This window comes from Papilio machaon, chromosome 6, assembly GCF_912999745.1.
Source record: "Papilio machaon chromosome 6, ilPapMach1.1, whole genome shotgun sequence".
NCBI classification, from domain to species: Eukaryota; Metazoa; Arthropoda; class Insecta; order Lepidoptera; family Papilionidae; genus Papilio; species Papilio machaon.
The window spans coordinates 2,938,756-3,009,416 of record NC_059991.1 but is presented as its reverse complement, the minus strand read 5'-3'; the positions used below and the strand labels follow the sequence as shown (position 1 = coordinate 3,009,416).

The 70,661-nt window shown below is 32.3% G+C and overlaps 8 protein-coding genes across 11 annotated transcripts; 5 read left to right on the top strand and 3 right to left on the bottom strand.

Annotated features, from left to right (window-relative positions):
• The first annotated feature begins 11,611 nt into the window (after window positions 1-11,611).
• Window positions 11,612-22,209, top strand: LOC106716532 (dentin sialophosphoprotein). Its single transcript, XM_045678246.1, has 15 exons — window positions 11,612-11,797; window positions 12,607-12,747; window positions 13,112-13,300; window positions 13,429-13,512; window positions 13,604-16,567; window positions 16,785-16,883; window positions 17,241-17,336; window positions 17,517-18,470; window positions 19,756-19,818; window positions 20,040-20,117; window positions 20,256-20,345; window positions 20,646-20,789; window positions 20,870-20,944; window positions 21,037-21,116; window positions 21,546-22,209. Exons 1-15 carry the CDS (start codon window positions 11,773-11,775, stop codon window positions 22,011-22,013), a joined length of 5,550 nt encoding a protein of 1,849 aa, XP_045534202.1. The 5' UTR covers window positions 11,612-11,772; the 3' UTR covers window positions 22,014-22,209.
• Window positions 22,210-22,910: 701 nt separating this feature from the next.
• LOC106716595 (forkhead box protein P1) lies at window positions 22,911-35,069 on the top strand. 2 transcript variants are annotated; one of them, XM_014510130.2, is made up of 9 exons: window positions 22,911-23,064; window positions 30,164-30,271; window positions 30,359-31,266; window positions 31,340-31,464; window positions 31,537-31,644; window positions 32,147-32,316; window positions 33,707-33,856; window positions 33,963-34,047; window positions 34,324-35,069. In XM_014510130.2, exons 1-9 carry the CDS (start codon window positions 23,005-23,007, stop codon window positions 34,431-34,433), a joined length of 1,824 nt encoding a protein of 607 aa, XP_014365616.2. In that variant the 5' UTR covers window positions 22,911-23,004; the 3' UTR covers window positions 34,434-35,069. The 2 variants fall into 2 exon arrangements, with proteins under 2 accessions (XP_014365616.2, XP_014365617.2); XM_014510131.2 differs by lacking the exon at window positions 22,911-23,064 and adding an exon at window positions 23,145-23,297.
• A 4,142-nt stretch (window positions 35,070-39,211) lies between these two features.
• Window positions 39,212-41,151, top strand: LOC106716740 (protein misato). Its single transcript, XM_045678272.1, has 3 exons — window positions 39,212-39,237; window positions 39,312-39,803; window positions 39,943-41,151. Exons 2-3 carry the CDS (start codon window positions 39,333-39,335, stop codon window positions 41,074-41,076), a joined length of 1,605 nt encoding a protein of 534 aa, XP_045534228.1. The 5' UTR covers window positions 39,212-39,237; window positions 39,312-39,332; the 3' UTR covers window positions 41,077-41,151.
• Window positions 41,152-41,245: 94 nt separating this feature from the next.
• Window positions 41,246-47,862, bottom strand: LOC106716741 (calcium homeostasis endoplasmic reticulum protein). Of its 3 annotated transcripts, none has more exons than XM_045678269.1 (14): window positions 47,642-47,862; window positions 47,396-47,566; window positions 47,002-47,291; window positions 46,307-46,469; window positions 45,525-45,672; window positions 45,064-45,140; window positions 44,692-44,890; window positions 44,062-44,620; window positions 43,726-43,859; window positions 43,154-43,321; window positions 42,745-42,848; window positions 42,248-42,401; window positions 41,705-41,874; window positions 41,246-41,420 (listed from the first exon to the last, which is right to left on the bottom strand). In XM_045678269.1, the coding sequence occupies exons 1-14, from the start codon at window positions 47,664-47,666 to the stop codon at window positions 41,317-41,319; spliced, it is 2,466 nt and encodes an 821-aa protein (XP_045534225.1). In that variant the 5' UTR covers window positions 47,667-47,862; the 3' UTR covers window positions 41,246-41,316. The 3 variants fall into 3 exon arrangements, with proteins under 3 accessions (XP_045534225.1, XP_045534227.1, XP_045534226.1); XM_045678270.1 differs by having other exon boundaries at window positions 41,247-41,380; XM_045678271.1 differs by lacking the exon at window positions 47,642-47,862 and having other exon boundaries at window positions 47,002-47,202; window positions 47,396-47,475.
• Window positions 47,863-48,323: 461 nt separating this feature from the next.
• Window positions 48,324-57,161, top strand: LOC106716533 (vesicle-fusing ATPase 1). Its single transcript, XM_045678475.1, has 16 exons — window positions 48,324-48,534; window positions 48,783-48,871; window positions 49,210-49,336; window positions 49,975-50,060; window positions 50,671-50,816; window positions 50,943-51,081; window positions 51,219-51,361; window positions 51,433-51,632; window positions 52,253-52,385; window positions 53,015-53,217; window positions 53,499-53,687; window positions 54,093-54,225; window positions 54,808-54,965; window positions 55,264-55,448; window positions 55,967-56,125; window positions 56,208-57,161. Exons 1-16 carry the CDS (start codon window positions 48,523-48,525, stop codon window positions 56,341-56,343), a joined length of 2,238 nt encoding a protein of 745 aa, XP_045534431.1. The 5' UTR covers window positions 48,324-48,522; the 3' UTR covers window positions 56,344-57,161.
• Window positions 57,162-59,676: 2,515 nt separating this feature from the next.
• LOC106716680 (transcription elongation factor 1 homolog) lies at window positions 59,677-60,314 on the bottom strand. Its single transcript, XM_014510248.2, has 3 exons — window positions 60,173-60,314; window positions 59,951-60,068; window positions 59,677-59,876 (listed from the first exon to the last, which is right to left on the bottom strand). Exons 2-3 carry the CDS (start codon window positions 60,064-60,066, stop codon window positions 59,744-59,746), a joined length of 249 nt encoding a protein of 82 aa, XP_014365734.1. The 5' UTR covers window positions 60,067-60,068; window positions 60,173-60,314; the 3' UTR covers window positions 59,677-59,743.
• Window positions 60,315-60,479: 165 nt separating this feature from the next.
• On the top strand, window positions 60,480-63,716 carry LOC106716534. Its single transcript, XM_045678318.1, has 9 exons — window positions 60,480-60,616; window positions 60,691-60,805; window positions 60,909-61,143; window positions 61,299-61,515; window positions 61,740-61,933; window positions 62,242-62,402; window positions 62,521-62,625; window positions 62,698-63,171; window positions 63,400-63,716. The coding sequence occupies exons 1-9, from the start codon at window positions 60,565-60,567 to the stop codon at window positions 63,692-63,694; spliced, it is 1,848 nt and encodes a 615-aa protein (XP_045534274.1). The 5' UTR covers window positions 60,480-60,564; the 3' UTR covers window positions 63,695-63,716.
• Window positions 63,717-65,328: 1,612 nt separating this feature from the next.
• LOC106716667 (protein FAM32A) lies at window positions 65,329-66,256 on the bottom strand. The gene is made up of 2 exons (XM_014510232.2): window positions 65,879-66,256; window positions 65,329-65,623 (listed from the first exon to the last, which is right to left on the bottom strand). Exons 1-2 carry the CDS (start codon window positions 66,086-66,088, stop codon window positions 65,501-65,503), a joined length of 333 nt encoding a protein of 110 aa, XP_014365718.2. The 5' UTR covers window positions 66,089-66,256; the 3' UTR covers window positions 65,329-65,500.
• Between the last annotated feature and the right edge of the window lie 4,405 nt (window positions 66,257-70,661).

The window sequence follows — 70,661 nt, the reverse complement described above, 5'->3', positions numbered from 1 at the left end:
ACAATGAGACAGACAAAAATTTTAAAAATTGAATTTTCTTTATCATCAATGCATAACATCGAGTGTATAAAATATTTTTTTTTCAATATTATATACCGACACTAAAATTTTATTTATATGTTTAAATATTGGAGCTAAGATCAGTACTGGTTTCCGCAAAATTAACATTTCCTGTTTATTTTACTTTTAAATGTTAAAATTTTTATGAAATTTATCTAATAAATTGAAAAAAAAACTGAAAACGGACATATTCTTACGGATATGGAAAGATGTAGTGCTAAAAGACATGAGTGAGTGCCAAGTCTCATATGAAGACGTCGAGGACAGGGCGAGGTGGAGGAAACTGATTGGAAAAGCCGACCCCACCACCATGTGGGATACGAGCTAGGCAGAGAGAGAGAGAGAGAGTCTAGTTCATAAGAAAACTCAGATAAGAATATTAAAAGAGTCGAGTAAACTTTGCTTTAAAAAATAAAACACAATCTTGTACAGAACTTTAAATAAAAATTTCCTTCAAGTTAGGCGGCAAAACATCAGACGAAATAAGCAATAAAACATTCCAACATGGCAACACAACTAGCCGATAGTATTTCGCAAGTTTTAGAATTGGCAAACATAAATTACAATAAAAAATTGTAAACAAAGGTTTCGATAAACATCAATGGTAATGAAAGCATATTACACGTGCGTCCTCATTAAAAGTTTACCTATTGGCCATCGAATGTGGCTAAAGTCGAGAGGGAAGCAGAAATTAGTTATGAACAGAACTTACGACAGTGCAGTTGCTTTCCTCCGATACTTGGCTAATGATGCTCGGGTAAACTTTGCCTCTTAATACTGTTCAACATTGCTGTTAGTGAAGAAAAACAAGTTATAAGTTTTCTTCACGTCACTTAGTCCGATTGAAGTAGAAACAGCATACATCATTCGTTTTTATTAAGAAATTCCATTACTATGGCTATTAGCGAACTTTTAATAAAAGGAAAACAGACCAAAGTAATAAACATATCCAATAGATTTCATAGTCTAAGAGACAGTTAAGAAAACCTTAAAATCATCTTAATTCCGGCTAGATATAACAACAGTCGACTGGCAGGAGATAGCGTAGGCCAGGCGGGGCTAGCGATCTCTTGCATCTTAGGCCAAGACCCACTTTTGGTCGCTACGCCAACGGAGTAAGTATTGCTTCAACGACAACATAACTCATTCCCGTAACCCAGCGGAGTAGGCAGAGACCACGAATTTCAATTTGGCATACCTCTCTCGCTTCTTTTAGAGAACCAACAAATTACAATTTAAATGTAAATAATCTTTTAAAGCACAATTTGATTTATGTGGTTTCTTGTGGCACTTCTTTATCTACATTTTTCTAATAGCCGTAAAATCATTTTCTCGCTCATTTAATAAATGAAAATGTCCAGATGTCTAGTTATTATATTATTAAATATATTAGTTTGTAGTATATAGGTCAAGAACTTTGGTGAACTAAGTTTCAATTAAGCCGAAATTTGGCAAACAGAACCGAACTACACTATTTACCGCATTTATTAGGAGACTCTTGTATATATTTTGAGAGGTCGTATTAAAGAAAATAACTTTGGCGTAAATGTTATATGTAAATGTTTTGTCATGGAATAGTTGTTATTTTACAGTTTCTAGTTGCTATGTCGCTTTTCATTACTAACTTATTCAATTAAATGTTAATTATCGTCATATATTTTTTTAATAAAGCAATAATTATTGTGGACTACAGGAACTATACAAAATGTTTTTAAACATTCGTACAAATATAAATAGTCTTCAAGTACTCTTCTGTTAAGTGTTGGTGTGTTTGGTCCTTAAAATACGGCATACCTGCTTCTGACAAAGTATTTGAAAAATGTACGAATATTAAACCGTTTCTTTCTACTTTAATTAATTGTGATATTATTTTCAGTTACTTCAGTCATTGAAAAATAATGTATTTCGCAGTTGGTTTTATGGAAAAATACAATCTTTATTCTAAAATAATCCAATACCTCCTCAGAATTCTAAACTGACCAGAATAAATATTATCATCAATTGCGTATTTGAAATGTAATTACAAGATCTAAAAAGAAATACAAAATAAAATAAAATAAAAACAATAAAGAGAAAGTCCAAACGAATTATGTTAATTTCTCCAGTTTAACTGCACGTCACCCTTTCCAAAATACAACAAATACCATTTTCAGAGTAGTTCCGCACAAGAAAGCTGTGTGCATAGCTCCCAGATGTTACAAATGCTTTGCCTTTATTGTTCAAATTTAATAAAGGCCCCAGCCCACAGCCTTATTATTTATTCGAAACGGACAAGTGAAAAGTATGAACTGCAATATTATTATTTCTTTACCGCGTGTAACTAAACTAATTTATATGTTATTTTATTGAAAAAATTTAATGGAAGCAAAAGAGTGGCTGAGAGCAAGGGAGTGAAAATTTTATATGCATACTTGCGTTTTGTTATTTGTTATTTGCTAACAATTTCAATACCTAGATTTAAATCGTATATTATGTATGTAACTCTATATTACATTTAATTACACCGTGAAATTAATATTACACGTCTGATGAAAGATTTTACCTTCTACCATATTTTTGATTTTTTGAAGGGAATTTAATTTATATTTTCGTATTTTAATAATTAATCTAAACATTTTATATCGCACATACAAATACGTTTATTGTCCGTTCATTTTGTAAATTTCCCTCCGGCCTCTACTAATATTTGTGTACCGACATTGTTCGATAATATTCAAATTTAAAAGGGTTACGCACTGTTATATACAAGGCATTATTGTATTTTAATTAAAAATTGATTGACAAATTTAAAAAAAAGACTGATATTTAAGGATTAATAGAAAAGGGAAAACCCTTTAATATTTTAACAATACAATTTTGAAGTTTTTTTTATTATCTAGCTTTCGTAGTCGTCTATTGTTTCTATATCAGAGTTTTTATTATTCCTTGATAGTTTAGCTATAGCTTCGTAACTTCCTACTTATATAGTGATATGATTTATGATGAATAGACAGTGGACATCGAGTCCGGACACCATTCGGTTGCTATCGGGGGCTATTAATAATGTTGCTCTGTATCGCCGCCCCGGCTTGTGGTTAACCAGCACAACATTGATACTGACAAAGGTATTGTGATAGAAATATATATGTGTCTATTTATCCCTTTCAATACGTCCGTTATGATGTTTAACGTGGAAATAATAGGTGTCTAAACAACGACATCAAAGTTAAATTAGTTATTATAATTTAAAAATAAGTTTACAAACTCTATTTGGTTCATAGAAAGCAGATTTAATTATTGAAAGTAATAATTATACAAGTATTGAAGTCTGTAATGCGGTATTTGGTTAACAAAGGTATTTCAACGTCACGATTTCTGTTTTACGACATCTTTTCTAAAATATGCAAACTGCGTTATACTTGAATGCTTGAGTGAAATTCACTAGTCCTAGACTTTTCTATAGAAAAGTAGATTTCGTTTAGGCAATATAGCCTTCAAGTACCTTTTTTGACATTTTTAATTGGTAAAATTAATTAAATGCTTTGTATTGTATGTTACATTATGCCGTAATAGTAATAGTATTACCGGAAATCCATTTTGCGTCTTGTTCAATTAGTCATCTGATTATTTCCTATAAAAATGTCAACGTAAAAATGTATTCTTTCTAGCTACAAAAGTTTAATTAAGAGGTAATGTATCCAGCATCCGTCAAGAGTTTGATGCAACATAAAATGTAAATCAAAGCGGAAGAAATAAAACTCGTTGCGGTGTTGCGGCGTTAGGAGCGCGGACGTAAATTCCCACATCATTTGCTCGGGAGCGCCATAATTCCGTCGAATGACCTTTATATTGTGACGTTCAATGGTTTTTCAATACATTACGTGGGTATTGTATCTGTTGGTTTTCCTAAAAAATTCTATTGTGATCCTTTTTATAGTAGACAACTAGGAAAAATAAATATGAAAATATTACCTGAAAAATAGTGCCTTAAAAGTTAAATGTTTTTACTGGCTCGGATAAACAATTATAACGCGTAGTATTTGTTATTGCTTGGTTTCTAATAAAAGATATTTCCAAACAGTTACGACTTAGGGGCCTTCAAGAAAAGAGCGTACACCTCCCTTAAAGACTGACAACCCAGCTGCGATTCCTCTGGCATTGCGGATGTCCATGGGCGTCGGATCAAATGTTTTAGGCTCGTTTGCCCCCTTCTCCTATAAAAAAAGAATATAATATGTCAATAACTTAGTAAACATATTGAAATCTGGAATACGCATTGTATGAAATTTCATGTTTATTCGAATTGTGAGATGTAAGTAAGTATAGAGTAAAATCAGTTCGGAAAATAAGGCACGTCGTTATTCCACAAAAGCTGTTACGATGAGAAGTTATTGCAGATTGAATCGCGCCCAAATACGCTGAGTCAAAGAAGAGAATTATCGTTACCTTTTATATGTACTGCAAATTATTCGGATTCTGCCAAATGGATATTACATGTTCTTTATCTACCTTATTACAATCTTTTATTATAATGACTAAATCTTATTAATATCATAAAAAAAATTAGATGTATAGATGGATGTTTGTTAGAAGGTATCTCCAGAACGGCTCAACAGTGGACGTAGAACATAGTCTGGAAGAGCACATAGACTATGAATATTTTTTTTATTCAGCGCAGACGGTAACGCGAGCGACAGGTTGTATTTTTATGTGACTATATTATGCTTTCAACACATAGCTCAAACATTTAGATTTCTACAACGATTGATGCAGGTAAAATCAAAAGAGCTTTTTTGATCCAATAGCGTGTAACACCAAATATGAGTAACTCACGCCCGTGATCAAGAAAGGTAAGGTGGAAAAATTTGGCATGTTCCTGGCACACGTATTTCGCCTTACTCTACAGGCTGCTACACACCGTCTATTTTAACTGCACAATTTTCACTGAACAATCGAACAGTACAGTTAAAACTTACGTATGTATTTAAAATTTTAACATTCAGATAAACTTAACAGTTCTAAGTTTTACGATTTAACTGAACAGTCCTACTGTTCAGTTAAAACTGAAGGTGTTTAGCAGACCTAAATTGAAACAATTTAGAAAAACTTCCCTTATTCGCTTGTGTTATAAAATTCCAATACAAATGTATAAATTAAACACATTTTGTGTAGAGAGAGAGCAGGGAGAGGCTCGGGATTGTCCATTTACAGAAAGGTCGTCAGGAACTCATAATGCTATTTTTGTGCCCTTGATGTGTTTTTAAGTAGCGTCACAGAAGCTACGTATAAATTTTACTAAAGAGTACAACTCTCTCAAAAACCATAACTCTTTAAATACTAAATTAATATAAGCTAGTGATAGTGGTACTAAATAATAGCTTAGTTAAACCATGAATTCATACAAAATCTCTTCATTTGTCTATCAAAAACTAATGACAAAGACATATTTTTGATACAAATATCATTGTCAATTGTAAAAAAGGCAGATGTGAATCCTGTAAATAAATAAAAAACTTAGTAAACATGAATATTTACTGTGACTGACAGAACTGTACAGGACAAAACAGGAATACGCCTGAATAAACTTACAGTCGAAAAGTTTTGTCGAAAACTGTTACGGCCAGTTGATCAAACTGTGCCGAGCAGCGTTTAATTTACACGGGAATGGTTCATAATAAAAAACATTCAGAGTTAGCAAAAAGCGCCATCTATTGCCTGCATGTTAAAACAGAGATTTAATTATTTTTAATTTAAGCTGAATAAACTGTAATGTTAAATGTAATACATACTTGTTTTAGAAAAGAAGTCGGCTACTAGTAAGGTTTTAATTATATTTCTTGAGTATAGATTTTCTTACATCTCGATTGCCGATCTGTCGGTCGATGTTCTGAAATAACTAATTGTAATTTATCTGTAAGAAGCAAAGTGCCTGCAAAGTTCCTGTTACATAGCTGTATAGAGCAGCTGTACATCCAAAACTTATCTAATTACTGCTCGAAAAAGCTCTTGAATTACAAGTAGTTATCGTGAAGTAGGAATCGCGCGTCCTCCTTTGTTATTGTTTAACGTCTTCCAATTTATTAAGCACGTAGAATCTTGAAGCTATAAATATATGAAATAAACTACACTAAAATCGTTTTATTTTTATTTATCTTAATTTTCACAGCTATAAGAAAGTTTAGGAGATATAAAATTTATATTAAACGCAGAAATCTTGTTACTTTCACAAAAGAGTTTCAATATTGCAATTTTCTTTGGGATAGTGGAACGATATAAACATCGGCACTTCAGTAAACGACTTACACCCTAATACAAACCCGAACATAAAAACGAACAGAAAAAATCTAATACGGAAAATTTTTATAGGTATGAACACACTAAAATGCCAATACACGCACATTTTTTTATTGGAAAACATATTGATTGTAGCTTCATAATTGTGTAAACCATTGAAAATTTGCCTTAAATACTCCTTTGTCTCAAATCAATCAACATTACTCGTATATGATATGATTTTCTATGCTCAAACAAAAAATATTCCTGCAAAAACCGCGGCCAGAAAGTATTTGAAAATAATTCATAATTAAGATGTACAAATTATTTCAAACAACTGACATTTTCTTTATGTTTCCATTTCTTCGTTCAAAAAATGCATCAAGAGATAAAGTTTCAAATACTAATGTACATTTAATTAACTCTAGTAGTTGTGCGCTATCGTCTCCTAACTTATAAATGAATAATTTTAAGACTAAAGCCGAGCACTTACATTAGTCTCTAACAAAAATACAATTTATATTCAGTTCTATGAACTGGTTAAAGATGAAATATGATTAACATTTTAAAATTAAAATTAAAAGTAAAAAAATGCTGGAACTTGTTACAATTTTAGGACGAAAAACTGGTTGTGTAATATATGTTTTTTTTTTTGGCACAAAAAACCATTAATGTAATGGAAAACGATACTTATAAGTTTTTTAGGCTGAAGTAGTTTTACTTGAAAGTTAAGCCTGCCAAAGTTGTACGATTTAAACACTCTTAACATGTTTATAGCTGAAAATGTGCATTTTCACTTATGTTATTTTAATTAAAAACGCGGTTACCGCTTGCTTTATAATTTTCTTTTTCTGTACTTAAAATTTGCTCTTAGTAAATGTAACATTCTTTGCGTTTATTTTTAAATTTAAATCGTAATAACTAAAAACATTAAATGTAATGTATTCATACCATAAACAAAGTTAAGTATTACTATTTAAATTAACTATATAATGAAATATGTCTTTATAAGAATAAAAAATAAATAAAATAAAAGCTAATATTTTTACATATTAAAACAAAACCTTTACTACAAAACGATAAAAAAATGTTACACTCTATCATTCTATCTAAAAAAAAAAGTACACATTGAGAATTCCAATTGAATTTCAAATTAAAAAGGATTTCAAATTTCCGCAATGCACTTAAAAATTTATCTGTAAATCTGAAATATGGGTGCGATTGCAAAGTGAATGGAATTAAAACAAAAGGTATTGCGAGGAGGAAGGCTTTCGTTTCCCGTCTCACACGTTATAGTTGCGATGAACAATGGCTCGATAACAATGCCTTTATTATTTGGACAAAGTGACGACACTCGAACAATAGCCTCCCTTCACTCATTATTATGAAAAATACTCTCCAAAGCATCATATTATATTTTTCTTCAAACATTTAACAAATATAAGGTTGTCAGGCGGAATTAAAGAATACTTCTTAAGTAGCTTATTTGTTATTCCAGACTATGTTCTACATCTGTGCAAAATTTCATCAATATCCGTTGAGTCGTTCCGGAGATACCTGTAAACAAACATTCATCCATCCAATCCATCCATCTAAAATTTCGCATTTATAAGAAACTACAATTGTGGGGTTTTGTAAATTTGTGGCTATTAAGTTTTTATTTACAAAGTTTTTTTATGAAAAAATCACTTGAAACCAAGATATTCACAAAAGAACAAATTAATGATGGTCAAGAACTCTTAAAGACATTGGATTATATTGCTCAGTTTTCTCATTTCTTTATACGACCCTTACTCAAATTCCTAAAAATTATGGACACTAAAATTTTTGTGCCTTTATGTTTTGGTAAGATTGCGCCGGAACAGTTTACGAGAGCACCAATGTTAGTAATAACGTAAAGCTTCGCTCACATTGCTTGTATTTAAAAATACTGCTTTGAGAAGAATAACGTAATTGGTACTTAATATTAAAATTTTTACGTACTTTATAATAATTGAAGGTTTCACCAAACTTGTAAGGCATACTGACTTCACAATTTCCTTTAAGGGTTAATTTATTTATGAAAAATAGCACACATGGTTTTCACGTTTCCAGAAATTTACAATGTCTCTAATAACCGACAGTCGGATAATAATCGAATTCACGCAATTCACTGATCGTAATGTTAGAGAAGCAGATATCAAATTGGCAAAATTTATATGAGGAAAAAGTTTCATAACCTCCCACCTCTTTGACTTGAGCAACTGTTCCAAGAGAGCTCTGAACAACTTATATCTGTAAAGTTTCAGATACAAGCAGTTAACCTGAACTTATTCGATTTTTTGAAATGTTTAACGTAAGTTGGTTTAATATGAAAGAAAACATGTTATAAGCTTCACTTAAGTTTTGCTTGGAATTTTAAATGTAATAATTAATTATTGTATAAATTTATTTATTCCACATGTTCAGAAATAAAATTGGTCGAACAATAAATAACATATTAATTGTAATTACCTAATCTCAAGACCCGTCATAATCGTTCGTATTATTTAAAAAAATCAGTAAAATCTTTGGAAATAACATAAATATCCTAAAATAAGCTACTATCTCCAAAAAATAAGAAATTCAAGGAAAAGTTATCTGTTTGGTTAAAAATAAAAGAATGGCTTCGTTCGTAGCAAATGATGTGAGAATTTATGTTGATGTTGCCGATCTCACAGTTGCCGCATTGTATCTTACAGCATCGAGAATTTATGCGACAGGACTTACCTCCGGAGACCATCTGCGATTTTAATTATGAGCAACTGTGTCTAAACATCACAGTGAATCTAATACATAATCTAATACATATTAATCTACTTTACCAAATCTATATATATATATAAAAGAAAGTCGTGTTAGTTACACTATTTATAACTCAAGAACGGCTGAATCGATTTGACTGAAAATTGGTGGGCAGGTAGCTTAGAACCAAGAAACTTTTTTTATCTTGTGTGCATTTTTTTAGTCGCGCGTAAAAGCTAGTTCTTTATAAATAAATCTATTAAAGAAGAGTATTTTTAAGAGTAACTTAGTTATTTAGTGCCTTAGGACCAATACCATTCTTTAGTAAGACAATAGTAAATAAAGGATCGCAACTAGAATCTATTTATGGAAATTCACCTTTATCTATTTATGGAAATTACCCTTTTAACTAGATTGCTGTTAAATTTATAATGAAAGTAAAACATTAAAATGTTCAGTGAATCGAGTTAAGCTAAGTTAAGCTGAGATAAACTGGATTTAAACCACAGATCTCTAGAATCGTATTATTTGACACCTAGATATTAATTCAATATTAGGAGAGTTAATTGTATAAAATAGAGAATAATGATATCTTTGTTATAACGTCTTTACAATTGGTATCTTTTTTGGCCGACTTAAAAAAGAAGGAGGTTATCAATTCCACTGTATTTTTTTAAATTAATAAAATCTCTGATCACTGAACTTTTCTTTCTTTCTTCCGAATCTATGAATCATATAAATGTATTTGATATTATCATTTGTGACAGAATAAATAATTGCATATCATAGACAATTTGAAACTAAAAAAGTAATCTAGAGACACATTAATGAGACTTGAAATAGGAATGACAAAAAAAATGGCGATTCGCGATTCGCGAAGGATATTTTTTAATCAATTTAGATCATGTAAACTAATCTAGTTGGCAATGCTGTACAGTCAATCATGTACCACTTGGCGATACGGGATTATTGTCCCGAAATGGTTTGGCGTATTTCCAAATAACCACTATTCGGGCCAAATAAAGCGCAACAAAACGTTTGATTCATTTACCTGGACAAAAAACACTTTTAGTTGTAGAACAGCACGGACATATAGGAGGCTATGGACCACTAACATAATCTTTATGTTTCATACAAGCAACAATATTAAATTTAACTACCACAATAAATGAAACATTTTTAGTTTAACTTAAATTAGAGTAGAACTCAAATTAGGAATTACTCGTGTTCACCTTTCATATATAATACCTACTTCACTTTTTTCTACCTTATTCGTAGTGCATAATGTATTTGTGATCAGTGACCCAAAATATTGTGCCATACATTGAACACCCCTGTTCTATAGCATGGAAAAATTAGATACGCGTAGATTCTATTGGTACATTCTAGAACACAGGAAATGCTTATTGGAACGAAATTCCTTATCGCGCGTTGTGAAAGGGGGCTAGACGGAAAAAATTCTTACGAAAAGTTGTCACGACACTTTTTGCTATAGTAACCATGACAACGACGTGACAATATATAACGAAAATTCATAGAAATAAAATGTACTTCTTGTGAAGACTTAAGTTTTTTATTCATAGAATAAACATTGGTTCCTTCACTAATTAATCGAAAGGAACTTCGTTCTATCCGGGTGTCCCTTGACACCTCTCAAGTTTTTTTTTATATCTATCTTGTTCCTACTTCAATGTTAGTGAAATATGCATACATTTATATAAAAAGTACTTCCTTAACTGAGTTTAATGTCGCATGAAATGAAATTATAAGACTAGCTAATAAATTTCTTTGCGTTAAAGTGTTCTAATAAGAGTTAAATGTGCCGTAATGTACAATGCCTTATAGCATTAAGACGCAGTAAAAAGCTACTAAGGGTATTAATTAAGGAAGCTCTCCAGAGTAACTGTCGTCACATTGAAACATGTACATAATTGAAGGTTAATTAAGCTTCATTTATAACAAAAAAGAGTAAAGGTATATATTTTTGGAGTTACGTATACAAGGTAGTGATAATGACCCTAGTGTTTTAATTCTATGGATGGTTTTTACTCAGTTTATTTAAATTCTATACGAAACATTTAACTAATACAATAACATGTTAAACTAAGCGCAAATATTCTACATAAAATAGAAGTAGATATAAAATCTACTTCGAATAAGACAATATTAATTATGGCTGCTTAATCTGGCATTTTTATCTAACCGTGGCCCTCGATGTAATACGAGTTTCCTTTGCCGTAACACTTGTACAAACCATATTATAATCCCACCCTCGTCCCTCTAGTTCTCTTTGTAAAAACACAGATAACAATATTGTATTTGTTCGGCGCTTCAGCAGTGGAAGCTCACAGTATGGTAAGCTACTTAGTACGGTAAAAGCCATTGTTATAATAAAAAAATATATAATTAAAGACTTATGAATTAATCATTTCAGTGTTGATATATAGAAGTAAGTTTTTAAGAAAAAAATACTTGCCTATGATTTTTTCGGCATAAAAAAGGTGTAACGGATTTTAGTGTTGCCAATCCACGAATTTTCTCACTGATACGCGGTACGCTTCGGATTCAAATTGACAATTCGCGGCGTCTCAACAGCTGTTCGACCATTATATCAACCTCAAAGCGACGTTTATTAACTTATTGCACGTGTTTTCACTTTATAGTTACTAGAAGATCAATTGTAGAATATAGAATATCATGGACGAAGAAGCTGGAGTTAGAGGTACGAATTTAGATACATTTAAATAATTTGCTTTTCAAGAACGCGTGTTGTGTGATCATGCCGTTGAACATGCTTCAAAAATTAATGATATTTTCCCTTAAATTAAAGCAGTTTACAAAAATAGGAAGTATTCATTATTATTTTACACTTATTGCATACCAGGAACTGCGAAAAAGCGTGTAAATCAAGATTTCTTTTTCTAAAACCGAGACGCTTATACCTTAGAGTTTTCTAGATTATTGTGCAATTGCGTTATATTTCAGCTTCTTAGTTGCATTTTCCTATTTTTAATATTTCAGAAAAACAATAGAAAACGTTATACAATTTTAAATAAGTAGAATATTCATTGTGGATGATAAAATTGTTATAATACTTATGATAAAACCCACCACTACGATTTTTTTAAAATATAAAAATAAATTTACAAGAAGCAAACATTTTAGATACGTGTTGTCAAATATTTTTTTATTAAATTATTCATGGTAAATATATATAAAATACAATTTACTAAAATATACACAATTCAACTTATTGTTTACCAAAGATCCAGGCTATTTTATCTTGTGTATAAAATTAACATAGGCTAGCCAAACTAAAAAAAAAATCATTTAACTAATTATTTTTTTGTATTACTTAAATATATTTTCTTATTGATGTAATGGTTATGCCTATTTTGAAACCATATGAAATTATAATAAATAAATAAAAAATTTAAGCCAGTTTCTGTTTTTGTCAATATAAAGTTTTTTAAATTTAATTTATCTACAAGTCAAGGCGAAACAAAAAATGGCTATGTTTTTAATTCAAAGCTCCTGTTACCCGGCGCCGAGGAAGAATATCTGTGGAAGTATCTGATGAGGGGAAACCTTCATCAGCTCCAGGTACACCAACAAAGAAAAGAGGTGGCCGGAAACCTGCTAAGACAGAACTTGAATTAATCAATGAAAATGGTAATAATTATTACTTCATACTTTCATACTTCATATTGAATTGTAGAGTAGATTTTCTTTTCTTAATGAAAATTAAAGTTAGTATTTTTGTGATTTAATAAATCATTGAACAAATTTCGATGAAACTTTAGTTAATCCTTGAAAATCAATGGTTAGCTGTAATTAATGTGTATATATGAAATGTAACTAAAATGTTACTACATTTCATATTTTATTATTTGAATTAATTTTAATAGTTCACTTACAATATGAGAAAACAGTTGCAGTTTTATATTACTTAACAAAATAGACAAAACAAAAACAAAATATTCATTCCTAATTTAGAACTTTTTCATCAATTTATTTCAATTCTTGAACTTTGCAGTTGTAGAAGAAATAAAAACAACAACAAAGAAAACTGCAGTAAAAGAAATAAAAGAAATTGAAGAGAAACCTGTGACTCCATCACGGAGAAGCGCAAGAATAAAATCAAATACTAGTATTGTGTCTGACACAGTGCAAACTTTTGATTCACCCAGAGCTAAAAGAGCTGCAAGAAGGACATCTCAAGCTGGTAAGTTCCCAATTAGCTTGACATAGAGTGAAGAAAAATGTTTGCTGCGTGTATATAGATTTTTCTTTGTATAATATTGTGCAATAATTTATACATAAATAAAGTAAAATCTGTCATTGTTATTCCAGGAAGTGATAACGAGATACCACTTACGCCCATTAGGCAAACCAGACGAACTAGACGAGATTCTACATCAAGTATTGAAAAGCAAGGTATAATTCACACAACATTTTTATAACAACATTTCAAAATTTGTTTTCTTGTTTTTGTTAATATTGAAATGCAACATATGTCCCTTTACAGATGCAATAACATCAGATGTAAAGACATCAACAAAAATACCCGAACCTATCTCGGAGGAGCCAGAAAATACCACTAAAGTTACTAATGGTGAACTCAGAACTTCAGATAATGAAAACTCAAAACAAAGCCCTATTCGAAGAAGTCCAAGACTTAAGAACAAAAAATCTTTATCAAACACACCAGAAAAGGATGACAAAAACAATGGTTCAGGTGATGATAAGACTGTTAATACATCTCAGTCTCAGAAAGATGAATCGGAAGATGCTCAAGTGTCATCAACTGTTAGTCCTGAGAACACAAATGAATCCAAGGATTCTCCTACCAACACTATTAAACAGATACCTGAAACAGAGAAGCTTTCAACCTCCAGTGCAAATCTAATCAGAGATCTAAATATGGATCCACCTAAAAAGATAAATGTGAACAAAAGTATGTCAGAAGCTCAGCAGACTAATAAAGTAAAACCAAAGAGGCAAAGAACTAAATCATGGACAACAATAACCGCTCCTGTGGTGACAAAAGATGACTTCTATAGTGATAATGAGAAAACAAGAAAAAAACGTCAATCTAAATGTTATGTTGTTTTAGATAACGTTAATATTTCGGGATTTGGTGATTGCAAACTTAATAATAGCAACAGTGTCGATAAACACTCTGAAGAAGTTGATTTTACGGAAAAAAATATCAGCATGAACAAGTCTATAGTAAATGAAAAAACACCGCTTCATACATCCAATAAATTAGATTCTAATAATGAAGCTGGTCTAGACAGTGGAATTACGAACCTATTCAAAAGTGATCCAAGCAATAATATCCAAACTGTTGTATTGATGGAAGATTCAGACAGTAATTGTAAACAAACAAACATTCATAAGGAAGATGTGAATGAAGATCAATGTGTCCCAGTTGTAGATCATGATTTAGAAGAGGATAAAAGGAATGACGAACCTGATTATGCTCTAACTACTACTCCTTTCGAAAGTGCTAAAAATGATTCTATTTTGAAACACACAAAATCTTTTGAACTTAAACAATCAAACGCAAATGATTCTTGTGAACCAATGGATGTGGATGAAACTTTACCAGAAATACTAACTAATAATTTATCTAACAAAGAAATAGAATTAAAAGAAAAATCAATCTCTCATGAAAATGCTACAAACGAAAGATTAAATAAATCACAGAGAAAATCTTCCATACGTCTTTCAACATGTGAAAATTTGGATAAAAGTGGAAATGAAAATAAGAGTACACTAATACTCTCTCAATTAAAGGATTCAATCACTGAAAACAAGTCGCCACAAATTTTATCCAAATCAGTTAATACCTCAAATGTTACAGTAGCAACGGCAGAAATTAACAAAACTCTATCCAAGACATATTTAACTAGTACACCCCTTCAGAAAAAGAATATGGAAAAGCAAGATGAGCAAATTTCTAACATTTTCGATCACAATGTTTCTAAGAGTAAAACTAAAGTTACTCCAAAGAAAAACATGTCAGCTATAACAAACAGCCAATCTTCTGATGAGGAATCTAGCGCTGACGAGGAATCTGAAGCCAGTGAAAAGGAGAGTTTGTTAGACAATGAAGCCGAAGAAGCCAGCGATAGCTATTTGTCTGGAGACAGTCGTGATGAAGAAGAGAAGCAATATGAAAAGGAAAACGAGATAGTGGAAAAGGGAGAAACTTTAACATCTGAAGAAGAGTTCTCCAATGACTCGGATTACGAAAAAGATTCATTTCTGGTTTCTTCTAATGAAGAAGACAATGAGCTTCTTAGTGGATCCAGTGATGATTTATCAATGAGTGATAATGAACTGAAAATGACTTCAAAGTCGAAGAAAAAATATAACGAGAGAAAATCAAAACAGCAAAAACAAGCATCTAGAGAAATGTTCCAATCGCGGCACAAATTAAGTGACTCTAATAGAAGCTTAAAATCAAAACAACAATCTTCTCAAAGTTCTGATTCTTCAGAGTCCGAAGATGATGTGATGGGTCCGAGAAATAATAAAAGGAACAGGCTAGTTTCAGTTAATGAATCAGGTGCTAAATCGGATTTGGAAAACACCATTCAGATGGAAAACCAACAAAAAAGTAGGAAGTCATTGGAAAGGAATGCATTAACTGAAAAAGAAATAACTATTTGCGAAGAGACATCTAAGGAAATCAATGATCCACTGGCAACTCAAATAAAATTAGAACCAAAGACACCAATAAAAGATACTAACGTTTCTGTTGGATTTGTTGATGCGAATGATGTAAAAAATACACCTCATCAACAAAATTCATCAAAATCCAAAAACCCATTGGAAGATTCAGACGATGACAGTTCATCTTTAAGTAGCGGAGACATTAACATTACCAATAATTACGATAATGTTCTTAAAGAATTAAAATCTAAAAATAGAAACGTCTCATTAAATGTAGACGAAAAAAGCAAAGCGAAATCTAAACAAAATAGATCCGTTGTAGACCTCAACTCAACACAGATAAAAGAATCTATAAAAACAAAGAATAAGTCATCACAAAACATAAACGTGTCTACAAATCTGAATACAAGTAAGAAGGAAAGCGAAAATATTGACAAAACAATTACTTCAGATGACATCGCTCATGCTGAAACAGTGGAAAAAACTAATGTTGGAAATCTTTCTCTTAACTTAAATAAAAAATCGAAGAAAAAAGATAAAAAATCGATAGTTGATCAACTAAACCTAACTCAAGTAAAGACAATAAAAACTGCAGTAAAAACGAAATCTAAACAAGCAAAGGAAAAAAATAAAAGTCGTGATATAGATGACTCTTCTGATTCTATTGACTTAAAGTTACTTTTCTCTGAAGACAGTGTCAATAGTATGGATTCTAATAAACATAAAGAAAGAAAGGCTGATGACAAATTAGAAGAATTTATACCGTTAAAGAAATCGGAAGCAAAAACCAATATTCGAGCAAATGAGGGTAGGTCATTAATTTTTTTTAAATGTAACCTTACAATTGTGAGTCATTAAACAAAAGATTTTATGAAGTAAAGACGTGTTGACGTGAGATGGCAAATAAGATTTAATTTCATATTAAAATTCAATAATATAATTACTAAAATATTAATTATGCTACAATTTTTTTTAAACAAAATACTTAACTTCAAAATATTATTTATATGATTTAACTCTTTCAGATACAGATAATCAAGAGGAAGAAATGCCGTTTTTCATTGACACTGTTGGTGACAACTCTATGAGGGATGAAAACGATGATGTTAAAGGACAGGAAAATGGTTAGTACAAGTTTTAATATTAAATTGATATTTTGTCATACTTACAGTGATAATGTTTTTTGTGGTAATGTAAATAACATGTTTATTGAATTTGTAATACCTGATATATAGTAAAGTGACTGGGCATCTTCACCTATTTTGACATCTATATTATTCTATCCCAGAGTGTCAGAGAAACAAAGTCAGTGGCTTCTTTTTTGTTTATGCTTAAAATTCTTAACAATTTCAATGCAAATAATGGTATACCTCCATTTATAATCAATGAGTAAAATATAAAATTTCGCAGCGTAAAATATGTACATAAAAGAACACTCATAAATACAATTTATCTTTAAAAATATATGTTTATCTTTTCAGATTCATCGAGTACATCGGACTCTAAAGACGATGACCCGCCTCTTGAAATTTCATATAAAAAGCGTAACTCTCTTGTTAATAGCGAAAAACGAAAAGGTAAATATGCTTAATATTCTCTCTTTATAACAGAAAACTTACCAGTGTTGTAATTAACTAGGCCAAAAAAAATCTATTGTAAAAGCGTTTATCTTTTGTGAAAATTTTCTTTAGATTCGTTAAAAGCACTATAACAAAACAAAAAAATCGTTAATAAAAATATGTATGTATGTTTTTCAGATAATTTCAATGAACCATCAGAAGCAGGAAATAATTCAAAGAATTTTAATGCATCAAATACTATTGGAAGTGAAAAAAAGAAAAATAAAAGGAAGTCATTGAATAAATCAAATCTGACAGTAACTCAATTGACAGAATCCGGAGAGGCTCTAAATCGATCTTTAGTTTCGAAAACACCAGAAACTAAAAAGAATGTTAGTCTTTTAGAATCACACAGTGAGTCAATTTTGGACTCACAACCGAAAGACGCTGAGGATGCTATTAATCAATCAGTAGTTCCAAAAACACCTAAAAGCGATAAGAAAAAAAAGAAAAATAACAGCATTTCAGAAATACAAAATGAGGTCATTTTAACTGAATCTAAACTCACAGATACTGAGAACACAAATCAATCGTTGATTTCAAAAACACCAAAGAGTGACAAAAAGAAAAACAAAAAACTTTCTGAAACTCAACTCACTGAAATGGACAAAACGGTTAACAAATCACTAACTGCAAAGACACCTAAAAGTGAAAAGAACAAGAGTATTTTATCGGAATCGCTGCATATGTCAATTTTAACAACAGAGCTTGTAGATGATAGTGATGAGGAAAAAAATAAATCAGTAATTATAAAAACACCTAAAAGTGCAAAGAAGAAAATTAATACATCACAATTACTTAATAAATCACATGTCGATGAAACTATTGATACAGCTGAAATTATAAATAAATCACAGACTCCCAAAGAAAAGAAGAAAAAGAATAATTTGTCACAATCATTGAATAGCTCAATTCTACCCACAATTGAAATTAATGATACGGAAGAAGATATTCCTACAGAAACTACTAGTACTAGTGGTGGAAAGAAAAAGAAACATTCTAAATCACTAAACAGTTCAATGGCAGATGAAAATAAATTAGACCAATCAAATAATAAGAAGAGTCCTAAAAAGAAACAACACATTGAAACAGGTAATTTACATATTAATAATATTTTCATTTCAAGTAAAATTTACACAAAAATGTCATATTCTGACGTTACTTTTAAGCTATCAAATCGAAAAAATAGTTAGTTTCAGTAATCATTGGTTGCTAAGACGAAAATCCCTTTGTAATAAATATATCGTCATCCCTCTGATTATTATCTTTGACTAAACAAATATAACAATATGTTTTATACAAGAATTTTTATCTCAGAAACCAACAATAAGATGTATATTTTTTAAATACATTGTATTTTTTTTTTCTGAATTTACAAGGTCAAGGATTTTTTTTTCTATCCGTAATTTTCTATCTTTTTTACTAAGTTTAACTAAGACTAAGTTTGTAGAGTTAGCATGTTTAGGGCAGACCCAAGTCCAAAGTACCAGTAAATTCTGTATTATTAGGCACATAACACGGGTCTACATGAAATTTGACTTTGATTGCAAAGCATTAAATTTCGGTAGTTTAGGTCGTAATTAGACGGAAAAAAATATATGGCATGAAAAACTTTGCTTTTGTGCTTAGAAGACTGATTGAACGAAATTTTTAAAAATCTCGGATTTTAATTTTTGATTGAAAATAAAACTATTGAAATAAAAATGTTTATTATTTTTATTAAATTTTACTATCAAATTAGCTTACAGAAAAGTGGAAAATAACTTAAAAGTGCACACTTTTACTTTTTCTTTTATGTTCATAGCTACTTTCTCTCAATAAACCCCAAATATAGTCGCCCATCATGTTTTCATTGTATTGGCCTTGATAGCGTTGTTCAAAATTCATGATGTCCTGATGGAAACGTTCTCCTTGCTCTTCGGAATAGGCTCCCATATTGTTTTTAAATTTATCCAAATGAGCATGCAGCATATGTACTTTTAATGACATCCTGCAGCCCATGGCCTTAAAATTTGTAAGCATATCCTCAACCAACTTTTCGTAGTTTTCAGCTTTATTATTTCCTAAAAATCCAGAAACTACTGCTTTAAAACTGTTCCAACTTGCTTTTTGAGTACGATTCAGCAACGTTGGAAATTTTTCATCAGCGAAAATCTGTCTTATTTGCGGACCAACATAAAACCCCGGTTTAACCTTTGCTTCCGATAACTTCGGAAAAAATTTATTATAACTATCACAAAAGCAAACTTTATACCGAAAAAAGGTATTTTCTTTTCGTTTTTGTGCATAACTAACTGGAAAATAATAGTATAAACTTTAGGACAAAGAACGAAATTTTTTTTGTAGAGTCGTGTAATTAATATATTTTAAATTACAGGGGATGAAGATCAAAAAACGGAAACGGATAATAAAGCAAAGAACAATAGCATTTCAGATGAAGGTAATATTCTTTTTTTTATCTTGATAAAGCTTCACTTATTTTGCAGTCAGATTACATTGGATTCCGTTTCTATCTGAACTATTATAAATTAACATTATTCAGATTTTAGAGTAAAATATAATCTGTAGTTGTTTTTTTTCTTAGACATTGTTAAATGTAACTGAATACAGAAATACATAATATGTATAATATTCGTATAATTATTAAGTTTCTTTTAACAGGAGAAAAAGACTTTGAAGGAGCGAAAAAGCGTAAAAGGAAGCACTCAGGCACCCCTGCAATAGAAGTTGCTTTAATGGGTTTGTTTAAATTCATTGATTAAAATATTTAATTTAAATTAAATTTTTTAAAATATGTAAAATTTTTAACTGTACTAGATTTTTTTTATTAAAAAATATTTGACTTTTATAACTCAAAAACCATTTTTATTTTTCTAGGCGAAGCTACCAATGAATCTATTCACAGACAATCGAAAAAACTGAGAGTCTCACAAAATTCTGAAGATGGTGATAAAACAGCAACTGATGGTAAAATATTAATTTAAATATTAGTTTATTGTACTAAACTACGTTTTTAGTACTAAAAATATTCTAGTAATTTCATATAATAATATTGACATAATTATTTAGCAAACAAAAATGTGTTTGCTAAATAATTATGTCAATATTAGTACAAAATGAAAATAATATTTTTAACTGTAAGATTTAACTGATATACAAAAACCAATTTGCTATCTCCGTTTTGTTCGAGGAGAATGAGGACTTTACATACATGTGGGAGTTTTCATTAAATTAATTTTTTTTTTTATGTATTCATAAATCTTTTAGTTACAGAAGTATTTGGATCGAGTCAAATATCGCAAAACATCTCCATCTCCTCCAAAAAGAAACACAAAAAGAATACAGAAGCAGAAGGAAGTAAGTCACAAAACAAAAATGAAAAGAACTTGCCATCGGAAATACGTTTTGCAGGTGAGTGTACGCTTTAACTTATTATTGCATCAAAATAATTTAAATTTATGATTTTTATATTTTATTTCAACTTTAAATAGGACAAAACGAGAATAAAGAAAATGGAAACGAAAATATACATGATGTGGGAAGAGATAGCCAAGTTTCTGTTCAAGGTAAAAGTAAAAACTTACTAAATCAATGTACAATTAAATGTTTTACTTTAATTGACTGTAAACTAATGTAAATGACAATATCATATTTTCAGTGAACACCAAAACAAAAACAAGCAAAAGTAAAAAACGCAAACACAGGGAAGATGATGATGGAAGACACAAAGATGCTAAGGTAAGGTTCATTATACATTTTTTATTCAAATTTCTTACTACAGTTTCCACTATAATCTTACTTTACATTTATAATCATTAAGTAAATTTTGTTTAATATTTTTTTAATCATACATAATTTCATACAAATTTTTCTAGAAAGTTACATGTGTTCAATGTAATTGTGACCAAACAATTAAAATAACTTATAATCTTAAAATTGTACTCCTAGTTCGATTATAAAGTTACCAGGTTACCAGGTTTTTCACAATTTGTAGGTGACATGTATATGGCAAAAATCATGTAAGCTGATTTTAATAATGCTACGCGAATCAATAAACTATGGGTTAAATATGTTAGAAGGAATTTTAAGTTTTTTATGTATTACTGTTGTTATGTTATTTCTTCTGTAATATTTATTGATTTATACTGTCATATTATCTGTTCAAAGGTCCTCAAAGAGAACTCGTTAGATCAGATTCACATTCCTCGACTACCGCCTTCGGTCTTGAATGAATTGGTCGACAAACCAAAAATTAAAGCTCCGGTAAAAAAACAAAAGGCAATATCCACTACAGAATTTCAAGTAGAAACTGCGAAAACGAGAAGGAACAAGCCATCAAACTATTTAGAAGAAAGCATTTATATAAAAGATGGTGTCGATAATGGAGCCTCTAAAAAACAGAAGAAAGTGATCAAGAAACCTCAAGTACTGCCTTTTGTTCCAACAGCCACGATTTCAAACAGTGGCTTCACGACAAATTTTAAAGTTAATGTTGTACCCCAAGATATCAAGTTTGTAGCGCAATCTACTAATGTCAGTAATTTTAAAAATGATTACTTATATCGCAACAAAAATAAATTAGTTTCCCAGTCGGCGTTCAAAAAGTATAGGAATATTAAAATGTCCAAATTTTGAACGTTAAAATGTAATTGTTGCTTAGTAAAACGAAGACTGTAAAGATTTTGTTATTTGCTTGTCTGTTTTAAAATGATATTTTTAGCAATGAAAACTATGGCCTTAATTGATATTTTGAGTGATGCTCAGTGCCTACTAGTAGCCACAAAAATAATATAAAATGAATGTTAACCTTTTTATATTTATACTATCTATGACCATGACATTATTGTTGTTTAAATTTTTTACATCATTCCAGTTATGCTTTTTTTAACAACGATTTTGTCATATTTCATTTTGTAGACTTTGTTTTAGTTATTGTTAATGATTATACTTAGAATATCCTGTTTTGTAGGTGTTTGACATAAATGTTTTTAGCTTTTTCTTATTAAAAGGATTTCATTTTAATTATCCCGCCATTGAAAAACTACTCTATTGATCAATAGATGGCGTTTGTAAACGTTAAAAGTAATCGCCCGTGTGTCGTGTTTTCTTGTAGAATTTGATTAAGATTTGATAATTTCAATTAAACATTCAATAAAATTGGTTTTTAAGCGTAAACATTTCTTTTTAAGTTATTATGTAGCAGTTTAGGTGCGAATACTCGCCGAAAGTACTTCCCGCCTTATCATGCCGGTGTAAACAAACCGCCATGTTGTTAAAAATGGCCGACTCGCATTTATAGGTAAGTGCGTACGTAAGTATAAATTCAAATAAATTAATGGTTAAATGTTATAAAAATAATATGTACTTTTTATACTAATATAAAAATCTAGAAGAAAAATCTGAAAAGGCTTTAAAAAATAAATTAAGAGTGTCAAATGACTAGTGACGTCAATTCTTATTATGCTTATGACCAATAGCATTGATATAAGTTTGATCACGTGGTCGAAGCCCACCAATAGAAAGAGGCTCCGTTCTTTGTATACCTTTTAGCATAATAGTAAAACAGATTGTAGTCTATGGAGTGAGTGGTGTTATATTTGTCAATTTCATGACGGGAAAATCGTAAATGTGTGAAATTTGGGATTATTCCATTGAGCATAAGGATATTTATGTGAATAAATATTCGGTAAGTAACATTTCCATTCTAACCTCCGTAAATTCATCTTAGATTATACGTATGGATAATGGGAAAGTCCAATGGAGTTATGTCCCGCTCTTTTTAATGTCATTCATTAATTGCAGTGCCAGTAAAATAAATAAAAGTGTGTTTTCGTGTTGTTTATCGTAAAGCAATGTTTGTTATTGTTTTATACATAGTGGTAAAGTGGCGGGAAATTATTCCAGTCCGATAACTAATGTGTACGTATAGCAATGACGTCGAATAATGATTTTTTGACTAATGGATGTCAGTGAAGTATACCCAATAAGAGCTTTTACTATTATAAATTCTAAGAATGATTAATATTGCATTTTTAACACGAGGCTTAGATTTATAACGGATAAAATTATTCATCTTTGATCCCTTTCGCTCGCATATCGTAGATATTGTTTAGAACGAGACGGCATGAGTATTATTATTATTAAAACTTTAACGAATTGTGTTGAATTTACTCTTATTCATAGTTTATTTCACGTTTTATATATTTTATTTACCACCCTCTACTCTATAATTATTATAAAACTATCCTACCTAGTTTTACTTATGTTCGTAACGGTTAAAAACGGCGCCAATTCCCCGTCAATGAACTTACAAACGGTTGTGAGTAGTATGTTGGAGCATGATAGCTATGTACCTATGTTTACATTCTTTCCACGAATCAAAGTTTGATCATCACTTTCATAAATATGTAATGTCCAATAATCAAGAGTAGATTCTATAAAAATCAATAATAAAACTTTTATAATACTTTCTGTTTATATTTGGAGAATAAGATTCTAAACATGAAATAGTTTTCGTGAATCTACAATGTAATTCTGTTCCCACGGCCGTTTCTGAACAAGAATTTCAAAACGTTTAACAATGAGTGCACATTGTGTTTGTGTGTGTGTTATATTGCTACACATTTTATAGGAGTGTGTAATAGTGCAGTAGAGTGCACTATACACAGAGCAGAAATTTGACTCGTTTTTATTTTGATTCCAAAATGAATATTTTGAGCAAAAAGTTATGGTAACTTTATTTAGGCTTAAAATTATTTGTATAACTAAATTTTTTATCTCTTTTCTTAGATTCGTACTGAATGAAACATTTTAAATTTTCAGAAAAAAATAATTGAATCGTGAGTGAATAATAAATAATAAAAAAAGATATTTTATTTATTTTAAAGGTTGAGGTTACTATTCAATGTTTAGCAAAAGTACCTATAATGATTGGTCAGACCATCAAATTTTAATGAAAATTCCTCACGTCGAAAATTATGAATCTTCCACGTATTTTAAGTAAACGGTTAACTTCCGAAACAGTTTTAAATTAAATTTAACAAGTGAAAAGAAATACGCAGCTGTAGAAATTAATACACTGGTTTGTATAGCCTGTGGCGAGTATGCAAGTGCAACTCACGAACAGGGACTGGCGGCTGCAACTTATGGTGGTGTGCGTTTCTTTGAGTGTAGTTGTTTCCATAATAAAAATGCATCGCCTCACACACCTGCGCTGTATACCGTCAGCCAGTCGTTACCCCCTTCGGGTTAAAACATATTTACTACTGTAAATTATTAATAAATGATGTAACTAAATAGAAATAACAAGATTAGAATTGTCAATCGGTTTTAATCACTTCAATTCAATTAATTTAAATCAAAAATTTTATAACAATAGTGGTAAATTCTGTGGAGATGTAATTGTATAAAACGTATATATTTACAAGTTTAGAGTAAAATCGTCAGAATCTCCTGTTGTCAAATTCCTTCAAGTCAAAAGTCAACCAACCAGCTCATGCATTTCTTTATTTCCAGATAGAATTTAGGTAATTTATTATTTCACCAATTACCTGATTTAATAAAAAAAAATTGTAAATTCAAATCGACAGACCATATAAGCCATAAATTTGTGTTGAGGCAGGTGTTATATATAATTCTCTTCGCCGGCTTCGCTGCTCATACTTTTGGATTAGGACCGTTAATGTTACTTAAAATTATTTGTTTTATACAAAATCGGTCAACCAACCTTTTATGACATAGCATATAACCTCTCGGTGACGTCATTATGCCAACATTTTAATTGAAAATAATAACTAAGTCGCATTTTATCTGTTGAATTCCAGCGTACTTATTACCTTTCTGCGAGGTCATCACATTAAATAATATTATTGTAGTGTAAAATATTATCTATTCTTGCAAGGTTGAGTCAGTAGTTGACTATGAGGTCGTTGCCCTCGCGCATAATCAGATGCCATCACGACTGTAGGTATTTACCTTTTATTTCATTGCGACAAAAATTTTCTTAACGTTGTCATCTAGCATAATGATTTTTATGCATTACTAAATTAATAAGGTTGTATAATTAGTGTTTTGATTGCATAATAAAAGTTTGTCATTACGTCTAGACGCGCGTAACAAGATATAGGATGAAAGTTTGCGTAAAATATTTCCATTTCCCTCCCTCAGTTGGAAACAGGAAAGTAGACGGCAGTGGAACGAGGGGAGTGACTGCGCCACACGCTCAATCAATACTTAACTCCTCCCATTTTGTGCTGATGCGCGCGCAGAAAGAAAATATACCACAAGTTTTCGCGCCAAACACCACTCTATAGACGGTTTATTTTAAAAGTTGTTTTAATCCATTTTACGAAAAAATCAAAGTATCTCTTAATTTTTTGGTAACTGATGTAAAACAACTTTATCATACCTACTAATATTTTTTTTATAACCGTTGCCTAAGAAAACAGAAGTCTTATTTCCGTAGACATGCGCCACATCAGCTACCACTGGCGACTACAGTCGCTCTATTTAATTTACCTTTAAAAAGTTAAAAAGACATTTCTCATAAAATGAAGTTGTAAAGCTTAATCATAAGTATAGTCTGTCTTTTGCTGGTCAGAGTTTGAGATTGTCAGATTCCACATTTTAAATTTTCCGAGGCGGCGATTTTTCACGGTACCGAGCCGAGCATACTGAGAGACCTAAGGTGATTTGTTCGAGAGCCGAGCGAGTTGAGTTCAAGGCGATCGCACGCGGTCAGGTTCGAGGACACGGCGGGCGACGGCGCGGGCGGCGCTGTTCTCTTCCCGCTCACCTCACCCCCCTCTAAGTCCACCATCACCACGACCGAATTAGGCTACTACAAACGGAAAATTTTATTAGTTTTTCGGTTATTTTTAAAGTTGATTAAAAGTGCCAACGATAGGAACTCCTTGACGAAATAGTCATATTTTTTCCTTTGAATCGAATAAAATTTTACTGTGAAAAAAATATATAATTTGACATTGTATCCTTAAATACCAAATCATATCCCGGTGAACGCGTTTAATCATTTTCTAAAACTATTATGCATGATAAAATATCGTTGGCTTGACCTTAGATAGCAAAATAGCAATGAACCCACTACTGTCACTTTAGTCTAAATGGGCGCTAATGCAAAGCGTATTCAGTTTATTTAAATTAATTGTAAATTATCACGTTTCCACATTCATTACAATTTATAATCATAGTGGCGCTTATTTATGTATGGTAATATGAGAAACACATGTTAATAATTTTAATTGACATAAAATTGTTAACACATTTATTTCACTGTTATAGTTATTCTACAATTAAAATATCATCTGGCATCTACATAGAATACAATGCTGAAGTCTAAATATAAATGAATACTATTAAACTTTTGACGCACATGATTGCAAGTCGCATGTGTGTCTCCAGCCTAACTGAAACCACATTGCCCGGTACCTTCGTTCCAAAGCTGAAAACGGACCACCCGGGGAATTAAAATTAAGCTACTTAATACTACTAGCTACTTCCGGGTCTCGGAATTTATATTTTTAAAAATACACCTCACGACATTTATGCAATAATTTTTAATCCTATAATTTCATCTTCCCCTGTAATAATAGTAATATAAATCCTAAATTATATTTATTAAACACGACAAGACTAAAATGTATAAAATAATATCAAACAAGATTTCATATTTCGTCGCAATGCAGTGAGCAAAATGAACTCTAAATAATAAAGAGCCGGGTTCATGGCCCTCTGAGCCGAGGCCTGCTGAGACGGATCTACGGATTCTCTTGGCCCGTGTAACACTAACATAATGTCGATTTGAATAATAAAAGACATCACCGTGTCGTCACTACAGGTCTAAACTGAGACTAAAACGATCTCAATTCATATTGTTCAGATTTAAAAATAAAGTTCTCTATCATAATTATTGAAATTGTATTTGATTACTAAACACATGCAAGCACACTTGTCAGCGATATTTCCTTATTTACGCTTGTATGTGATTATTTTGTACAATAATAAAATTTGTATTAACATTACCTAAAAGTCTATTGATACTCGAATCCATTGTAAACCTTTTCATATCTAGGAATTCCATCAAAGGTGTTAACTGACTATTTACTAGCTAAGAACAGATCAGTTCAATAATACTTAGATTTCTAATTTAAATCGTATTCAATAGTATTTAATACAAAAAAGTGTGGAAACACTATATCTAGTATACATAAGTAATGGTTTCCGTTCACCGGTACATACATGGTTGGTTTTCAAAACCACATCTTGATACTGTCTGTGCAAAAAACTCAGCCCGGAAATGCTCTTTGGCATAACACGTACAAAAAAAATTGTAAGGCCACATCGTGTGTGTCATGGAGGAGTGAAAGACCTACATAACCACAAGCTTCTGATGATATTTTTCTCATCAAATACAATTTCAATAAATTTTGCTTAAATCAAATACATGACCTTGATTAAATAAAATGAATTAATTTATTTATCAATAGTACGTATTTGAACTACTAATGTGAAATTATAGTCTATTTCGGTCTATTTTAACTAGAAAAATAAATACTGCTGTCAATATAATGTTATAACTTAACATCGTTCATCCTCTCATATTGCGAATACCTACCTTGTCCCTTCCTCGTTCGGGACGCACAGCCGGCTGCAATATCATTAAGGGTCGATTCACCCGTTTTCGATCCCCTATCTCCGTCTCTTTCCACCACCCCTCTACTTTAACCTCTCACTCTGTGTAACCTCTTCATATTGTTAGCTTTAATAAGAATATTTTTTATTTACACGAATGTAAATATAGATTTTACTCAATTTTACAATACTAGTGAGGATATTTTTTTTTATAAAAAAAACGATTTATTGTTTTGTCTTTTTGCATTCAATTAAAAAATGTATCTGTACTTTCATACTTGGTAAAAATATTAAGTAGACTTGTTTACATTGATGTTTTGACTGGCATTTGATAACATAGATAACGATTACGTGATAAAGTTATCAGTAAAAAATGTGATTGGTCGATGCCGATAAGATACACGTGTATGTTATCTGTCATTGCACTCTTCGTATTCGTCCAAAATACGTTGCATTTATTACACAATATGTAGTTACTAACATTCTCATAATTTTAAGTTATACTATCGTAACGAAATCGTTTAACAAACCAGCTGTTACTTCCTGGGTTCGATTTCAAAGGAAGGGGTGAACATGACATTTTTTAGGAATTTGGTAAATGACATGAGATTAATTCAAATATAGATCTTTTATGAAAGTAGGTACTAACAATAACTACACTACACAAGGAAAAAAATCGTGATGCAATCTAAACATACCGGAGAAGAAATTCAAAGATACGTGTGAATTCAACCAACCAGCACTGGGCATGCTCTGAGTCCCTCGGTGGGGACGTATATGAGCTGACAACACTAGTAATTGCCCATAGACAGAGTCGCTTCGGTCATTTACTTAATCAGTCCCTTTCATAAGAAATCTACACTGAGGGAACCCCTTAGTGACGCTATCGATACGATGTATAGCAAACTTTCATAAAACCTAAAATTTAGCACGTTTGTATGACAAGATATTATCCTAATTGCATTGTGAGATGTGAGGAAATGGGTAGGAAATTAATGTCTTTCACTGTACTTGTGTCTGTATAAGGAACAAGCATTCTTCATATCGTATCGGAAGACGAAAGTAAAATTCTCATAAGTAAATAGGGAGCACACCACTCGAGGACGCCTATAATTAGAAACATGAACAAAAAACATCGTCCCGAATGTTGTAAGGCTCCGTGGCCTGTCTCCGGTGCGTCCGCTCATGTTTTTTGTCCACGATTCTAGGTAGGAGCGTTCAGGTCGACCCCTCAACTATAACAAATTGCCAGTTGGTATAGGTCTGCACAATGATATTGCTTTGTTAGCTATAACGCAACAATTTTATTATTAGTCGATACGTGGGAATATTATTGTAAAGGTTTATCGAATAGAAAGCTTTTTTTTTTAATAATTTTAGTTATCGGAAGCTATAAGTATAATTGAAAATAAAGCTATAACACGAAATTATCTTTTTCAAATATAACTAAAAAGTTTAAAAGTAATAACTTAATCAGAAATACTCAAATTTAGTAAGTGTAATCTATTTAGACATTTTCTATTTAACTAGAGAAGGTATAAATTCAATGTCTTTGTTATTATTATCAAAATACAATTTAGGTCAGGCAATGTGTGTAAGTGAAAGGGCGATACTATATCTGTCTTCAACTAGGGTAGCGCATACCATGAGACAAAAACAGGTTTCTATACCAAACAACGGCTGCGCTGCCGCAGGCCGTTCGCCACGCTTTGTATGTTTGAATTCGACGACTCCCAGGCGAGCGGGGATGGCGCGAAAATTGCATGCATTCTTTGAATAGTTTTGTCATATAACAAATGAACGATAACAAAACGGTAATAAATACATCCAACCTATTCGGTAGGGCCTTGTAAAATACATTATTTAAGTATTAAAATAGTAAAAGGCTTATTTTTGTTTAAAATATTGTTGAGAGATATATATTTTGTATAATTAATTAGTAAAAAAATATTTATCTGTTTCATCAAGCCGGATGTTCTAATTCAAATAAAAAAAAAGAATTCATTCATCCTTTTGATTACAATTCGTAACTTAACAACGAAAGTAAAGTTTTAATGTATCTACATCTTTTTGAAGTTTAAATCAATTTAATTCGTAAAAGAGTATTGTAATCAATATGTATGTGATTGTTACAGGCCTGCTTAGACATGGATCTATACATAACAGATTCACTCCAAGACATGCTGGACATGGATATTAAGAATGAAATAGCAACAGATTTAAGCAGCATCACAGATTTTCCTGTAAGTAAAAGAATTTAAAATCATAACACAATAACAGTGCATTTCGAACGAAGGGGTAACATAAAAATCTATTTTTTTCTCTCACAGGATTCTCTAGGATTAAACTTCTCAGAACTACCACCGTTGTTAGACATGGACACCGACAATTCAGTAACATGGCTCAACAACTCCTCTAGTTTCGTTCATAATTTAGATTTATATGGTTCGGAGGCGAACGCTGTGATGGTCAATCCGAACTCTGTGATGCCTTCTACATTCGCGGAGACACCAGTCAAGAACATCGTCAAAGAAGAAGCATCAAACCTCCTGCTGACATCGGCGGCGAGCAGCGAGACGAACAGCAACGCGTTACTTGCGAGCCCTAAAGAAGAAAAAAGTCATCTAACCTTCTCACCCAACACAATTAAAGTAACCAAAGTACAAGAGGTCGAGGAAACGAAAAGCAAACCTTTAGAAGAAGCTACACAAATGTTGATATACATACGGAAACAAGATAAGAATGTTGTCAAAGATTTACTTAAAGATTTAGACGTCGATAGCACTAAGAATAAAATATCAACGATCAGCTCACCTACGACGGTGCGCATAAAGACGTCGCAACCAGAACTGATAAAACTGAACAGCAAGAACTGTTCAATATTAAATACTAGTCAAAAAAAGTCGCAGCACATCGGCGCTAAAACAATAATATCCGGAAATATACATATACTTGATGCACAGCAATCTAGGACAATTCTCGCGAACAGTAATAAAAATCAAGCGACCATCTTGATAGATAATTCTTCATTAGGAAACAGTAGACAAATTATAAAGACGTCTGTAAACGGTTCGTTCAAAGTTGACAACAGTCAAGCTAAGCTTTTAAATAGTAACGGCAAAGCTACAGTGGGAGAATTTCCGAAGCCCGCTTACTCCTATTCTTGTTTAATAGCTATGGCTCTGAAGAATTCGCGAACAGGAAGCTTGCCAGTCTCGGAAATTTATAATTTCATGTGGTATGTAATATTTACTTAATTAGATCTTTTTTAAATTTTTAGACAGTTATTAAAATGTTTCGAATATTTTCAGTCAACATTTCCCATATTTCAAAACTGCGCCAAGTGGATGGAAGAATTCTGTGCGACACAATCTCAGTTTGAATAAGTGTTTTGAAAAAATTGAAAAGCCTTCAACTAATGGAAGTCAAAGAAAAGGTACGAAAAACTAAATTATTCACGAATTTCTAACGCCGTTATACAAAATGTTAATAACAATTTCAATTGCAGGTTGTTTATGGGCTATGAATCCATCGAAAGTTGGAAAAATGGACGAAGAGGTTTTGAAATGGTCAAGAAAAGATCCGCAAGCTATTAAAAACGCTATGGTTTATCCAGGTAAATACATTTTCAACTGTATCAACTAAGAACATAATGCTTCTATAGTTAACATTCATGACAAACTGAATTAAAACTATAAAAACGGAAATAAGTACCGAGACACAATATTTATATGCACATTTTATAAATATATCTTTAACGAAATAATTTATATTGGCTGGAATCCAACCTTCCAATCTTAGGATTGCAAATCCGTCATCTAACCTTTCCAATACAGCACTTTATTTACTAACATTTAACCGCAGTACCACTTCATTTCCGTTGTCCATTCACAAGTTGAACTAATTATAGGAAACAAGGTTATTTATATTCTAGCATGTTCTGTACCCCCGGTATTTTAAAACTTTCAGTGCTACTACGATGTTACATATTTGAAATAAACTCACAGAGCGAGTGGCACTGAAAGTGTTAACAAAAAAAAATTGTAATACACGTTCTGGACCGTAACGTGTTTTTTTTTTTCATAAATTTATTGAATAAAGATAATGTTGTGTTACAGATAGTCTAGAAGCTTTAGAGCGCGGCGAGATGAAGTACAGCGGGTTCGCGAGCGACACTGAGGCGGAGGATGACGTGGACCCCGACGCAGACGTCGAGCTGGACGCGGACCTCGAGATAGACCCCGAGGTCAAAGACGAAGTCGAAGAGGAGGAGACCATCATTGAACAAGTCAGTACTTCCTACTTTAATTATTTGCTATTCTTCAATTACCTTATTATTGTTACTATGTCTTGTACTATGATTAGCCATGCGAGTTTTTTTTATACTTTAAACGTGTTAAGAATACACATATACAACAAGACGTGGAATTTCAAATAAAGCCATTATTATCTATATATATAAAAGAAAGTCGTGTTAGTTACACTATTTATAATTTTATAACTCAAGATCGGTCGAACTGATTTAGCTGAAAATTTATGGGGAGGTTAGAACTAGGAGACGGACATAGGAACTTTTTTATCATGTGTGCATTTTTTTTATTCCGCGTGGACGAAGTCGCGAGTAAAAGCTAGTTTATTATAAATATGTTATAGATATATGTAATTAAAATTGTTGATCTGTTTTAAGAACTGATTTATTGTAGGCCATTGTACAAATATTAGTATAAATTAAAAGGAATCGATGTAATTAGTCACCCAGCTCATAATAAAAATAATTACCCTGATTAAATAAACGGATTAAAAGTAACGCATCTGTAATTGCAGATGTCTATGGGCCGCGATCGCTTCGCTATTTCGGCGAATTCAGGTGGCTGCTTGCTTGCCACCTAATAATATAAACAGACAACAGATATTTGAGAATATGCTAACGCTACACGTAAAATTATGTAAAACTTGATCATGTTGTGTTCATCTATATATATAAAAGAAAGTTGTGTTAGTTACACTATTTATAACTCAAGAACGGCTGAATCGATTTGACTGAAAATTGGTGGGCAGCTTAGAACCAGGAAACGGACATAGGATAATTTTTACCCCGTTTTCTATTTTTTATTCCGCGCGGACGGAGTCGCCGGTAAAAGCTAGTTTTTATTAAATGTTCAATTCACTCCATTGACCTAATGAATTATATTTACAAGCAAGTAATCAAATATACAGCTCAAGAAGTATGTCATTGAAACCGGTTCAAATATATTCACCTTAACCGAGCAATGTAATAGCGTTTGGTAATTGAAGTACAGAAAAAAAACGTTTAATTATATCATCGGGTATTTTGCACCTGTTAACGTCAATTAAATGTTTTAAGTTTTTAAATGCTAATTTTCGACGTCTTTGTACACCTTTTGAATTTCCAATGTTTTAATAACTACTAAGACGATTAAAAATGTTGAATTTATTATCGAAGATAGAAAGTTTTATTACTATAGTAGAAAAAAAATCCAACTAATTGTATTATATTTCTCAGGCGAAAAATCTGACTGAAATGACACACAACAAATTCGCTTCAGTCCTCTAAGCTATAGGCTTTCAAATTGGAATTGCATACATTGACACGAAAATAATTACCCCTGATTTAGTCAATTAATGATAATTTTATAATTAAATTGCAATAATTCCAGGAGGCATCTGACCAAGAGTTGGAAGTAGAGGAGGTGGTGGCAGGCACAGGCATGGTGGGTGGCACATACCGCTTGCTGGCCACCGGGCCTTCCTCTCTCGCATCATACATCACCGATGTAGACTCCAGCGATGAAGTCAGTGACATTGAAGTAAGATAATCAACTTGGATCCACTGCATTTATTTTTAAGCTACTTTTGGAAGAATAATTAAAAATTGTGAATAATATGTGTTAATTTTTTTTTATGCACCTGTAGGTATTGGACCAGTCCTACGAAGAATTCGATATAGATGTGTCGAAACCAGTGAAACTCGACCTCTCCATGACGGAAGATTACTCAAGTTAGTATTATTACAAACAAACATTACAATTATTTTAAATATCTTTGCTTCATATATGTACTCACCTAAAGCTAAAGCTGAGCTAAATTAGCCTACCTAATTTAAAGATGTCTAGGTGTCAACCATGCTGACCTGGAGCAGGTTGGTTGACTTCACACAAATCTTTGAATTTCTTCATCGGTTACTTACATATGAAATTCGAAAATACGATAACTATGGATTCTTGTAACTCAAAATATCAGTGATTAAAAAAATTAAACTATTTTTCCTTTTCAGTACATACAGCTAAGAGGGCAAAGACGAATTACATCTATCAACCGGTGTCTACCACCACACATACGAGCAGACGGAAAACTCCGCTTGTGAATCGAGTAGCTCTCATCTAAACACGAGCGATGTCAGATGCAATACTAGTGCAGGAAGTCAATGTTATAGTGCATACAGTGAACATTAACTCTTTTATTCTTAAACTCGAGTGAAGTAGTTATCTAGACGTGAGTGTGTGTGACTGTGTTGAAGAAAAAAGTGATAGTCTGTACCAGATAAGTGTATTTACCATGTTTTTACATGCCAAACACTTGTTACATATCGTTCACTGTAAAATAAGTGTATTATTTAAGTTAGGCATGTACTTCACTCTCACAGTCGAGTACAAGATAGTTTCCGTTTAGTTTTTAGTTGGTTGTTTTTCTTTCAGCCATACACTGTCAGTACAAATGTATCGCTGCTGACTTCACACATTTATGTCGAAGAATGTTCCAGAAGGAATTTAATTTTTTTTTATACAAAATAGTATGGATAATGGTTGTGTTTAATCTCTTTTGAAATGGAGATATGACATATAATGTCTGTATTCAGCGGCAAACGGCAGAGCGGGTATGTTTATGAAATCCCACCGCTTGTATATATACATATATGTATTACACACATGCTTTTTATATATTACACTGGCAGCTACCTAAAGAATCTCTTTGCAAATTTCTAAACATTACAATTAATGCAAATTATAAATAATCTTTAGTAACAGATAACAGATATAAAACCTTTTTAATTAGCTCCTTCCCAAAACAAAAAAAGAAAAATATTAAATTAATTATTAAATCAACACTATTGGGTATTTCTATATAATTATGTATATTTAATACTTATTATATTGAAATATTATATATTATTTGTTTTTGATTCTTTAATTAATTAAAAAAAATTACATAAACTTAAAAATGTTTTTGCATGTGTATATGTATGTATTGATGTAACTTCAATTATACATCTCTATTCACATAATAAACATAACAGTAGAAATGTAAAATATGAGTAAATGTCACTATTGGCTTAATTTTTATTTGTTTTGACATGAATTTATTATTAATTAAAATATAAAAATGAATACAAGTTTTGAATTTTCATTCGGAATTTGTATTTGTTATATTTTCACTGTTTACATTTTAGTTATAACTTAAAGTATATTTTTTGTGTTGTATGTATAAAATATTTATAATATTTTCTTGTAATAGTATAAAAATAGTAAAGCTTCAATGAGACTGAAATACAATTATTGATGATTGACAATAGACAATAGAGAGTGAAATCAACAATATTATAATTTATGATTATTGTAACACATAATTTGAACAAGTAAATCCAATCTTACTAATATTATAAATGCGAATGTTTAGATGGATGGACGTTTGAAAGTGTCTCCGGAACGGCTGAACGGATCTTAATGAAATTTGGTACAGATGTAGAATATAGTCTGGAAGAAAACATAAGCTCCTTATAATTTTATTCTTTAATTCTGCGCGGACGGAGTCGTGGGTGACAGCTAGTTATAAATGAATGCCAAAATGTTGTAAATGCAAATGTGAAATTCAATATATGGCAGTCAAAATAGAAGTGTAATTTATATTTTTATTTGAAATAACTGATGAGGTGTGAAAGTAGTGAAATTATATTAATAGGTAAAGTTTAATTTAAATGTGAGGAAAATAATTTTTAATTAACGAGTTTTAGTATGAAATGTGTATCAAATGTTTACAATATTTTGGTTTTCATTTTGAAAAAAGGATTTCTATTGTCAATCATCATCATTTACTTTTTTACAGTACTAATTTGCATCTACTACAACTTTAACTTAATAAGTCAATGTTACGTATTTACGTTTATTAAGTCAATGTTACATTATATTCTAGTAATTAAATTTATGTTCTCTGTCCACTAAACTATATCTGAATAAATCCCAGTTTTAGTTAAAAACTTAGAGAAATTACTTGTTATAACAAATTTACTTGGAAAACATATTTCTAAGGTTAACAAATTGTCACTTAAAGCAATAATTTATAAAACTCTACTTATTTTTCATTAAAAGTGGAATTAAAATAGTATATCTATTACACTAAAATATGTTCATTTCTTAGGATGAAATGTTAATAAAATGTGTCATTTTAAATCGAAAACCATTTTAAGTAAAATTAATTTTTCAAACTAAAATTTAAATTTAAGTTACAAAATTTCACACATTTAAGTTATATCAAATGTGTTTTAATCCTTTCAGGCTCAAATATTTTTCCCTTCTAAAAAACTCGTTATTGATTGTTCAATTATTATTTAATCTTTATTTTTGTTCCTGATTGTCAAAATAAAACGTATGTCCAAAGCAGCAAATGTATTTCTGAACGAATTAAAAAAGAACTGTGCTAAAATATTGTGTTGTTTTGGCATATTTAGTCTCGGAAATCTTATGGTCCTAAAAGGGTTAACTAATATTATGATACTGTCAAAAAATGCAAAGAACTTGCCCAGTTAATTAGTGGATGAAATTTTTTTTTTTTTTATTAGGATTCATGTATTTTTGAAATCATTATAGTTCGAATTAAAAATGTACTAACAATCTCTTTTTACTATTAATCATTAGTTAAAGTAAAACCTGTGATATGAGATTGTTAGTTAACATTTTTGAACTTCATTGTGTGTAGCCAATTTTGTCTTAAACAAATATAAATCAGCATTTTTCAACCAATACGTGAATTTTTTTCTTCTGAATTAATAATGAAAACTTTAAAAGTAAATTTATAACATAGTTGGCACAAGATATTATAATTTATTTCAAATAAGGACCTAAACTTTGTAGACAAAGTATTTAAGATATATCCTTGGTTTACAAAAATGGTCTATGTATTACATTTTTTGCTTTATAGTTTGGATTTAATCCCAGACAGATGATTTTTTTTGTGTCTAATAAGGAAAATGACATCCTTTTTGCTATGAATTCTAAAATGTAATTATGATTTGTTTAGTTATTATGGAGTTATGATTTTGTTTACATGTGTGCATATATCACTGTTCGTCTTTAATTTGATTCATTTAAAATTACAACTTTAAAAATTAAAAATAATATTGCTCCTTTTCTTGGCAACACTTAATGTTCTCTTGCTAAGTAAATGATCACTTATTATTTTGTAATTTTTGATTGTCGCTTGCTTAAATTTATTAACTGTTGTCCTGATTTGTGCACATACACTGTACTGGAACAATATAATTCACTCATGTTTTTTTTATTATTCTGTTTTGATTTAAACAAGATGTTGGTCCATTAGTATATGATTACTTTCAAATCTTAGACAATTAAGATTGCAATTAAATGCACCTTAAAGTTATAATGAAAAGTCAATTGCAACAAAATGTTAATAATTATGGAGCATATAAAAAGTAAATTTATAAACCTTCAAATATCTTGGCGGCCCAATGTGGCCACCAAGTTATCTGAAAGCATTTAAGATTAAAGTCTAACACATTGTTTATAAATAGTGCTTTCGGATTAATTTGTTTTACTATATAAAGCATACCATATAAAGCAAATGACTAATGTAATACCAGGTAGCCAACTCGTACTTATACTTTTTTCATGTAAATTTTTAATTAGCCTGAGTACTAAGTTCAAAAAATACTATATCTGTAACTCATTATAACTGCTATTTTATCAACCTTTGAGGGTGCTTTATGTGTAATGTATTTTTTTTAAACTAATAGTGTGCAATTCTGTAAATATGTGTTTGAATACTAATTTGGTAGTTGCCAGTGAACGGACCATTTAATTCATTCCTTAATTGCTAGAAGCCTGCAAGATTGCATAAGTAAAAGAGATTAAGGTCTTCACTCACGAGATTTTATAAACAATTTACTGGCCATTCGAATAACTGATTAGCAGATGTTTAGACGTATCTTAATTAAAATAAGTAACGTATTTTTCCACTGCCAGTATTTCAACATCCACGAATTGTAAGTGTAATACATAAGTATAGAATATAGTTTAGTTTGTAGCTATAGAAGCTAAGTTGAATGATTTTTAATAATTTTTTTTGTAATAAAATGGAAGTAATAGTCTTGATGTTTCATTTATTCCTGCAATTCTCTATTTTATTTAAATCCAAATTCTGAAAAAAAACCTAATTTTACTAAAATATAAAAATACCACATGAAATTAAACATGGTATTGCACAAAAATTTATTACTATCTAAAACAAAAGATTGATCTCCTTATGAGATCGTATTCTCTTAGGTATTATTTGTCTACCTAGTTAAATCTAGTTCTTTTAAAAACTGACAAAGTTCGTAGTTGGTCAGTGACAACGCCGAAAAGTTGTTCCTGTTGAAAGCTGTCACTAGGGATGCTCGGTCCAGGTACTTAAATATCTAGTATATGTTTTAATTCAATTTTTACGCCATTTGAATTTCATGGTTAAAAAATATTAATAAATCTTAACAAGCAGTGGTGGAGCAAGGGATGGTATATATATTAAGATATACCAGTGAATGATAGTAAATGCTCAAAATAATACAAGATCACATGATTTTTCGGAATATTACCATAACTAGTTGGTAAATTTTAGGAATTTCTGAAGTTTTTGGAACTTTGCAGTAGTAACACAAATCTACAACTGAAAAATAAATCTATTCATTAGGTAAGAAAAAAATAAATATTTGAAGTTATAGTTTGTTTATCTTTAAGTTTCATACAAAATTAATACGGATAGTATTCGAGCAATCCACCGTGGTCCGTGGTCGTACATTGATCAACTAGTGAATCGAGTGATGTGTCGATTCAAAAATCGTATGAAACGTATTCCGTATCGATCCATCAAAATATCGTATCGTGCAACCCAATCCTTAACTCTTACTGTCAACTGTCAAAAAAGTTCGTCGCATTTGTGAGGAATGTGGTTGTTGTTATTAAATAAACGAATATAACGAATCCTTTTTAATTCTAGGTTGTTTAACGTTGCCTTGCTATGTCGACACGCGAAATTCTAACTCTGCAATTTGGCCATTATTCAAATCATGTTGGGACACATTTCTGGAATATACAGGAACTTAGTTTTGACTACACAGGCACTGAAAAAAGTGAATGCAACAACGATATTTTATATCGGGAAGGGCGAAATACCAAGGGGGAGATCACTTATACACCTAGACTTCTAATATCTGATTTGAGAGATAGCTTGAAATCTTTACCGGCTAATGGTGGTTTACCAGACGAAGATGTACAGGAAGACTTTAAATGGGGTGCTGTTGAAAAAATCCAAGAGCCAGTTGCACAAAAGAATGAATATTTAGCAGATATTGACAAGAAATCTCTGCATGAAATACTTTCAAAACAATACCAGTTAGAAAATCAGATAAGTACATGGACAGATTATTTATATCCTAGATTACATTCAAGAACAATAAATGTTGTTAAAGAATACCAACAAGGCTCTAATGTAAGTATAAATTGTTTAACAATATTGTTTATTAAATTATTAAAATAAAATCGATTTTTTAACTTTCTTTCTTGGTTCATATTGCTGTGGCTATTTGCAATATGTACTTGTTTCTAACTAACCCAAACTTGTATTTTAGGAAAGTTTTGATATCTACCACACTGGTCAATCTTTGTGGAAAAAGGACTATGGCGAATCATTTTCTGATAAAATTAGAAACTATGTTGAGGAATGTGACAGTATCCAAGGTTTCCATGTCAACTTTGATTGTGTTGATGGATTTGCGGGCTTAGCTCTTGGCTGTATTGAACATTTGACTGATGAATATTCAAAATCAATACTAGCCCATCCAATAATTCCTTCTTATTTCCCCGATAGTGATCCTTCCACAGATGAAGAAAAAGAAATCTCTACTGGAAAAGATACACAAAGAATAGTCAACATTGCATTCTCCTTGAGTGAACTGACACAACTGGCAACACTGTTTGTTCCTCTTTGCACCGGTAGTAAAGGATGGAGGAAACCAGGCAAGCCAATAGTATTTGATTATTTGAACTATAAGCCAGAGCTGTACTACCATTCCGCTAGTATTTTAGCATCAGCTTTAGACACATTAAGTTACAAATACAGGCTTAAATCTAATATTTACACATTGTCTGATGCATGTGCTGATATGAACGGATACGGAAGAAAGATGGCAGCAGCATCACTGAGACTGCCATTTGCTATACCTGAAGAACAATATATAAATGAATTTTTAGAGCTCAATGAAAAATCACTTTACACACCAATAACACCCAGTTGTGAAATAGCTCCTGATAAAATATTCCAACTTATTACAATCAGAGGAATTGAAGAATACTTAATGAAAAGAGATGAAAGAAATCCTAGATACAGTAATATCAAAGAAATGTTTGAATTGTATTTTCAAGCAAATCATTTTCTTTCTGCTACGAATGTAACAATATGTGAAAAGCCATTACAAATAAAACCACCATTTCCAAATATATTCTCAGATAAGTTGAACAAATTTGGTTTTGTTACAAATGAGAAAAATCAAACAAAAGTTGAGAGTTGCGCTTTGATGGCTGGATACCATAATGGTAACTTTTTGTCAAACACTATTGAAAGTTTGAGAAAGGAAGTGGGCAGGATAAAGTTTGCTAAATTACATAAGTTCAGCGGAGAAGGTTGTGAAGCTGAAGAATTTAAGGAGCGATTAGAAACACTATCAGAATTCCAAAATAATTACGAAGAATGTTTAGAATTATAATTGTTAAGTACTTCATTCATGTTATTGGACTGATTCTTATAGTACGTAATGTATGTATGAACTGTGAGCATATATTTTAAAACAAAGTGTATTAACAAAAAATTGCATTTCTAAATAAAAATACAGATAAAAATATCATAAATTTATTTTAAAGATGATTCTGATAAAATACATCATATCACCAAACGCACAGACACTTCATTTAGCACATTTACATTCATGTACAAAGTCTATGTTCGATCACGATGACCGTTCGAGAGCCCTCTCCTTCATTCTCGTAATAAATGCCGCACCTTTGTTCTTTCTGAAATTTTCATATGGATCATTTAGGTTTACTCCAACACCTATAAAAATACAATTGCAATTGGTTAATTATAATTTTTAACATATAAAAAAGGAAATTCTGCTGAAACAAAAATTAAATTATTAAACAAGTATAGTATCTGCGCAGATTATGGTAACCTAATTATGACCCAAGACCGAAAAAAAATCTGACTAACAAGATTTTACGTAAAAATAACTAATAACTAACTAAGGATCTGTTGGAGCCTAAATAGTAAAATATAGCTTATAAAGTGAGCTATATATTCTATACCTCATAGGAATAAATTGCTTGTTTAATTGTTACCCTTGTACTGATCCTGCTTGTCGCGCACTGCACCACCACTGATGGGCTCTGCGATGCCCTGCCCCGCTGCACCCAGCCCGCCTGCACTCCAGCCCATCTTCTGTAGCAGTTGGTGACCCTTGTTACTCGCGTCTAGCCCGCTAGAGGACGTCGTTGGCAACGTACCACAACTAAACATACATTCAGATGTTATATGTGCATTAAAAAAATGCATTAGCATTTAATCTTATATATAAAATTCTCGTGTCACGGTGTTCGAACTTGAACTCCTCCAAAACGGCTTGACCGATTCTCATGAAATTTTGTGAGCATATTCAGTATGTCTGAGAATCGGCCAACATCTATTTTTCATTTATTTTTTTTAACTGCACGCGGACGGAGTCGCGGGCGACAGCTAGTCTCATTATAAAAAAAAATACTCAGGTAAAATCAATAAAAAGCAACCAGCACTATCCATTTTTAAATACCAATAGTATTTATATCAATTTGTGATACTTTAGGAATTTTTAAATATGTATCTTGTGAGTAGCACTAGAAACTAACAGAAAACTAGGTGGTGTAGGTGATCTGGAACGTTCGACGCGTCGTGACCGCGATGTCGGCGATTCTCGTGCCCGATCTCGGTCCCGGTCCCGGTCTCGCTCCCGGGACTTGCTGCGAGACCGGGATCGTGATCTTGACCGCGACCGCCGACGATCTAAAACAAAAAAAAAGCTGTAAAATACAATGCGTTTCAAATAAGAACGCATCTCAAGTCGCACGACAAACTGTGACGTCATAGCGCACAAATCTAAGAAAAAAGATATGTTTAAGGGGGCGTTCATAAATTACAGTCTCAAGAGAGATTATTGGAACCTACATGTCTAAAATAGTATAATTTTTTTTTTGCTTCATTCAGAAAAAAAATTACGTGATATTTGCAGAGACCTCCCCTCCCTCCAACGTAAGATTAGGTGAGATTTGACTCGACCCCCTCCCCCCCTTAAACATCTCACGTATTTTATGAACGCCCCCTAATAAGTATTGGTGATATCACTCACTATCTCTGTCTCGTTCTCTCCTCCACGATGTCTGTTTCCGTCTGGGAGAAGGTGATCTTGACTTTGGCTGCACTGGAGATTTCTCTGGTGTTTTGCTTTTTGATCTAACAACATAAACAGAGTTAGTTAGTTATAAATGCGAATGTTTAGATAGATGGATGGATGGATGATCTAGAGAACGGCTGAACAGATCTTGATGAAATTTGGCGATGTAGAATATAATCTGGAAGAACACAGAGGCTTATAACGTTGTTTTTTTAATGCCGCGTGGACTGAGTCGCGGGCAACAGCTAGTATTATATAAGATTGAACTCGCTAGGCAAAATACTGTAGGTGTTAAATCTGCAGAACAATTTTTACTGCTCTTCCTGTCGTAATTTCACTACCTTTTAAAGTTTTAATTTTGTACCTGTATCTTCTGCCAGGTGGTGTGGGTTGTTTTTGCAGGTCTTTGGGTATAGGACTAGGTGACTTGGAACGCTGTCTCCTGCCCTGCGCGATGTCCTCTTCCTTGCGCTTCCGAGCCGCGTTCTTGGCTTTGTAGTATTCGTACAGACCGAGCTTCTCCCATCCCTCACTAAAGTCATAAAAATTGTTGTTATTACATAATAAAAAAACAAACATTTTCTATTCCATAATCTACTGTTTTCTTTTAATAATAATAATTTACATATTTTTTGCCGCCTTCAAAAAGAAGGAGGTTATCAATTCGACTGTTTTTTTTTTTTACATCTATATATGTAAAAGAAAGTCGTGTTAGTTACACTATTTATAACTCAAGATCGATTGAACTGATTTAGCTGAAAATTGATGGGGAGGTAGCTTAGACTAGGAGACGGACATAGGAACTTTTTTATCTTGTGTGCATTTTTTTTATTCCGCGCGGACGAAGTCGCGGGTAAAAGCTAGTAAATAATAAAAGGAGACAAATCCCACATATCAATATAAGCTGTACTTAAATCTAATTATAGTTAAACTTACTTATCCCTGGGACGTTCGTGATTGGGCGAAGCGTAGAAAGCGTCCACAGCCGCCAGTAGCCGGTCGTTGGGCGGAGCTGGTGGAGGCAGCCGGATCTTTGCCGGGTCCAGGGGACGATACCGATCCTCTTCCAGCTATAAACATACATATAATGTTTATTATGCATATAAATAACAACAATCAAGCAATTCTATGATACAAAGCATTAAAAACATTTAAATATTGACAACATTCCATGCAATTTGTACTTACCATTAAAAATGTTTCTATTAAAATCAATAAATTAACATATCTGTAAAGTATTTGTAAGCTATAAAAAAGGAGAAAATTACTTACCATTATTAAAGGCACCATCAGACCGGCAGGCAACTCAAAGTATGGTACGGAAGGCATCAAGTCTTCGTTATTTATTTCCGGGAATGGCATAAACCCAGGGGGAGGTTTACTAAGATCTGGAAGACCGTTCTGGAATGCTAACATGGGTAGTTTGTCAGCCGGTGTGAACCCGGGTGGCGGTTGGGAGAAATTCACTTTTGGAAGATTTGATAAATCCGGTTTTTCTATTTCAACAGATTTATGTGCATTTATCTGATCAAACACTTGACTGTCATAGCTGTTTTCATTCCCACTTATACTGTTGTTTGATGGGTAGTTATCTCCACTCTCGCTGCCATACTGATGGCTCGAGTTATAACTTTGTTCAAGAAAGCCACCCATTGGAGGAAAGTTTGGTTCATTAAAACTATTATTTTCAAATTGTGTTCCTTGCACAGTTTGTTGATGAGTATTATCTTTATGGTCCTGATTTTGCAATTCCAATGCATGCTTTTGCATCTCTAATTGCTGAATCTGTTGCAATGTATGAGCGACAAACGCTTGATGCTGTGATTGATAGCTGAAAAACAAATATGGATTTAGCTAAACATTTTAACAGCTAAAACTAAACTAAGCACACTAAATGCATACTTCTCAAAGGTTGATTTGGTTTGTTGCGCGAGATGTGAGATTGCGTTAGAGTGCTGCGCGATCAGGTTGGCCTGATACTCCTGGTAGGAGGAGGTGGGGCTCTTCATTTTCTCAATGACCGCCGACTCGAAATAGTTCGACTTGGACTCCCACAAACGGAGCAGCTTGTTAAGTTTCGCCTCCTGTTCCTCGGTGACCGCTGAAACAGATAAATGTTTACACGGTTGTCGCACAAGTCAGTCGACTCAAGCAAGTTACCTGACTGGCGCAAACCACAGGTGATGGTGTACTAAGGATGCTTAATATTCAAGATGAAAATGCAGAATCGAACAAGAGACCTAATTCTTGAGGACATTATTATAAATATGTTACCTATACTGGCATTGCAAAACATGGGAACCACCACATTTTCCAAATTTTTCTTGAGATCTTCCGCGTTTTTGCGTGCACTGTAATTAGGAATAAGAGCATCATAGACACCGAATAGATAATTACAGCATGGGACAGGAAACACAACAATAGATAATGCAAATTAAACTTACTAACAAAATATTAAACTAAAACTTTAATCAAATCATTTAATAAATTATATTCGAAATTCGAGGAACAATCAACACGACTTGATATACATATTTAAATCAACACTAACCTAGAACTAGACTGAAATAATAACCTTACAAATAGTAACAAAATCTTACAATATTACATAATTATAAACATACGCAAATAATAAATGGGTTTGTTAGCAATGAATTTTTTTTTCTTAATTTAACAATGAAGTATTAGTAAATAATGATCACCTTAAATCTAAAAAAGTAAATATATTTAATTACCAGTGATGGAGCACATCATTAACAAGGTAGATGATGTGCAGTTTCTGTGTGAATGCTGCCCCCGGCTGAGTCACTTTTCTCAGGAGGTGCTGGGATATCACTTTGCCAGCATCATTTGACGTTGCATGTTGTAAAATCCAGCCTTTACCTATAATTAGGCTAAATTATTAGTAAATATTCAACAGAAAATTGCAACAATCAATATTTATGTTTTTTGAAAGAAAGTTGTATTTAGTTTAATGCATCTAGTATCAAAATGTTTATAAATATCAAGTGCTTCCAATAGGCTACATGCTACATGGTTAAGTCTATAAAAGTACTACAAAGAGAAAATTTAACACAGTCTCAGTGCAGTTTTTACTCCCATAAATTTAAGCATTCTAAACTATTATGACAGACAAAAATATGCTAGAAACATACAATATTGTAAACAATATTAAAAAAAAAAACAAAATTGTGATAATCCAACCATATTAACATTGCCAGATTATAGGTTAAAATGTTAATGATCACAAATCACTTCGTTCGTGTGTTATACACACAAATAGATTAATTTCATGCTTAACTTATATGTAATATAGAGACATATTGTAGAAAACATTTTATTAGAACCATTTCAGCATCTAAGATAATAATTGTTAAATAAATGCTATCAGATATTTAGTACTTAATCCATTTACCCTTTCCATTTCAACTCTAATATAAAAATAATCTTGATTCTAAAGCGCTAAAGTAAAATGTAGAACCAAATTCTTGCAAAATTCCAGTAAAAAAATATATACCTGAAGAAATGCTATCCTTAGTACATGTATCTATTATAGGTTGTAAAATTGTGTCCAATTCACTGAGACTGATGTTGTTTTCTTCAGCCATAATTTGAATGGTTTCCATTTGCGCCTTGCCCACCAATTCATTGATCTTAGCTTGCTGTTGCTGTATCAACACCTACAATCATTTCTATATGTTACTTTATTATCAATAGAATACATATTACATAAAGTATAAAAAAAAATTAAGATTTTATGTTTGTCTTTTCTTATTTAAGCCTGTGAAATAACTATGCTTTAAAATAGATATATTATAATAATAAATATTGTATAACTATGTTATACATAACAAAAAAACCTTTAGTTTAAAAACATTGTATACTACTAGTTAAAATTAATGGAGATATACCAAGATTTAAGTTTCAAATATCATGCATATTAAAAAATTGTACCATGATAATGAAACAATTGTTTCTAAAGAGTATCTGTAGCTGTCAGCACATTATGATGTATTATTGTATGCAGGTGGTTTGTAAATGTTGTTTTATTATGAAGTTTCACCATCACCATTCTTTTAGTACGACAAAAATAACTTGATCAGTACAAAAAATAAGCAGCATCCAATATTATTGTATATCAAGTAATGTTAATTTCAGAATCCAATTAGAAAAACAGTAGACTAACTTAAAATATGACTATAAATGACTAACCGTATGCTGAGCACTGAGATTGTTTTCCGATTGAGTTATCTGTTCCTTGAGCATGTTGATCTGTACATTGAGGTTGTCGATGTCGTGAGAGTGGTGACCGGGAGCCGGAGGCGGGACAGAGTTGGCTGCCAACCATTGCTGGAGTGCCGGCGCAACCGCCATCGTCGCCGCGAGCCCTAGCTGCGCGGCCGTAGCACCGCCCTGTTGGGGCATTACATATTGCCTGTTCTGTGCCATATAAGCCCCGGCGGGCGCGGGAGCAGACTGCCCACCGGCCGATTGCTTTAGAACTATAAACAGCGGAGGTTCACTTGAAACGGTTATCACAACATGCAAACTAGCGATCGGCCGCGACCGCAACATTCTATCTTTGCCATCGGTGATAAATGCTTACTTGCTTGCTCTGTCGTCACTTTATACTGGTAGTAGTTGAAGTACTCTCCGCCGTACAGGAAACTGAACTTAGGGTTGTTTTTTTGTTTGTTTTTCGTCATTTTCTCGAACTCTGGCCCATTTCTCGCCACAAACTGAGCCAGTTTGTCTATTATGTTGCGAAGATCTTGATCTTTAAATGTAAATGTTATATTGTAAATAGAGTAACTATAATTTAACATTTTGAAGCCAATAAACTGAAAATTACCTTGTGGGGGTTGAGGAAGCTCCATTTTTGTTATATTTTTTGAGGTTAATTAAAAATTTGTCTAATTTTCATGCATCCGATGACAAAAAATTTTTGGTGTCATTTTAAAAAGAACTTAATATCCATTCACAAAACACAAAGTCTCATGAAACATTAATTAAAATATTACTGTTTATTTGTCACAAAACACTTTAACCGCAGTAACGCGATCAACGTCGGCCATTTGTAATTCACAATTTATTTCAAATCACAGAGAAGACAACACAGAGTATAAAATTGTGGTTTGTTACGTTTGATACATGAATCGTTTAAGCGTAAATTTATTTTTTGTCTGCACTATCTAACTACTATCTTAGAATTTAAAGTAATTTCAATCTTTAAAGGTCAACAAATTCATGATTTGGTGATAGAGAATCAAACCAAGTTGTGTTCTTTAAATTTTTATTTCTTGCGAATCAATCTACAATTTCGTCTTATTATTAGAACTTATTACATAGAACTTTTATAATAAAGGTTTGGTGGTACTTTCAGTGTATTTGGCTTCTGGCGTTTCCTGCGAGAGGCGATAAACGGCATCAAGAAAGAGTTATAATCCTGTATATTTGACAGACGTTATAAATAACTGTATACATACCTATCAAAAAACCGAGCTAAGATTGTTAAAATGGCAATACTGTTTAAGTTGTATTGATCGCGATCGTGATACGTAAGTTTGTGAGTGAATTGGTTTTGAGCCAAAATAGAAATAGTTCAATGCAGTCATTCGCTGTATCAAGCAAGGAGTGTCAGATTATTTGGATTCATCAACGTCAATTTCTCAACGTGAATCAATATTGTCAAAACATCGATTTATAAGAAACTGTAAAAAATAAACACACAAAATGTCTTCATTGGTAAGTTATAATTAATTAAACAGCTTCTTCAATCGTTAAAACATTTTTTCTGGATAATTACTAAATCACATAAAAAGTTTTGGATTATTAATTTATTGACTCATTATATTTGATAACAAATCTCTGTAAATGCTATCCGTTAAAAATATTTAATTTTACCTTAGCATTTATTCTAAAAAATATCATTCATAATTGGCAAATATATAGGTAATTAAATGATTTAACTATAATTAATGTTATGATTTTAGCGGATGAAGGCAGCAAAATGCCCCTCTGATGAGCTGGCTGTAACAAATTGTGCTCTCATTAATCCAGACGACTTCCCCAGTGATGTCAAGTATGTTCAATAATCGTACACAAATTTACTTAGTTCTTTTCATGTTTTCATGATAGTCATGCTCACTGCAGTACTTACTTTACCTACATACATTTTCTTTATTTCAAAAACAAATTTTTATGAAGCTCCATTAGTGATTTTGATCTGTAAAATTTGCACATATACATAATGATATGTATAATTAATATGTTGAATTTGCTCATTTACTGTGTGTTTGGTGTGTTCAGTTGTTCTAAATTGCAACCATTGAATTATGCAATCTGTCCTAGATTTTGTATTTTGTCTATTTTGTGACCAGCTTAGTAGTATGAAGAAAACTTAAATTAAATTTTTTTCAGGCATATAGAAGTATCAACTGGTCCGTCACACTTTGTCTTCAGTATTCGATTCTACAGTGGTGTGGATCGTGGCACTGTTGGATTTTCAGCACCACAACGAAAATGGGCTACGCTTTCCATTGGCCAAGTAAGTGATTTTACTAATATTATAAATGCGAAAGTTTAGGGGATGTTTGTTTTACTTATCTCCATAAAGGCGGATCTAGCTGATATTTGCCATAGATGTAGAACATACGTTATTTCTTAAATTAAGTTAATAACTTTAGCGTTAACTTCCAAGTTAACAAGTTTAAATTTACCAAACTTTTTAATTATGCAAAGCATTGTTCCATCTTGTGGGAGGTATATGTTACTAACAGAATCTGGTTTCCATTTCTGAATTGTTAATCTTTCGTCCATAAATAATTGTTATTAGTAATGATGGTTATCTCGTAAGTTAATAAAATTAAATTATATTAACCATGTAATATGCTGCTAACAATCTTGCATTTAACAGTTATAAGAGTTTCAGTATACAGAGATAGATTAGTTACGTCACATCTTTAGTAGCCTTACGCCCTTATTCTAGACATTTTTCAATATGAAACAATTTTATTAATTTAATATTTTTAAAAAAATATGTAGACTAAATAATGTTTTGCTTTTCGTAACTATTACTAACTTAAATGTTTCTACGTTTGTTCGTTTTTATTTCAATGTAATTGGTAAATCATTTTCTGTTAAAATACTTTTCATAAATTTTTGAAAATAGATATTTTGTTCCAGCCCATAGACGTGAAACCGTTCAAGCCACAAAACGCGGAATGTTTGTGCAGTGTTACATTAGATGCAGATTTTATGCTAAAGAAAACGTAAGTAACGCAATTACTAAACATAGGTGAATAATTTTCGAACATCACTCCTTGATGTAAGATCGATTTTGTTGATAAATAAAAAAAATCGCTAAATAATACTAATTTGCAGTCTTGTTATTTAATATGCGAGTCATGTAACGATACACGAACTTTTATCTCTGTTATGACGTAATTGGAATTAACAGTAAAATTCCTTATTGTATGTACTAAACAACATTTTAAATCATATGGTTATCAAGTAACAATAGCCTAGTGATTGGATATTTCAATTCGAATCCCAACTGTGTGACAAGATCGTTACCAGCCGATGATCTAGGGGAGAGGGGGACTTGTAGTAATTTTTTTTTTATTCCAAAGAGAACACCTGTCTAGATGTAGTCCAATTTTGTAAAGACATACTGCATATTAAATAGGCATCTTAGTATTTAATAATAATTTTTTCGATATTCTAGGGGAGGCAGCTACCCCCCCTCCTGTTTTTCCACGGCGGCGCCCTTGCCATAGGCACTATTTACATTGTTCTCTTCTAGATTTAAATACAAAATTGAGATGAAATATATAAGAGCTAGCAAAATAAGTCGTCATATTATTTTCCTTTTACTCCTAGAACATCGTTGGAACCGTACGATTCAGAGCAAATGGCGCGCGATTTTCTCATCCAGTTTTCCAACCAGGTCTTCACAGTCGGACAACAACTGGCATTTGCCTTCCAGGATAAAAAAGTTTTGTCATTAATTGTAAAGAATCTTGAAGGTAATTTTTATGATTAATTAAATATTGTGCAATTGTGATGTCGCAATTTACTTTTTAAACATCATCTGGCTTATAGTTTATAGGAAATGTACTGGTTTTACTAATTTAGTATTTTTTTTTGTTAAGCTGTGGATGTACAAGCGTTGGCATCAGGCGCTAACGCAGTCCCGCGTCGCGTCAGGATGGGCAGGCTGCTGCCTGATGCCTGTATACAGTTCGATAAGGCGGAGAATTCTTCCCTGAACTTAGTAGGGAAGGCTAAAGGGTAAGTCTAACATACTCACAAATGCACACACATGGGATTTTGAACGTTAAATATTCGTGAAAAGTTATAAATTCAATCATATTTGTGTTTGCTCTAGCTTTTTATGTACAGCGTTATGTATTTCTTCATTTATATAGAAAACAGCCCCGTCAGTCAATCATCAATCCGGACTGGGACTTTGGTAAAATGGGCATCGGTGGTCTGGATAAAGAATTCAATGCCATCTTCAGACGTGCGTTTGCATCTCGCGTTTTCCCACCAGAAGTTGTCGAACAATTGGGTAAAGCTGTTTTATGTCTTGTCCACATTATTTTTTGGATTATATGATACTAAAACTAATTTATCCCTTAGGTTGCAAGCACGTAAAGGGTATTTTATTGTTCGGGCCACCTGGTACGGGTAAAACTTTGATGGCCAGACAGATCGGCAAAATGTTGAACGCCCGCGAACCTAAAATTGTGAACGGTCCGCAAATATTGGACAAATATGTTGGTGAGAGCGAGGCCAACATCCGACGGTTGTTTGCCGACGCCGAAGAAGAAGAGAAAAGGGTAAGAATAAAATTAAATTTTCTCGAATTTCAGTAAATATTACAGCTGCCGGTGTTACTTTGCAGGATGACGGACTGCAAGATAATATTCATATTGCAATAGTAATGCTAAAGTTTGCAAAAAAGTCAGCGATACTTATTGCAAGGATTTTGGTTCTAAATATTTTGACCAAACCAATACAAGTAACTGCTAATGATTCGATTAATATACTCATTTTGTATTATCCACAAATTACGTTACATTTAAACGGGGAAGGGAAGTGGTCGAGGAAGTATGATATTGCGTAACGAGAGGCGGGGAATGGTTCTAAATTTTGTGACATCACACATTTTCCAAATGTAATATAAATTTTTAAGTATTATAACACTAAATTAAAATTGCGTATCTACTAAAGAATATTATTAAATTTAAATGAAAAAAAAATAATACTGTTTTTTTTAAATTTATAAATAAATTTAGACGACTCGCTCGACTTGCTCGGCTCACAAATGTCACCAGCTGTAACCACCACGGGGGAAATTCATGTGACGTAATTTATGGATGGCATTTTGAAATTAGTGCTAAGAGTTGCACTAATTTTAAAATGGGATATTGAGTAAATATTATTGTAACTTTGTTAGTGCGGACCGAACAGCGGCTTGCACATAATAATCTTCGATGAAATCGACGCGATCTGCAAAGCGCGTGGCTCCGTGGGTGGCAACACTGGGGTACACGACACTGTTGTCAACCAACTGCTCTCCAAAATTGATGGTACAGTATCAACTATATACAGGCTTGCAATATCACACATAATTCAATCTAGATATAGATTTATACTAATAACAATACAGGCCACATTCCAGTTTTGTCGCAAAAATTAAATGCTCTAGAGACCTCACAAATTGGTTAAAAATTTAACGATTTATAAATATGGTCATTATCTATTGTTATATGAACGAGATAGACATCTCTTCTTTGTTTCCGTTTTAATGTAATCTTAAACCTTAAGATTACTTCTAAATGGAAACGAATCTTAGAAGTCAAAGGCGGCTCATATAAGTCTTCACCGATGGTCTCGAAGCTTACCTAAGTTAGGAGTGAATAGGCCATAGTCTACCACGCTGCTGGCCCATTGCGGATTGACTTTACACATATCTTTGAATTTCTTCGCAGATGCACATATCTACGAAGAAATTCAAAGATCGCATAACGATGTTTCACCTTAAGAATATCGGATAATACATATGAAATAGGAAAATCGAAAAACATTAGTACATGATGGGAATCGAACCTGAACGTTTTGATCCAGTTAGCTCAAACGTATTACAACTGTGCCATTAATGTCCAGCTTAAAGTGTCAGAGTTATTAATGGTAAAGTTGACCAATTCGATGTAACTAGGTGTGGACCAGCTGAACAACATCCTGGTGATCGGGATGACGAACAGACGCGACATGATCGACGAGGCTCTGCTGCGTCCTGGCCGGCTCGAGGTGCAGATGGAGATCGGTCTGCCAGATGAGACCGGCCGAGTACAGATCCTCAGCATTCACACAAAGCGCATGCGCGAGTACAAGAAGATCGCTGAAGATGTCGACTGCAAAGTCAGTGCCCTTTCAATATTACAGATGATAGAATAGCAAACCGCATCTTCAGTAACAGCTTATAACATAGGATAAAAGGATAAGATATAATACATTTGATTGTGTGAAAAATGTTACAAAAAAAAAATAATCTACCAATTTTTTTTTTGGGTGGTTAAAAAAACTAATATAGGGTACTCAAAAATAAATATTTTACAATAATAGTTTTTAATTTTAAAAATAAATAAATTATTAGCATAAATTTAATAATTTGATATACTATAACGCTATTTATATTCCAGGAGTTAGCAGCACTAACAAAGAACTTCTCCGGCGCGGAGCTGGAGGGTCTGGTGCGTGCGGCGCAGTCCACCGCCATGAACAGGCTGATCAAGGCCTCCAGCAAAGTGGAGGTGGACCCTGAGGCCATGGAGAAACTCATGGTCGAGCGCACGGACTTCTTACACGCACTGGAAAATGATATTAAACCGGTAACACACGATAGATTGCGCTATAGATTTTGTGTTCTAAGTTGATAATATTGCGTAGAAGAAATGAGCCTTTACATTACATTTTAGAACTTCATCATCATCATCATCAACCTGCCCTTATCCCTAAGGAGGTGCAGTATATACTACTTCTCCATACATCTCTATCAGCCGTCATATCTGAATTTACCCCCTTCTTACACATATCCTCTTTTACACAATTCATCCATACTTTCTTTGGTATTCCTCTACCTTTGTAACCATCCACATTCAATCCATTACTTTTTTTTTTCTTTTTAGAACTTGATTGACTTGTATTTTTTACGTTTTTTCGTTGTTTTAATTTTCTCTTATTATATACCAATTAACAGTTATATGTTAGATATATGAATATAGTATATTTGGTAGGCATTTGGTACGGCGGCGGAGGCGCTGGAGCACTTCTTGTCCCGCGGCATCATAAACTGGGGCTCTCCTGTCTCCTCACTGCTGGAGGATGGTCTGCTCTACATACAACAAGCACGCGCTACTGAGGCCAGCGGTATCGTACATATGAATATTAACTTTGAGAAAAAAAAACATTCAAGACTTTCATGTCATTGAATATCGGTATTATATGAGAGTTACAATATATGTATCATGCAGTATCTTACTAATATTATAAATGCAAATGTTTAGATGGATAGATGTTTGTATGAAGGTATCTCCGGAACGGTTCAACAGATTTTGATGAAATTTGGCACAGATATAGAACGTAATCTGGAAGAACCCATAAGCTATTTAATACTTTTTTTTTTCAATTCCGCGCGGACGAAGTCGCGTGTGACAGCTACTACAATATAACTGACATATTAATTATTTCGATAATGTTGGTTGGTCTAATGTATGTAGCGAAATAAAAGACGAATTTAGTTATATTAGCTATGGATCTATTACGAATACTTGCGATATAAGTTTTCGTAACATCATCTACAAAAAATGACAAAATTTAGATGAAATTCTATACAAATTTTATTGATGATTTTAATAATAATTTCTCGCAAATTTTCATGCTAGACCCTTTATAATAAATTAACTAAGTTTATTAAAGAACATTGTATGATGAAGATATATTGTCGTGTAGGGCTGGTGTCGGTGCTGCTAGAAGGTCCGCCCAACAGCGGTAAGACGGCGCTGGCGGCCGAGCTGGCCAAGCGCTCAGACTTCCCCTTCGTGAAGGTCTGCTCGCCAGAGGACATGGTCGGCTTCACCGAGACCGCCAAGTGCTTGCAGATACGCAAGGTAATGTTGTCACGGAATTAAAATATATATATTCAATGTGACTGGAATTTCTACGTTCATAATAAACATACATACTTACATACTACCCACCACGCACTTATGTACTACAGACTTACGGACTTACGCACTTCTACACTACGCACTTACGTACTACGTACTTACGTACTACGCATTTACGAGTACGTACTTGAGTACTTATGAAGTGACATAATCCACGTTAGACACGACTGGGCCGATTATAAACTGGCGAAGTTTACAATCTTACGGTAAACCATATGTTCTATGTATGTTGTTGCAGTATTTCGACGATGCATACCGATCGAGCCTGTCTTGTATTCTGGTAGACAATATTGAGCGGCTGCTGGACTACGGTCCGATTGGGCCGCGCTACTCCAACCTCACGCTGCAGGCGCTGCTCGTGCTGCTCAAGAAGCAGCCGCCCAAAGGTCGCAAGCTGCTCATACTGTGCACCAGCAGCCGCAGGTATATATACTAACGAGATAGATAGACAGGTTACTAAGATGTTTCCTTAGTGGTAGATCCCACAACAATATTTGTTGGCTGCACGAATTGGCCTCGACCAGTGAAATACCATACAGAAGACAGGCTTCAAGTGGAAGCAATTCTGTGTTTCTTATTAGAAAAGGATAGGAAAGGGAAGTGGATTTGGCGGAAGATGGGACGCATAGGATGAGGAAATATCCTCTTTCTGTGCGTCCTATTCTCCGTTGATTAAAGGTAGGCAACGCATCTGCATATGCTGATGTCTATGGCCAACGGTCGCTTCGCTATTTCGGCGAATTCAGGGATCTGAGGAAAAACAGGACGGAAGAAGCGAGAGAGGTTATGACCGTGCTAAATGGAGGTCTGTTGTCTCTGCCTACCCCTGTTAACCCAGTTATATTTTATACTGATCTGATTTACAAGAACCTGAGGGACGTCCGACACGGTGTAGTGTGACGTCATGTACTTGAATATATAAATGTAATTATTTTGTACAGACAAGTGCTGGAAGACATGGAGGTGCTGTCAGCGTTCACCGGCGTGCTGCATGTACCCAACCTGTCCCAGCCCGAGCATGTCATGGCCGTGCTAGAGGAGAGCGACGCCTTCTCCAAGCGAGACCTCGCCAGGATACAGAGCGACCTCAGGGGTGCCAAGTGAGTATAGTAATTAAAGACCTTAGCATTCCTTAGTCATGTTTGGAGGACGAGAGGAAATTGTATCAAATTTATTTTGCAGGATATTCATCGGTATCAAGAAGTTGCTGGCGCTCGTCGACATGGTCAAACAGACGGACGAGGACTCGAGAGTGTTCAAATTCCTCACCAAGATGCAGGAAGAGGGAGGACTGGACCTCGGCACTACTATACAATAAGAATTGTTGCAACCTTAGGGAATACACTCGCATACCACACGCACGCCCTCGCCCTACATCTCACACGACCTTCACATTGCACACATCTCACACAGACCTCACACCGCCAAAGTCACCGAGTGCACACCTTGCAACTCACATCTCAGGAGCTACGAGATCGATTACGATGAAGTCAGCGAAAGCGTAGAGTCATTGAATTCCAGCCAAAAGATAGCAAGAACGGCCAAAGGTAATGAAATATCACCATCTAAAATGCCACTCATGAGAATACGAAGCGTCGAAATCGTCTTTGAAGATGATATGTCTTGTGTGGACACGGCGATACTCGACCGCAGCCTGGAATTACTTCTTTCAGATAGCAGCGATGATTCCACCAAATGTGTTGATGATCTGGAACATTTGCCCGGAGAAAGGGATGAAAATGATTACTCCGTGACATTGAATGCAGAAGGTGATTTGTCTGATGATACATCTATATCTTCAAGGGATAATATAGTCAGTGAAGATAACCAGAAAATTGAAACAGCATCACTTCATCAGGACAATGCTATTGAAAAACTAAATCAGCAAGCTAACGATGATAACACATTATCGCTTAATATATCTGAATTAGGGGATTCCGGTCGCTTTACGGATCCATCATCATCTCACGAGACCGTCGCTGCTGTGTACAATGATGCTTTGCTTTCTCATTTATTTGACGTCATCAACATTGACGAGTCATCAACAGTGCACAGTACATTTGAGCTGTCAGAGATCTGTACTGAAAATGGTAAAACCAAACTGTTACTGGAATACATCGAAAGTGACAGCTCGGATAGTACAGCAGTATGTGAAGAGAATGCTGAAGTGAAAATTTTAACATCTATCCAGAGTGATATGGTTACAGATGAATTGGACTCTGCGTGTGACAGTTATGATCTACAGTATGATTCTTTTGTTGATATGGGTAAATTTTAATTCTACGATCAGTATTAGAGTGTAATACTTAAATAACAATATGCTATATACTATGTTTTTGAAATATATAAATGTTTAATTGTATGTTGAGCAATAATTAGTTTGTCGCGTCCTGTATAAAGATTTAGAGTTGTTTGCATATTGTGTTAAATGTTACAGTTATTTGTGAGCTACTTTACACCCTATTGAACCTACACACAGCTTATGCACGGGGGCTCGGTGGTATGCAACTCTCAACCATGTCATGTCCTTCCGTTATAATTTTTTTAGTAAATCTTCCATAGAGTTGTACATAGATGAATATGTAGTATTTATGTTACTTATATGACATGGTTAGAGAAATCCCAGGGTTGTAAGAATAGAGGAATAGCTCAATATTATAATTTAGCAAGAGTAATATTTATTTACTTTGGATTTTAACTGATTTGTGATACAGCTTGATGCTGTCTTTTTTGTTTATATAGATATTTGAATATGTTATATATTAGTGTGGATTTTCATTGTCGAAACAGTTGTGTAATAACATACTATCTCAGTTTATATTCAGAGAGTAACAGAGACAAACATGTTTTTTATATGATTGATTCGGGAGTGGAATTCTATGTTTGTATTAGGTGTAAGAAAATGGTGTCAATGTAGACAGTTTTTTTAAATTAATGCAAATATTTAATGCATGGATTTACACATTAGGTGTAGTCTAAAATTTAATATAGCTTGATTATTAGTAATGTTCAAGTACAATTTTAAATTAAAATGCTTTAGATGTGCGTACTTATGTCATTTAATATCACTTATATTAGAACATAGTTTATAATTAAATTGTTTGAAATTGGATTGTTGTTGAAAAGTAGAATTTCAAATATTTATTATTATTATTAAAAAAATCATAAATATTAATTAAGCTTATATAATCAAGAAGGAATTGTGATTGTAGTACACAAATTAATTCTCACTTCTTATTCACTGTAGTATAAAATATTATAAAACTTATTGCAATATATAGGAAAAAGTTTGACCTACTGGTCTCATGATAATAGGCCAAAAGAAGGCCTGAAATTGGAAAAATTATCACATAATATATGTGCTTACACAATTTGAAATTTCACCAAGATTTTAGATTTTAAACTATAGTAAAAATTAATAAGTTCTTAAAATTGTGTATTGATTTATTTAGTTTCGATAATTAATTTCTCTTGACAAAGTCAATACAAGTATGTTGAAATTAAATGTTCCAAAAAATAAAATGTATAATGTGTTTATGTATTGTTACTGTGGGTTTTCACTAGCAAAACACTTGTATAAAAACATATCCTCTCTCCCATTGTCTATGACAAAATAGAGACAACAGTATGTTTTAATACAAATGTTAAAGCAGTGGAATTTCACATTTAGTTGTTGCGTTGGATTTGATTTTTTGTAATATTAGGATGTACATTCCATTTATACAAATCATGTATTAAAATGACTTAAAGATATTTTATTAAAATCAAAGTAATAGTTTATATGCTTATTTGACTCAGTAGAAATGTAGAGTTGCCAGTTAAATTATATCTTTATCCTGAGTGTGACAATGAATAAATATGAAATTATATATTATGTGATTGGCAGACAGTCATTAATGGCTTTTATTAGTTTTTAAAATTCTCTGATAGATGTCCTTATTAAATTTGTGTGGATAAAAATTTCACTTCAGTGTTTCCCTAAAATTTTCATAAAGTTCCTTGTTCTAATGCTTCTTTTCACTTAATAAAAAATCTTTGTCAATTTACCCTTAGATGTACTGATAGTCTTATAATGTTTGAAATTATATACTTAAATAGAATGCTTTATTGAACTCTACTGTTTTTCTGCCATAAATGATGTTCTGCCTTACCAATATCAATTACTTATTGAAAATAAATCTATTAACAAGTTAACTTGGGTGTTTATTTATTTCATCTGAACTACAATAATTATATAAACACTGAGCAGTATAACTTAATAAGTAATAAAATTAATGTTTATTTATTACATAGGTTATTGATGGAATTATTTACAAGTATTAAGACTTGATCTATGGTTTTAATGGACATGTTAAAGGTATGAAACAAACATGGCATTATGTACAGATATAATGTATGCAAACTAAGAAAGAATATAGTTCTTTTCAAATATTTTGGTAGCCCAAGATCATCGGCACGCGCCACAGTATCTTCCCCAACATCCCACTGAGTCAAACTACTACTAAAATTGTGTTAAGTGTAGCAAATAGTGGGATTTTAAGAGCTACCAAAATATCTAAAAACTATTATAAGAACTATGATGGTTTGGAATGATGTGTTATTTATTGGGATTAAAGTGCCTTAAAGGTAAGAATGACTAGATATTATTTAAAAATACGAGTTTATAATCTGGTATAACATAAAAACATATACAGGAAAATTATTTTATTGCCTTAAAATTAATTAGCGCTTTCACAAGCATCTACCCAATCATTGTAGACATCAATTGGTTCGGACAAAACATTTGTTGTGGTCTGAAAGTCTTCCAAGCACACCCGACATTGTATTCTAGCTGTATTTCTCGCTCGATCCCTGGAAAACGACAAAAAAGACTATTATTGAACACTGAGTTTCTTTCAATAGTTTATATCAAAAGATCCACTTACATTTTAACTTCACAGGACTTTTCATGATTGCAAAAAGGGCAGTTAAATTGCTGATCTAATGGCTCAATAGCCTTACGTTTGGGTGGCGGCTTTCTTTTTGATTTTCGGCGACCCATGGCTGCAAAAGTGGAAAAACATTGCTAAATCACATCATACACTAATATCTTAAGAATAAAACGGCTAATGTTAATACAGATTTGAAATATATACTAAAAGGTTTACCTTACTAAGATGTTCTTATTTGTTTATTTTGATTTTTAACATTAGCCGATTATAACAGCAACAACGGCAGACAGTTTTTGAGTCTTGTATTATTTTTAAGTCAAAGTCAATGTCAAAATCAAAAGCTGTTCTGTCGATGTCAATATTGTACCTGTGCTACCTTCCTATAACAATAAAATAAGCGTTCGTCGCTTTCTATATTTATCCCACAGAGAACCTGATGCTATATCTATGTTGCTTCAATCTCTACCTAACTTAACTTATCTATGACGGAAGTTGCTTGAAATTTGTCAAGTTGACAGTTATCGTTTAAGTTTATCCTTATTTTCAAGTTTGTTCATCATTTTGTGCTTAAATGTGTAATGCCTTGATTTAAATAGAAATACGCAACGATGTCTGTTACAAGTTTGACTTTGTTTATTACATTTTTTGTAATATCTAATCGTAAGTTATTGTTATATTAAAAAATAGTTTATGCTACAGCGGTGACGCCCATAACGTTTTGTTTTTAATTTCAGTTGGTCCGGTCTCATCAGAATGCACAATTCCCATAGTACTGAGAAACACATGGTTTTCTTACGAAAATGGACAACAAACTATAACCGATATTAATGCTAATGAAATGACAGGAAGGTAAACTTATTTTATGAGAACCTTTAAGGTTCTTAAATTTTATTGGATAGGTGTTTATAAATATTTATGAATGATTAATGATTTGAGTTTTCATACATTTCAGGGGCGTTTGTGTAAATATTAAGGCAGATTACCATGTCAACTATACAATGGTATTTCGATACACAAATTGCTATTACTGCGTGAAATTGATAGCACGCACGGTAAATGTTTTAGAAAAGATTGAGACTCCTTGTGTAGATGTGGCTCCGGATGAAGAGCCAACTGTTGAGAGAGTGTGCCGCAGTTTGATTCCTGATCAACAGTTTATAACCTTATTCTCTGAAAATTCAGTTCCAGTAAGTGTTATTCATTGTATTTTTGCTTTTAACTAACTAGACCTGAAAAGGGTAAGCACAAAAAATCATACATGTTATAATTTTAAGTTTTTGAAAAAATATACTAAGTTTTACAAAAATCAAAATATCAATTGTGTATTTAATTTCTTCTATAGGTAAATTGTCGTTCATCACTTGAAGGAGTGTGGCAGTTTGCTTATCAGAACCGGTTTCGTTTCACCGGAGAGTGCAACCACCCAGATGCACAGATCAAATCATGTCAAACTGCAGGCACACAGTTTTTAATTACCAATCAGAAGTTTAACATAACTTATAGAAAGTGTCCAGGAATGTCTGGCACTTTTGATGGTGTGGTTGAATATAGCTGTTTGGGTAAGTATCTGATCATATAAAGTTTAAGATTTTTATTGCAAAAAATTAAGAAATTGCATCTTTATACACATTTTCTTCTGAATTTGGTTAACTCAATAATTGGTTTTGACGATGTAATTGAATACCAGAAACTTTGTTTTCATCACAACTGTGTTATTATTTTTTATTAATTTACAAACACTTCTCTGTATTACTATCAATTCACAGACTTTGCGTTATTTCAGGACATTGGTTTGTGGATAAAAACCATTTCTTTGCTGTTGCTAACACGAAAGAGTCACGTAAAGACGAACGATATCGTTGCTTCCTTAAGAACAGAGATGATGATCTGTACATTGGTGCCTCTATAACACCACAGTGCAGTACATTGAAGACAGTCGAAAAATCTCCAGAGAGATATCGCGTTACTCCAGTTAAGGTAAAATTAAACTTGTTATTTGAGGTTAAACTATTGATTTATCTGCATGGATAGAGATTAAGGTACAATAGTATAAGAGCTAGAAATAAAGATTATTGTAGCTTGTAATTATAGATGGTCACGCAACAATGGCAGATGATATTGGTTACACTTAAGAAATAAAGTAATATCAGTTGTATTATTTTTGGTATTTTTTGGTAATTATGACCACTTTTGGTAATTATCGCTAAATATTACCAGTTACTTCATTTGTTACACTTGTTTACTTACTAGTGTTAATTGTACATTAAGATATATTTATTTTGCAGGCTGAAGTGGTTGAACCTGGTTGTCGTTTACCACAAAATTTCTCTGGAGACTGGATCAATACAGCGAACATAGATGCAGATGTATTCATCAACGAAACGCATATCATTGAAACATACTATCCGGATGAAGGTCGATTTAGACGTACTATCTATGTGTGCAGGTATAAAATTATAACACTAAATAAAAAAAAATGAGATACATATGTTAAAAAAAACAATAAATCTTGATGTTACATATGTTATTAAAACTTAAAATTATTTTGTTATCGTATTTTTAAGGGAACAACGAGATAGTAGGGTTATGATGGCGCGACTTACAGTGGACGGTTGTCAAAAGGATTATGTTTGCTTTGATTTTATGCCTCAGCATCACAATGTTATAAGGTAATTTTAATCTAATATAAAAATGACAAAAAAAAATGTATTTTTTAATAAAATTGTGATAAAATTTTTCAGGTTCCGTAAAGGTTTGGCAATGATACAAAGTAATTTCCACACTGTTTGCTCATGGGTACAATTTCCTAACAAGCAGCAATGGCGATATGATATATTCCTTAAGAAAGACCCGTCGCCCATTCGCTGTCCTGTAGCTGGTAAATTTAATTTTACCCAAAGAGGAGATGTTAGATTTGAAACTAGGATACTTGGTGGAGTAACTTTAAGTCCTCGTCCAAACCTTTACTGCAAAATCAACATAAGTGATTTCTCAGTGTGTGATACTGATCAGAAAACAATACAAATAAAGGAAAATTACTGTCTGTCTGTGGATCATTTAGGTAGACCTGTAGATATATACAGTGATCCGGATTACAAGATGAAATGTATCGGATATTGGAAAGAGAATTTGAAATCTTATCTCATTACTTATGATGAATTGGATCCTTTCTCCAAATACCGTTGCTGGGTATATCAGAGAGCGGATTTAAACAGGTAACTTATTTATTATTTAACAATGAAATTAACATATGTCTAACTGCTATTAAAGTTTAATAGAGTCTATTTAAGTTACTAATCATTGGTTTCCGAGACCAAAATCCCACTATATGTTATCACTGTTTGTCAAAGATACAGAGAGGAATGATTTTTTATACAGGGATTTAGGTCTCAGAAACTAATTATACTATCACACTATCTAATAAAATACATTATCAATTTTAGGGTGCTAATGTCTCAAGCATTGGGTCCGTATTGCGATTTGAAACAAGACGTAACATCATGGAACTACACAGAAGGCGCAGCTGTTGCTATAGAAATGGAGGAATACGAAAGGGAACGGGATCAATGCCCGATGCATTTCGATGATGGCAGTGACCCGTGGGCAACTAAAGAAAATTATATAAAAATATTTACATTCAGCTATTCGTTTTGGAAAAACAATGGTGCATCAGTGTTGCAAGTAACTAATTTACTTATATTGATAGTTACTTTGTCATTTTGTAATAGAATTTTTTAAAGTGATTATTTTAATATGTATTATTACCAGTAATGTTTTTAGAGAAAGCTAGGTTTTTATAATTTATGATTTAATTACTAGTTATGATATAAATTTCATATTTAACCACAGGTGGGCACAGTTAATTGAAAGGTTAACTTTGTTAATCGTTAATTAAAAAATTAACTTCGTTAATCGTTAAAGCGTTAAATTCTCGAAAATTTAACGCAAGTTAAAGTTAATCGTTAACAGTTTACCATACAAAAATTAAACATACTAATTTCACACTTATTGTGTTGAAGTTAACTTAAAAGTTAATCCGTTAAGAAAAAGGTTAACTTCGTTAATTAACGATTAACGAGTTAATGCCCAGCTTTGTATTTAACAAATCATAAACTATAATAATAATAATAATATTTGAAAATTCCTTAACTCAAAATAGATTTCATAGATTTTTCATATTATAGAGTATTGATTTGTTATCTCTATTAAAGTGGGAATATTTTCTTTAAATCTGTTTTATATTGTGAACCTTTATAGTAGTAAATAAACAGTAATTATGCAAATTGTCTCGAGCAAGTTTTGATAGAAAAAAAACTAGAATCTCAATTATAGTAAGCACATATTTAAATATAAGTTACTATAACTTTATTAGACTAAGATGCTGATATGGTTTTGAACAATTTGTATACATGACTACAATCAGAGAGACTTGATTAGTATTTCATGCATTCTTTGTACAATATAAAGTTTTTGTACATTATTAAGATAGCAACAATACTTACCTCTTTTGTTGTCAAACAGCAGTTTTTTTTAATTTAGAAAAAGAAATGGCAATTAAGTAATCCCAGTTATATCAAAATGTGACAGACTTATATTTATGTACTGCAAGTAAATAAGATTGTTCTGCAGCTTTTTAAATATTTCATTTTATTATGCGTTTGTACTGTATGTTATCTAATTTTTTTTTATCTAATCTCTGTCCATATAAGAATTGTTTTTAACAATTAGTACAAAATCTAGTTTTTTATGTTAAGAGTCTTATTTTATATCTAATAATTATACAATCATGATATTTTCTTTTATAGTGTAAATATTAATAATAGGTTTATTTTAAATACTTAATGTAAGTTGTATTAATTAATGAATTTAAATGGCAGCTTGGAATTGTTGGAGTTCTTTTTTCAAGATTTTTAGCCGACTTCAAAAAGAAGGTTATCAATTCGACTATTTTTTTATATGTGTTATACTAATATTTTTGTCTATCATGTATGACAACTATAAACTGAATCAATCCGTCCAATAAAATACTTTTTTCTTGTTATTTACAATTATTTTTATATTTTTTAGAAATAAATGGTATGAAGATGTTTTGTTTTATTTATTTCAAAGTATATATAAAGGAGAGTAAAACACCTCCCCTAATATTTTCAGTAATTCACTTTAGTATGTGAATATCTAAGAGGTATTGTTATTACACAGGAGACTTAGCAGTTAAAATTAAAGCCCACAGTAAAAAATATGAAATGATATATAGCATAATGTATCTAGCATCTAGTTAATATCTAGATTTAATAAACAGTAGAAAAAATAATTGAAGTTAAATTAAATAAAAATTAGAGGATAAACAAATGAAATAACAATTTTTTGTGGTATTTGTTTATTAAAGTTTTTTGAATTTTTTTCATTTAAAACAATAATTGGCTAGGAAGTGATTCGTAGCCCAAGGTTTCTCAAAGTAACTGGCAAGCCAACGGTGTAAGAATCATAACTACCCAATTACTTTTAATTAATTAGTCTTGAATATACAAATATTGAAAAGTGTAACTATTTTGTCCAGGAAACTTTAGGAATATCAAAGTGCTCCGTCAAGCTGTCCAAATGTTGGTTGAACTTCTCTACTCTTTGTTTGTGAGTCATCTCAGCTTTTTGTTGAATTCTTTGTTTTTTCTGTAAAGAAAGTAAGTTTAATATACTATGACATCCAAAATAATTATCTGGTCATAATAACAACAAACATAATATTTGCAATAACCAAAAAATTTGCAAATTTGTCAATAATTTGAAGACAATTTAATTTGTAGTAAATTGTGGATTATTTAATGTAGAACTGAATTTAAGTGACGTTTCATCTATAATCATTTCGAAATTATGTCGTCAAAACTTTCAGTTGCAATGAACCATGATTTGTAACATTAATCTTACCATTTTTTCCTGCATCTTTAAGAAAGCAAGCTCAGCTTTTGTCTTTTCATTACTGCTTTTCTGTTGTTTTATTTGTTCTTTCACTTCATTCTCAATAGCCTTTTCCGTTTCTTTACTCGATTTCTTCTTCTTTTTCTTTTTAATTCCAGAATTATCCTTAATTTTTAACTGCGATCTGTTTACACAAGCGTATTCGTCTTCTTCAACCATTTTAGAACAAAAACAATATATCAAGATATGTTTATTAATGACTTATCCATGTAAAAGACAAGTGTGAATTAAGGAATCACTTTGTAAAGTAATATTAGTAAATATCTTGAATCTTTTGTAATTCTTCTACGTTTATCTTTTTTCTGACGTCTGACGCTATTGACATCGACTAACAATGACAGTGACAGTAGGCCATGACGTCATCGCCAAAAACTCAGTCTTGCCAGCTATGGTGATTAATAACTCTTTTGTTCAGTAAGTTATTTTTTTTTAAACTGTTATTTTTACGACAAAATAAAATACGAATTTTCTGTTGCAAAATACTTTATTATTGAATTATTAATGAAAGATGTTGTGACAAGTGTGAAGTGAACTAAATCTTTTGGCAAGTGGGAATCTTCTGGCACTATCAGTGCTCTACCATTTTTATTGTGCGTATTTGTGTAAAGTGCGAACTTTTACGATTTCAATGATTGCTCGCTTCCAATTAAAACCGGAGAGACGTATGTTAATGTTAAGGTATTATCTTTCCTTCAATTATCTTAATATCTTATAAATCATATTAGTCATGGTTCTTATGTACGAAATCTTCTGAGAAGTTTATCACTGAAAATTACATGGTACATCAGCAAAATGATGAACATTTCGGAACAACAAACAACTACAACAGAAACAAACTCACAAACTGGGTCTATTAGATTTTTCTACTAGTCTAGTTAAGTCAAGTTAACTTTTACTTAACGTTTATGTAACAATTTAGTGGGTAATATTTGAAAATTCAAAAGGTATATGGTATAAAGTGATACGAGACGAATATTGAATTATCGCTTCTGCTTACGTGCTAAGCTCATTGTGATTGTAAGGTTAAGTTCTGACGAATACAGTAGCGAGGGTGGCAGGTTGTAGCAAAATATTATAAATATCTAAGCAATTGTTTGCGACAAAAGAGCGGGAATGAATGGCGTTCCTAGGCGTTATCGCGACGGCGCACGCGCTTTCCCGCCGACGCGTACGGCGCCGAGATTAGTTCGATTGCGCGCCACGTGGCGCCACGTGCCGGTCTACCCTCCAAATGAGATTAACGGATTTGCTCACTACAGATTGCACACGAATGGGCAGGAAGTGTAAAGTGAAACGGCGGTAATGAGATCGCTTTGTGGAATCGCGCGGTCTCTAATAAGATATACGATGCGAATGTCACATATAAATATGAATGACACTAACAAGTTTCAACATTGCCTTTTCAATTTCTAAAAAGTAAATTTTGTCATGGGAAGTTAAGAAAATTAGCTTGAGCTATTGTTGTTTTCCTCTATCCTGACTCAATGCACTTGCTCATTACACATCCATACTCAGTGATTTGGTTTCCCTTGAATACAATTATCTAAGAGTTAGTAATCTTAAAAAGCCTTAAAAAGCCATTATCAGTACATTTTCTTTCATTTTGTTAGGAATTGAATATTGAGAAGTAGAGAAATATCGAATAATAACATAAACAAAGTTAAGACTAAAAATTAGTTAACAGACGAATGATTTGTCTTTGCCCTAGTCATTGTTATGTATATAAAAGTGTGAGCTTATTGTGGAGAACTCTGGTTCACAGTCCTTGAGTTAAATTCTGTTTATACATTAACGCCTTAATATTGATGGCTTTGGCTTAGCATTTCGCATTAGCGGAGTAAATCTGAATGAATCGTCTCGCAGCAGAACAATGGGTGGCCTCTAATAGACATTAATACAGCGTTAGGCGCAGGGCGACGGCACACGCCGGCGACGCCTTGTTTGCCAAACTGCCCTAATCCACTATTTGTAATGTGGGAGTACCATGAGATATGGTTTTTACTCGGATAAAAGTTTGTAACAACTGGTTCGGCTTTTCTGTTTGTACGTGATTGACAAAGTGAACCATAAATAACGATTAGCGCAATTGGATAAAGTTAATAGTTTTTTAAACTTCGTCATTTGTACCGGACATTTTGATAATAATTGCAACGTAGTTGGATAGAAGATGTGCATTGCAAAGGAAAAATGTATATTGTTTGTTTCTGACAGAAAAAAATGCTTAGCGTAGAAAAATTAAAATTTGAAAATTTGAACTTGTACAGTACTTTATTCTCGTGTTATTTTTAAAACTTTTTTACTATTAATACCCGTATGATAAAAAATATGGTCACCCCATAGTTTTGCGCACCGCATTGACTTCTGAGAGGAAATCCTTTTCCCACGAGCTTTATTCAAACATATGTAAAGCGTATGATGGATGACTCCCGCGCCGCCCTCTAGCGGGGTTAGACGTTTAAATCGCCATCGCTACCCCAATGACATTGCTGGTCACCAAACGATCATGTTAAAATTTATAATGTAACCTACACCGAACAGTTTGTTCTGTGAAAGAGTTTGACACACGACGGAATGATTGCGCTTTTTATTGTTACGCGCCCAGGGGTTTTGTGTTACAACTTTATTTATTGTAGCATGAGAAACTTAATAAAATGAAAAATTTGCTTTCCATTCAATTTTAAATGACTGGAATACAAATTATTCTAGTTCTTAAAAAAATGTTTACAAAGCATAATGTGAAAATACAATTCGATTAAAGTTTAAAATTGTGCGATCTCTTATACTTTATATCTTTGACAGGATAAAATCTTCAGTCAATATATGGTTGATTCGGAAAAATCATCTAATTAATTACTAATTTGTTTTTATAATATCGCATCGTAGATTTATGGTAAAGATCACAATAAACATGTTAGAATGACTTAACAGCTAAACCTTAAGAGATATTAAAAAGGTCTTTATTTAATAATACTATAGTAAAAATGTCAGCTTACGAACCGAGGCCGACGGGGCTGACGTTCGAAGTTTTCCCATTAGGCAGCCGCGGCAGACATTAGCGGCCCTCTTGGCTTCATTAAAATTTGTCAGTCTGTCGTATAGGAACAACTTCTAAATGGATGTAGAAACTTCTCTAAGTGAAACTCGGCTGACGTGAAAACTTTGCCGGATTTCGAGTTGCCACTTTTCTTTTCCGACGCCCATCAATTTTGTAGCACGTCAAGAGGATTTTTCGCACTCTTAATGCGGAAAAAAAGAGTAATTTAAGTTTTTCACGAGTTCTTCGTTCGCGAGTTATGATTTTTGTTCAGAAAGTTTGATTGATTTATTCAAAAAGTGTGTAGTGGCGTAGACTTGGAAAGTTTTTCATTAAATTCTATATTTGAGGTTAGGTTTTTTTTTAAAAAACTGAAGTGTCTTTACAATGATGAATGAAAATGTATACTATAAGTGAAAAGTGGCAGAAAACTTAAGTCAATCTGTTTTGTTGTTAACGAACCTGAAATGTATTGAATCAAAAGAAACAATAGCGTTTGAAAGTAAGCGCCTGCCATTTAAATGACGGCAATCAGTTTCTCGCGGCCACCCCACGGCGGGCGGTTATTGTCCGTTTATGATCGAGGGGGTTAAATGAGCCCTGGGGTATCGCGAGGGTGCCTCCGACCCGCCGATAGTTTAGCTTTAAATAACAGATGTAATTGCGTTTGAATCACTGAACGGGATGTTGGCTCGAGTGGAAAAAATATTGACCGAATTAATCTTATTTACATTTATTAGCTCAAAGTGTTATTTTTGTTTATAATATTAGTAGCTACTATATTTCCCATGTCTAAGAAATGCATAAAATACATTTTCTTTGTAATTTGTGTACTCTATTGAAAACAAGTTATATTGCGGCATTTTGCGGTGCCTTTTTCCACAATATTCTATTTTTGTTTTTCAATTTTTAATAGTATTGGGTTTTAAAGAGAAGTTATTATTACTACAAGCAGTTGTCAGCAATTGCAAGAAGTGTTTTGTTGTTAAGTAAGCTGCAGACTATAGAGTTACTCCAAAAATACTGTTAGACACTGTTTAGTTAAACATATGTCTTAACCCTTTGACCGCCGTTGTTTGATAGTATGTGTCACCGTGTCAGATATGTATCACCACACTGCTTTCGTGATAAGTACTTCGTTAAATATTGGTAAAGATCACATTTCGTAAGCCTACGCATAATAATGTTTCAATAACCATGATTTGTCAAAAATCCGCGTCGGCCACTTGAGTCACGGTAAAAAAGGGTTGACGTATGTGTAAGCTAAAATGTATTTGAAACACTATCCAAGTTTTTTATGGTAAGGTTCTTAATATTTAATAGAACATTTACTCTGACATTACTTACAGTGACTTAAATTTAATAAAGACGATTCAATGTATCATATCTTCATAAGACATTAATTAGAAGTGTTCATTAATAATAGATATTTATAGTTATGTTGGGGGTATGTGAAGGGGGGGTGGTGTAATGGAGGGCATGATGTAACAGGAGACGCCACTAAATCAGATTTTGGGGCGATACATCCGAGCCGAGTCGTCCGCTGGATATGCGATAAGGTAATGTGTTTTTCCGTAATACACATGCTAATGTGGTTTTCCAGTTATATCGGCCACTTGCTATTGTAGTGAAGATGTTAATAAAAATATCTAAAATAATTTTAGTCTCAATAGTGGTTAAGATAATTTTTTTTCTAAC

What these genes read in the sequence shown, in the direction of transcription:
- LOC106716532 (XM_045678246.1), top strand. Translation starts at nt 11,773, where the DNA reads ATGGACGAAGAAGCTGGAGTTAGAG. An exon ending in TGTTAAAGGACAGGAAAATG is followed by an intron (nt 16,884 to 17,240) that starts GTTAGTACAAGT and finishes TTATCTTTTCAG; the next exon opens with ATTCATCGAGTACATCGGAC. An exon ending in TGATAAAACAGCAACTGATG is followed by an intron (nt 20,346 to 20,645) that starts GTAAAATATTAA and finishes TAAATCTTTTAG; the next exon opens with TTACAGAAGTATTTGGATCG.
- LOC106716667 (XM_014510232.2), bottom strand. Translation starts at nt 66,088, where the DNA reads ATGGTTGAAGAAGACGAATACGCTTGTGTAAACAGATCGCAGTTAAAA. An exon ending in TAAAGATGCAGGAAAAAATG is followed by an intron (nt 65,624 to 65,878) that starts GTAAGATTAATG and finishes CTTTCTTTACAG; the next exon opens with AAAAAACAAAGAATTCAACA.
- LOC106716595 (XM_014510130.2), top strand. Translation starts at nt 23,005, where the DNA reads ATGTGTGAAATTTGGGATTATTCCATTGAGCATAAGGATATTTATGTG. An exon ending in TTTATGTGAATAAATATTCG is followed by an intron (nt 23,065 to 30,163) that starts GTAAGTAACATT and finishes TGATTGTTACAG; the next exon opens with GCCTGCTTAGACATGGATCT. An exon ending in CATGACGGAAGATTACTCAA is followed by an intron (nt 34,048 to 34,323) that starts GTTAGTATTATT and finishes TTTCCTTTTCAG; the next exon opens with TACATACAGCTAAGAGGGCA.
- LOC106716741 (XM_045678269.1), bottom strand. Translation starts at nt 47,666, where the DNA reads ATGGAGCTTCCTCAACCCCCACAAG. An exon ending in TAAGGATAGCATTTCTTCAG is followed by an intron (nt 45,673 to 46,306) that starts GTATATATTTTT and finishes GCCTAATTATAG; the next exon opens with GTAAAGGCTGGATTTTACAA. An exon ending in ACCAAATCAACCTTTGAGAA is followed by an intron (nt 44,621 to 44,691) that starts GTATGCATTTAG and finishes TTTGTTTTTCAG; the next exon opens with CTATCAATCACAGCATCAAG.
- LOC106716740 (XM_045678272.1), top strand. Translation starts at nt 39,333, where the DNA reads ATGTCGACACGCGAAATTCTAACTCTGCAATTTGGCCATTATTCAAAT. An exon ending in AATACCAACAAGGCTCTAAT is followed by an intron (nt 39,804 to 39,942) that starts GTAAGTATAAAT and finishes CTTGTATTTTAG; the next exon opens with GAAAGTTTTGATATCTACCA.
- LOC106716533 (XM_045678475.1), top strand. An exon ending in CCGAAGAAGAAGAGAAAAGG is followed by an intron (nt 51,633 to 52,252) that starts GTAAGAATAAAA and finishes TAACTTTGTTAG; the next exon opens with TGCGGACCGAACAGCGGCTT. An exon ending in CTGTGCACCAGCAGCCGCAG is followed by an intron (nt 55,449 to 55,966) that starts GTATATATACTA and finishes TATTTTGTACAG; the next exon opens with ACAAGTGCTGGAAGACATGG.
- LOC106716534 (XM_045678318.1), top strand. Translation starts at nt 60,565, where the DNA reads ATGTCTGTTACAAGTTTGACTTTGTTTATTACATTTTTTGTAATATCT. An exon ending in ATTTTTTGTAATATCTAATC is followed by an intron (nt 60,617 to 60,690) that starts GTAAGTTATTGT and finishes TTTTAATTTCAG; the next exon opens with TTGGTCCGGTCTCATCAGAA. An exon ending in GGTTGAATATAGCTGTTTGG is followed by an intron (nt 61,516 to 61,739) that starts GTAAGTATCTGA and finishes GCGTTATTTCAG; the next exon opens with GACATTGGTTTGTGGATAAA.
- LOC106716680 (XM_014510248.2), bottom strand. Translation starts at nt 60,066, where the DNA reads ATGGGTCGCCGAAAATCAAAAAGAAAGCCGCCACCCAAACGTAAGGCT. An exon ending in AAGTCCTGTGAAGTTAAAAT is followed by an intron (nt 59,877 to 59,950) that starts GTAAGTGGATCT and finishes GTCGTTTTCCAG; the next exon opens with GGATCGAGCGAGAAATACAG.